The sequence below is a fragment of the Pezoporus flaviventris genome, unplaced genomic scaffold, assembly GCF_033815535.1.
Source record: "Pezoporus flaviventris isolate CSIRO_AGI_PZ_B2104156 unplaced genomic scaffold, CSIRO_AGI_Pfla_v1 ptg000007l, whole genome shotgun sequence".
NCBI classification, from domain to species: Eukaryota; Metazoa; Chordata; class Aves; order Psittaciformes; family Psittacidae; genus Pezoporus; species Pezoporus flaviventris.
In genome coordinates, this window is record NW_026892555.1 from 71,334,918 (window position 1) to 71,407,006 (window position 72,089).

Below are 72,089 nucleotides of genomic sequence, written 5' to 3' on the forward strand. Positions count from 1 at the left end.
GCTCAAGATTGAAAAGTTGGCCTCTCTGCATACAGGTCCCTGGGTTATCTCAGTTCATTTTGATGAAAATGCTCCACCTTGTATTTTAAATAGTTAAGTGGTCATTGTAAATGAGGCAAATCCTCTGACCACTAGGCAAGAGAATCACTGAAGCACACTCTGGTTTAGCATTTCAGTATATTAAGGAACATCTTCTCCCATCCTTGGATATTGGGTAAATATTTTGCAACTAGACACGACTAGTAATTTTATGAATCTCATGTGGAAAGGTTGGTGTTTTCTTAATTATTTTTCTGAGTTGTTTTTCTTTTTTTAGCCATCAACATTTACAAATACTTTGGGGCAGTTCAGATAAGAAACCGTTTGTCTCAAACTATTATCTAAAATCAAACCAGAATACTCAGTGGTAGATTGAATGAAGTTGTTCTGAGGCAGTTGTATTACAGAAGACATAGAAATGCTGGGTTGCTTTTTTTTTTTCTCCTTGTATCAGGAATCATAACAGTCCTTTCTGATATTAAAGAATCCTAACATCTGGTGAAACCAGACCAGATCTGGGGCTACTTTAAGCTGTGCTGGAAACCATAACCTAAGGAGTAAAGTTGCTCACAGCTCCTCCCTGCTTCTCTTCTCACGCTTGGTTCATGAAACTATTCCTAGGGAGGAATGACAGACCTCAGGGATCAGTATTGCATAGTCATTATGCCAATGTACATGAAAGCAGTGACAGACTGCTTATTTGAAACAGGAATTGCTTGGAAGTTTTCTGTGGACTCCAGGCACTTATGTTCTTTTTGTTAACATAGGAAAGGGGGGGTGGAGGGGAAGGTACATGCTTCTGGAAAGACAGATTTTTTACCAAGAACATGCCCTCAGCTGAGTGGCTCTTTCTTTGACAGCAGCCACACTGCTGCTCTCTGAAGGGCAAGAAGCTGAACTTTCTGGGAGCCAATTAGGAAGTGCTTCAGAAAGAAAGCTAGAGACAGCAACAGTCTGAGGGATTAATTACAGTAAAGGATCCTCAAAACACTGGCCTCCAAGTACTTTCAGCATAGCCATGATCTTTCTTTTGCACTGCTTAAGAACTGCTTTTACAAAAAGAAAAGAAGAAAAATTACTATGACTTGAGGCTTTATAATGTATTTCTTTGTCCAGTCCCAGCGCTTTGCAAGTGAACAATTTCACAGCAAATATCACTTAGCAATGGAGCTTTACTTTTTTCAGAGAAGTATAGGTTTCTTTAAGTCAGATAATAAATACCACTCATATTATTTTGGCTGATAAGACAAAGCAAGCCTAAAAGGTGCATTATGTTTTGCCTTTCAAGTCTTTTTGCTTTTCAGAGTCAGAAAGGATTCATGTTTTTTTTCGGGTCATTACTGAATACCTGACTGTACAGGTATGTTAAATTTGGCTTGTCACTGAGAGCAATAATGTAGGAACTAAACAGCAACAAGAAAAATTAACTACATTTACTTTCTCTGATTCTCTAGTGCAAATAAAAATGTTAACTAAAACAGAATAATAATAAGCTTCCCATGATCACACACGTGATCTCACAAAATAACACCCCAGATTCATAAAATATAATGTACTTGATGTCTATCTTTTTATTATAAAATAAAGGTGTTCCTACTAGAAACAATGGTGACATTCTTGCTCCAGCTGAACTGGGCTGAAATCTTTCTCTTCTTTGTAGAACATGCGGCTAAAGGCAGTGTGTAAAAACTAATAATCATGTTTTAAGAAATCTAGTACAATATGTCTTTCATAAATCTCAGCATAATTAAGAAGAGTTCAAGACTGAAGGGCTCATGATTTGTCGTATTTGTCATGTGTTAGAAAAGAAATGCAACCTGATGTTTTCAACAGGACTGCGGTTCATGGTTAATGGTATCTGCCAATGCACTTTAAATATATTCACCCCATCCTCACACTGTGTTACAGCTCTCGCACACGGGTGAACTTCACCTGGCATCTTCACTAGATAATGGCATTAAGATTTGTTAATCATCATAGCTCTGTCCTTATATGCTGATTAAAAGCATCCATTGGCATCTGGTCATGCAAGTTCTGACCCTGAAGTGCTGTGCTGGAAGAAGAGAGGTATCAGTAGTCCTCCACAATACAAAGAAGACTGATACAGCAAGAATAAATGCTAGAAAGAGTGGAACAATTTTTATAAAAGTAGATATTATTTACTTCTTTTTACCAAGCATTGAGACTCCTGGGCTGTTCACAGAAATCTTGTGTTGTTCAGAGTTAGTTCAATTAGACTTATTCTGGATTAATGTGATGCTCCGTATTCACTTGTGGAATGTAGTTTTTTCTCATTTGGCTACACTGAATCAGATATTATTCATTGCTAGTAGTTTTCTACACTTTTGCTTATTATTCTATCTCATTTTGCAGTAATATGCACATTTTAAAGTATGTTGCTACATAATCTGCTGGGTAGGAATTAAAATTATTACACATCTTCTACCTGATATACTTTGAGGGACAGAGAAATTCAGATCAAATTTTCAATTTTCATACCTATTTTTATCACAGCCTTTTCAGATATGCTGACTTTCCCAGTGTTTTCTGAAGTCAGCAATTCTTCAGAAAGACTGTCACCTTCAAAATAAAGGTCACATGGCTTAGTAGTTCATGTGTGCACTGTAAAATAATTTACAGTAGCACTCGACACTTTACTTTCTCTTCCCTTTTTAAACAGCTTTTTTTTTTTTGTTTGTTCATCTTTTATTATGGGAGTCATTGCTGGAAACTTCTCTTGAAAACTGCTTTCTCACTTGCAGGTCATGATTTGACAATTTCGGTCTGATCATTCCTTAGCTTCTCCTATGCTGCATATAAGCTCTAATTCCTGACAGGTTTCCTTTCAGATTTTTCTCTTATTTTGGTGTCTGATAAGTCAGATCACCTCAACAGATTTAAAAAAAAAAAAGAAATCACTTATACATTTAAAACAATAACTTTGAGTCTTGTGGGTGTTTTAAAGTTAAATGTCACAGAGTGATGTATGCATCTATAAATAAAAATATACGCATTAACCACCTGAAATACGTGTCTTATTTAATAAATATAATCTGGCAATTGTGATTGGAAAAAAATACATAAGGGAGAAAGCCTTCACTGCCTTGTTTCCTTTTTTCAGAGGGAGATTTCTTGCCTCAGCTTGCCTAGAGTAAAACCTGTCATCATTCATTGCTGTTGGAATCTATAGACTATTATTATCTTATCTCTAGGATTGTTTCATTATGAAGTAATCTGCACAATCTATATACTTTTCTGCTGCTTACATGGTACAGAACAAGAAAGTGTTGTATGAATTGAAGAATACAACAGCATGTTGCCAATAGGCCTCAAATTTACCTACACATCTGAATGATATACAGGACATGGCCATGGCAATGCAAAACACTAGGTTAAACTGTTCTTTTAAGTTTAATAATTATGGCAGTCTTAATTTAGTTTTCCAGCCTGATCGTCACAAAAGCTCGCTCTAGAGAATCTTCCTGCTTTAAAATCTACCACACAGATATTTGTATTCAATTCTTTTCCTGAAAATGAAGACAAATTCAGCTGAACTTCACAGGAAAACAGCCTGTTTACAAGAACATAATTTTGATCATCAGAACCTACTATAAGTGTTTTCCTTAACTTATGAGCTTTCTATGGTCAATACTGTTAGTATATAAAAGTTGAAAGATGGAGACATTTTCCTTATGGTCAATGCAACATTTTATTTTCTTTGATTTTCTTCAACATCAGTTTTTCATTATCAATTTTGAAATTAGAGAGACAGTGTGCCCATCAACAGATTGCTTCCATGCTTGCTCACAACTTTTGCTGTAATTCCCCATGTGCTTTCAAGGAATTTACAACAGAAATGTGCAATTTATAGAGCAGAAAGAATGTGAGGTTTAAATGATGTTCAGTGGCTAAATGCAGGAACAGAAAATGATCTTAAGAAAATACTTGAAACACAGAGACATCTCAGCTTGCTGAATGGTGGCTGTTTTAAGGTGCTTCAAACAATCTTGAACCTCATTCTTCAGCATGCTTTTCATCCATCCATCAATATTTTAGACCTTGTGTCTGATACCAGCTGTTACTGGCTGCATTTAGCTTTAAACTAGAAAGCCAAACTCTGATAGCTAAGGAAATGTCATTATGTAGGTCCAGTGGAAGAGCAGTAAGTCACCTGATGGGGTTCTTTATCTTGAGCTTGCCAAAGGACAAACCCAGCATTTATGTGAGGAAGACAAGTGAAGGGGAGACCACATCTGTAGGCTGTAATAAAGTATCAGTCAATACTTAGAGAAATTTGTTTCATCTAATGCAGAGTTCAACAATTTCTTTAAACAATTGCCTTGGATAATGGTTATGGACTTCTTTTTTTCAACTAATTTCATCTCTCTTCAATGGCCTGTATTAAAAGAATTGATGGTTCCAGTTCAACAAGGATTCAAGTTAAAAAAAAACCAAACAAACACAAACATGTACAACATATAATCATAGAATGGTTGGGGTTGGAAAGGACCTTAAGGTCACCTAGTTCCAACACCTCCCACTAGACTAGGTTGCTCAAGGCCCCATCCAACCTGGCATTGAACACTGCTAGGGATTGAGTATTCACAACTTCCTTGGGCAGGTTGCATGTACTTAGTGAGTGGACATTCTAATCACTGCTCATTAAATGGAAAGCTCTGTCTTGGATGCCATCATAGCTAAAGTAAATCAGCACTTTGCTTATTTTCAGTAGTGCACATGTAAAGAGTTGCACTATCCTACCTGGCCTCCACTTATATAGACCTTCTGACAGCAACTCATGTTGTGCAGGAAGAGTGTGTCACTACTGCTTCAGCTTTCACTTAACAAATCATAGACTCATAAATCACATTAAAAAACAGGGCTATTTGCACATACAGCCAGATGCTGTGATAACTCTTTTTGAAGAGTGAGGCTAGTTTAAAGATGACAGCTTCAGAGGTCTCCTGCTGTATGCAGGGTCTTTCTGCTAGCGTTCCCTGCCCCCACCTCCATATTTGACCCCTGTGGATAAATTATGGGAGATTTCTCAGCTACCTTCTCCCTAAGGTAGGGATTGTGGATACTTGGCTGCCTGTTGGGGTAAGGCCATCAAAACTGGTGATCAGCATTGACCTGACTGGGGTCAATGCTGGGCACTGCCATAGAAAAGTGACTGGGAAGAGGCATGTCTCCGCTGCCAAGTTGATGCGTTGGGGCTGGGGAGGGAGATAACCAGCCATGGTGTGGCCATGATCTGGTGTGCGCTTAGAGCAACCCTAAATGAGGAGGAAGGCTCTGAGGAATGACAGCCAATTCCCACCCATCTCCATCTTGGCCATCTACCCCAGACTCACTTCAGCAGGGCTGGCTAGTAGCTCACATTCATACCAACCCCAACCTGAGTGTTCGGGGCAAGCTACAGCGCCCCAGGGAGCACACAGGGAGGGTCCTGGCATATCTAGTTCCTCTCCCCATGTTATGGTACACACAAGCATCTCTTCTTGAAAACACATCTTCTCCCTAATAAAAATCTATAGTACCTTTGTAACACTCTTATCATCATGGGATGCCTTTAGTCAGGGTTGAAGGGCTGTGACATTTAGAGCAGGAATGTGCTGGTCCTGGGTTGCCCATAAAGGAACAATAAATCCCATTTGTCAGGACAGTGATTGCAAACTGTAGTTTCTAACTCTGCGAAGGGTGAAGGCAACTAAAAAACACAAATTCTACCAAACTCTTTCTTCCGCAGCTTCATCTGTGAGTTTCTGTGATGTCTGACTACTTAGTGGGGTCTAAACTAACCCCACCTCCCCACCTGCACCTCCCAAAAAATCTGTATCCACTGATGGGCATCTTGTTTAGAAAAGGACAGAATAAGAAAGTGTTAAAGCATGATCTCTGGTATATGCTTTATAGTTTTTACTATAAGATATAGTTGTTTAGATAACTTTGTTAAAATACTAAACAGAGATTATAAGAAGAAAATTAAACATGCAACACAATTATTTTCACCAGAAGCATTTTTTTTTTCTGCTAGAGACACATTGTACCTGAGAAATTCCTCTACATGGTTATGAATACAACATGGTTTGGTAATTCAGTTTGTTTTCCCATTCTTTTTTGGTGACAATCACAGAATAAAATCCTTGCTATGTTCATTTTGCAATGTTTTGAATACGATGTGCCACACAAAGACCTTTATAAAAAAAAGTTGCAGAGTCAGACTTCAGACTATAGAAATTTTCAGGTATATTTGTGCATACAAAACGTTTCTATAAGTAGTTCAAAAACCTAAATAATGTTATTCTTTTGAAAAAAAAAAGAGTTTGGTACAATGACCATCAATGTTAGAGTCATAGAATAGAACCATAGAATAGAATCATAGAATATCTAGGGTTGACCCTAAGATCATACAGTTCCAACCCCCCTGCCATGGGCATGGACACCTCACACTAAATCATCTCACCCAAGGCTTCGTACAACCTGGCCTTGAACACTGCCAGGGATGGAGCATTCACAACCTCCCGGGCAGCCCATTCCAGTGCCTCACCACCCTAAGAGGAAAGAATTTCCTCCTTATATCCAATCTAAACTTCCCCTGATTAAGTTTTAACCCGTTACCCCTTGTTCTGTCACTACAGTCCCTAATGAAGAGTCCCTCCCCAGCATCCCTATAGGCCCCCTTCAGATACTGGAAGGCTGCTATGAGGTCTCCATGCAGCCTTCTCTTCTCCAGGCTGAACAGCCCCAACTTCCTCAGCCTGTCTTCATACGGGAGGTGCTCCAGTCCCCTGATCATCCTCATGGCCCTCCTCTGGACTTGTTCCAACAGTTCCATGCCCTTTTTATGTTGAGGACACCAGAACTGCACACAATACTCCAGGTGAGGTCTCACAAGAGCAGAGTAGAGGGGCAGGATCACCTCCTTCAACCTGCTGGTCATGCTGCTTTTGATGCAGCCCAGGATACAGTTGGCGTTCTCGGCTGCAAGCGCACACTGAAGCCAGCTCATGTTCATTTTCTCATCAACCAACCCCCCTAAGTCCTTCTCCTCAGGGCTGCTCTGAATCTCTTCTCTGCCCAACCTGTAGCTGTGCCTGGGATTGCTCTGACCCAGGTGTAGGACCTTGCACTTGGCATGGTTAAACTTCATGCGGTTGGCATCAGCCCACCTCACAAGCGTGTCAAGGTCCCTCTGGATGTCATTCCTTCCCTCCAGAGTATCAACTGAACCAAACAGCTTGGTGTCATTGGCAAACTTGCTGAGGGCGCACTCAATCCCACTGTCCATGTCAGCGACAAAGATGTTGAACAAGAGCGGTCCTAACACTGATCCCTGAGGGACATAACTCATTACTGGTCTCCAGCAGGACATTGAGCCATTGACCACGTTAAATTGACCCATGTTAAACCCACGTGATTAATATTGGATTCTTAAATCTATCTAGTTTCTCAAGAGTAAGACCATTTTTAAAAACTGATGCATGCTCAGGACTCTTGAAAATCAGTGATTGTTTAGGTAATGAAATGTAGGTTTAGAAGCCTCTGGTTAGGCATTCAAGTTTAAAAATCTTGGCTTGTGATTAAGACCATTCTGAATAATTTTATTATCATCCACAAAGATAAATCCTTAAGATGGAAGTATTAAGCAAGTTCCCGTTGCCTGTTCTTGAAGCAGCTGAAGCCCTGGAAAGTGAAAATTATTTTTGGACACTGTGTTGTTTGCTCCCCACATTGAGATATGGTGACAGAAAAATGAGTCAATAGAACCAGATCTGTCAAAAGCAGGATGAGAAAGAGAAAAGAAGGGACAGAGGGGAAAACAAATCTAGTGAGTGCAGGGAAAGCCAGGGAATGGAAGATATAGAGTGAAAGAGAAGTACATTAAATAGCTGTAGCTGGGTAGCTTTGTGTGTGCAGATCTTTCGTCAGTAATAGAGGGCATAGACTTCCATTTCAAGTCTGATGCAGCACTCAGAAGTCTTTCTATTAACTTCAATGAGCTTTGGATTAAGCATTTGGGGGGAAAAAGGTTATACTTGAACTGAATGGGGTTTTTTGAAAAAAGGAGTTTAAATTATGGAAGAAAGTTTTAGTAAACTCAGAAAACTCAGTGAGCATTCAAGCCCTCAGAATTCCCAGTATTTACAGTGTCCCCTTTACACCCCATGCTTATAAAGGAGAAAACGAGTTTATCTTAGAATTTAAATGAGTTCAGTAATTGTTCAGGTTGCAGAATGTAACATAAGATGTATTACAAACAAGCTAGCAAAGCAGTTTATTACATCAAAAGTGTGCAAGGGGATTAAAAAAAACACAAGGGAGTCCCTGAGTTCTATTGTGATTTGGGATTAATAGAGTTCAAAACAAAGCTGCTGTGTTTTCATTTTTGAATCCTGCATTTTAGCATTTGAAACACACTGTATTTATAACTTCTGCTAGTAACACACACACACACAAAAGTAAATAAGACTTTGAAGATAATAGGAATTTAAGAAGCTTTATATATGTGTATTATTTTTTACCCTTTCTTTCTCTTTCTGCTGTTGTAATTTTCATGTCTTTACCAAACTTTTAACGTGGGCAGTTGATGCTTCTGAGATTTACAGACATAGCTCTTAACTGTGCTTCTTGGTCTTACGGCCTGAACACATTGCATTTCCAATGGAGCCTGGAATATTTTCCTGTTTACCCATCTATTATCAATGAGCCTTCTCATGCCTTTTCTTAGCCACACCCTGGTCCAGACTTGTGTCGAGGTGTTGGCAACGGAGAGAGGGCTGCAGGGGTGTCCTGCAATGAGACACAGCTGAGACCCTCAGCCGTGGGTGGTACTTCTCAGGGAAAGCCTGTGTAGAAAGGTCAAAATGCTCTTGAGTAGGAAGTGTGAGAAACAGCCCTGTGAACACTAGGAAGAAGTGGGGAGGAGGTGCTTTAGGTGCTGGAATGGAGATTTCCTTGACACCTCTGGAGACACCACACTGGAGCAGGTGGCTCTCTGCAGCCAGTGGAGAACACTATGCCAGGGAGAATATCCACACTGAAAACCATGGAGTACTACGTCAAAACAAACAGCCACACTGCCTATTTGAGTAATGGATGAAGTGCAGGAGATACAGATTTTAAAAAATAATGCAAGTACAGATAGAATTAGCAATCGGTGATCATCAGCAAGAGTTATATGGCATGAACTCTTTCAGTAGGTTGCATTATTTCATTGCCATGTAGCTTCCTGCCTTTATTGATCAATGTCATACCTGATATTGAGCAGAATTGTGCGTCCTCCTCCTCTGAGTATTTGTTAAACTTAAGCGTTCTTTAGATTTTCAACGAAGGATAAAGGCGATGCAGTTTTTCTTTTCTGCATCCAGTGACCTCCATACAGTTGTATTTTTCTAGTCATAAGTTATCTGCTGGCTCTTACAATATGCTCTCATGAGCATACTGATGTCCAGCATTCATAATATTTCCTTCATTCAGAGAACAGTGTTTTGCTACCCATGAGCTCCAGAGTCCACAAGAACCAGTTTTCAGCACTCTAGTTCTTTGTTCCCTCATTTCTGCTGGGGATTTTCAGCTAATCACTTCAAACTCATACAGTGAGTGCATTGACAACTTTCTCTTAGGTAGCAGTTGTTCCATTGTTCCAAAGTGCTCTTGTTTAACTGGAAAATTATTCTGGTTGCTGAGTCTCCAATACTCCTCATCTGGAATATAGATGACCAGCAGCCCTCATAGCAAAATTAGTTTTCCTATTTTCTGAAACTGTTATGATATGGAAATTGCACTAAATGCAAACAGAATTAATAAATTTCTCAAGAAATTAAACTGTACCAGAATTACTTCAGAAAATGCTACAGTTTTTATATAGCCTCATATTAATAGCTATGAGATAGACATATTCTTTTTAAAATTAGTCTAGAAGAGCGAAGCTAAAGTTATGCTATAAGAAAGAGGGAAAAATAGCCCTTAAAATTAGATTTTGCTTAGCAAATACATTGGCTGTTAACAGTTTCTTCAACTGTTTAAAAATCATGTATTTAATTCACAGCTGCTCCTACTATCTTTAGAATGCTGTTATTCGTTGTTAGGGATGTAAACGTATTTAATAGTAACAGACAAAGTAAATGACCTTCAATATTTCTCCTCTCTGACAGTCTCATGATAAAAAATGTTAATAGATTTTAGTGATTTGAAAGACGTAAGTCTGAAGCTAATTGCATGAACTTGTTCTTCATATTCTATTTTCTTGCATATCCCAAATAATTTCAAATCAAGCACTGTTTCCAAAGCATTTTTATTGTATGGCAGGTGAATAGCAATGTTTAATAGTATTCCACAAGGTTTTGCCAGTTCCTAATGATCTGCTTTTGCCACCTGTTTGGATACATCAGTATCTTAACAAGATCCATCAGTAGGCCAAATACTTCCATAACATCTCAGTGTTTATGTTTTACAGAGTCTGTAAATATGCTTAGCCAGAGTACTTTGATGAATTTTGACATAGCACATTATTGGAAATTATCAAATCCTATAGTTTGTGAGGTAAATTGCAGCTTCTTTTCCCATCTCATAAAATACCTTTTGCCAGTCCCTCCTTTCCTCCCAAATTCTCAATTACTAATAATTTCAATGTTTCATTATTTCATCTTGAAGTTTCTTTCTGAATAGAAACTTTCAGTATTTGCACATTAAAATGTTTGAATGTACTGAGATGATCTCTGTTACAAAATCATTCAATCTTGAATTTAATTTTTTACTGTGAGCTATATAGATTCACTGGAATTCAGGAAGACGTTGCGTGGTACCTGATCCATTGACATTCATGAGCTTCATACGATGGCACTCAGTAGGAAAGCTGCACTGCATCATAAACAGTATAGGCCTGACCTGACTGAAGAGAAAGGAAAGCCTGAACTATTATTTTTACCAGGCAATGTGTCACACGGAGAAAATATAATTTAACAGTCACTTGAACAAAGAACAAGTATTATTTCAATTTTGATGATAGGTTGTTGTGGCTTTTTTCTAAATTTATATTCCTCACACCATCCACCCCCCAAAAGTTCAAGTGTAATTAAATAATTCATATAGAGAATTCTCAGCAGCTTTTATTTACATTACTTTTCACCAGATGCTACCAACTGCAAGTGTTACCTAAGATTTTATTCTGAAAATGTGACAAATAATAGCAATTTGGACCCTACACAGAAATCTACAAAACCAAAATTCCTTGGGATGACCTTGCAAAATATTTCTCCTGTGCCAGGTTCCTGAAACATACTTTTGATCATTTTTCTTTGGGAAAGATCTATTTATTCAGCTAGATTTTTCATTCATAGTTTAGAACTGTTTTAAATTTAGTCCTCCACTAATCACATATCCCCCCCCCCCCCCCCCCCCCGCCTTTGCTCCTCTATTTCTGTGTTGCCAATCAGTTTTTGTTGTCTTCAGTAGACAGAGTCAGCAGTTTGGCCCAGACTAACTCAAGTGGAAGTGCTGTAAGGTCTCACTTGTGAGCATTCCCATTTCTCATGGCATAAGAATTATAGCTTGTATTTAGTATTGTCTTGTGTGGCTTTGCTGGAATCATTGTTTCTCTGTGAAGTTTTACCCAAAAGCTCTTGGTGTTACATTCCTGGTATCACAGCTAGATAAATCTCTATATCACTTAATCACATAAATACAAAAAAAACCCAGATAAACATCAAAACTCGCTGTACTTTTGCCACCAGTCTAAAAAAAATAATTAGGATTATATGAGTCCTCAAAGTAAACTGATACTGTGATGTATCTGTTCAATATGGGGACCTGGGGTACTGGTCTTGCCAGCTCACCTTGCCATATAATATGGGGTTGAAATTTGTGCCAGGACAACCTAAATGCATATTCCACAGGCTTTTCTTGCTCCTCTCATGGGGTAGTTAGTTTCATTACCTCCCAAGTTGAAATATAAACCAAATCTTCACTGATCTTTCAAAAAATTGTAATTTAGCTGCAAGGCCAACGCACACCAGCCAGTTATATACTTTTTCCCAAATATATGCTACCAGGGTTTCTTGCTTTATGGAACCTCAAACAGGAACAGCTCTGGACCACTATTCTCTCTGCACACCAGGAAGAATTATTACCGAAGCCTCTGAGCTTCAAGGTACAAGACATTACTACTGGACATAAATTGAAAGCTTATACTTTCATCTCGGATCTAAATCAAATTTAGGCAAAGAGGCAAGACAGGAAGTATAAATGATTTCCTACGCATGTGCTCTGTACGGTTTGTCCTCTGTATCCGACACTGACCTCTGAAACATTTTGGACTGGCTATGGATGGACCAGTCATCTCCTACAGTTTTGCAGTTGATATGTTTTCATATTATATATGGTCTATTTCCTTCATGCTTAATATCTGATGTAATATTCAGTTTGCTTTCTTATCATGCTTGCAAAAAAAATAGCTCTTCATTCTAGAAAGAAGTGTTAAAGGCCTTCATTCTGCAGAGCTTTACAGCTTTAATTCTCTTGGTCTAAATGTTACAGTCCTTTTGACCTCTTTCCTTATTTCTTCAGATCTTCTTCATTTTTTTTCACTGCCAAAAATTGGTAAATTTCTCAGCAGTTTTCAAGGTTTCAAAATCTGTATTCCTGTTCTGTTCTGCCTGAGTAATCTGCTGTGACTGCCACTTTATCAAGAACATTGAGTTTAACTATTAGTTGCTGTTATACTATAAGAATCAGGTATCCATCTAAAAAAAATCTATAATAAAACCCCTTTTCAGTCTGGAGGAAAACTTATTGGGAAAAGAATGGTGCTTTGCCTGAAGCACCTCACTCTTATTTTCGTAAAATAATTTTCTATAGATAATTTCTGAGAGCACACTGGGGAAAGAATATACACATCTTATGGACAAAGCTATGTATTTGCTGCAATTAATAGTGTTCTGTTATTAGTAAAAAGAGAACAACAATATCACCAAAATTTCATGAAAATGCAGAATGCTACTGAATTTGATTAGAAGATAGATTTGTACTTGGTATTTACATACTTCTCATTCATTTTGCATTTACCCTACTCTAGTACAGATGTAAATTCCAATCATAAGGAAGCTTAAAAAAAAAAAAAAAGAGAGAAATCAGATCTAATTAACTTATAAGCCTTTTGGGGGAAATTATTTTAGTGTGTGACATGATAACTAGAGTAGTGCTTGCAAACCCAATAAACATGATCTTGTGTATTTTTAACTGCAGCTAGATGAGAAGTCTGATACATTTTCCATATATGCAGTAAAATACCTCCATTAATTCATGTTGTCATACATTACTGGGAACAAAAGAAAATCTTAATCTTGTGGGAAATGGGCACACATTACTCACAACATGTCTTTAATCTAATTTGAATACTATCTTTGTTAATAGTTCCTCATGGCACAAAATTTCAAGCTATCCATTCTGGATTAAAATGAATATGGCTAGGTTTTGGATCATGTTCTCTGTTTTTCTGCTTGCAGCCTATAGATAAAATTGTCTTAGAGACTAATTTATGTAAGGTAAATATTTGAGAACAGTTGTGCTCTCAATTCAAAAAATTGAATATGAAGGACATCCCATGAAAGCCCGAAGGAGCAGCTTCAGCTTATGCATATTCTATGCATATTCATATGCCAATTCTAGCATTATATGTATGGAAAACTGCAGATGTCAGATTTATTTACACTTACACAAAGCTTCCCAGTAAACCACTGCTGAAGCCAACGCACCCTACTTTCAGAGTCAAAATCAGGTAGAGCAAGAAAATCAAGTTGATTAGTGAAAATTGCAGAAAAACAGAGAATCTCAGAAGCACAGTGCTAAAAGGACCCCAGCTGTTCCCCCTGTTCAACCTATTGCTCCAAGACATAATCAGTGTTGCCAGTGTCACGTTTTTCTAATCTCTTCTTAAAGATCTTCACTGACCACAGCCTTCCTAGGCAATCTCTGCATATGAGAATTGTAAGAGATCTTTTACCTCAAGATTCAATTTGAATCTTCTTTGTTGCATGTAAGTTCATCATTTTGTGACCTACTGTGACCTCTTGATTATTTCTAATTAGTGCCCACCCCTTTTGTGAAACACAGCTCTGTACTTTATCTGAAGCATTATGGTGATAAGTAAAGCAGGATTACTTCCTGACATGCTCTGATATATGGTTCCTGATAAGATGTTCGCCTTTTATGCAGAAGTGTGAAACTCCTTCAGCTTGTGATGCTCGGTAGCCTCTTCAGACTCTTTTTTTGAGCTGAAGTCATCTAGTTAATTGTCTTCCATCCTATATTTGTAACAGCTTTTGTTCGTGCTCAATGCTGTACTTTGTATTTGCCCATATTATTCTTTCAGATCATATCTTCATGTCATCTTCAAATTTGGTGAGCAAGTTTTCCATTGCAGCATTCAGGTGTAAATAAAACTATTGAAAAGGAGATAAACAATGGGAGAACTTGCATAACTCCACTTAACATGTCCTTCCATACTACACAGTCAACTGGTTTTACATCCTTCTCATAAGAATTTTATCTAGACTCTGTTTCTTATATAAATTATGCAAAGATCATGTGAAAATATCAAAACTAGTATTAAAGACAAGAAAAATTATATCAATGACTTATCTCCACTGAGCCTGCTGTTCTAACATCCAGAATGAAGCTAGGTTAGATTGGTAGAACTTATTCTTAAAAAAAAACAAAAAATCATGTTGGCTATCATCTGCATGTCACTTCTTCCTTATTTTCCAGGTAGCTGCAAGCAATTTATTTGATCATCTCATTCAGAATATTTTGGGAAGATACCATCTTAACTCTATTTGTCACCTGATCATAGCTGGCTTGCTTAGTGAACATTGGTAGGGAAAAAAAGGCATGAAACAATGCTCAAATTCCCCTACAAAATATTTTCCTCTCTATTGAGTAGAGTAGTCCTTGACCTTCTTTTTACAACTAACAGCAAATTAAGGAATGTTTTAAAAGTATGAAATTATTACAGTAAGTCAATAATAGAATGAGCTATTTTTTCCAGAGTAGTTTCTTGGTACTTACAGCTCATTCCCTGCTTTGTTTTGTTGTTCTTGACTTTTTATTCCTTTTTTAATGTTCTTGCTGCCTTTTGATCTTAATCTTTTATCAATCCACAGTATTTAGAATTCTTTCTCATGGGTGGAGTCAATGAAGACTTTATAGTTTATGCAAGTTAATCTCCCAGAAAGCCTACCGTATCCTGGGCTGCATGAAAAGGAGTGTGACCAGCAGGTCGAAGGAGGTGATCCTGCCCCTCTACTCTGCTCTCGTGAGAACTCACCTGGAGTTTTGTGTGCAGTTCTGGTGTCCTCAACATAAAAGGACATGGAACTGTTGGAACAAGTCCAGAGGAGGGCCACGAGGACGATCAGGGGACTGGAGCACCTCCCATATGAGAACAGGCTGAGAAAGTTGGGGCTGTTCAGCCTGGAGAAGAGAAGGCTGCGTAGAGACCTCCTAGCAGCCTTCCAGTATCTGAAGGGGGTCTATAGGGATGCTGGGGAGGGACTCTTCATTAGGGACTGTAGTGACAGGACAAGGGGTAACAGGTTAAAACTTAAACAGGGGAAGTTTAGGTTGGATATAAGGAGGAAATTCTTTCCTGTTAGGGTGGTGAGGCAGTGGAATACGTTGTCCAGGGAGGCTGTGAATGCTCCATCCCTGGCAGTGTTCAAGGCCAGGTTGGACGAAGCCTTGGGTGATATGATTTAGCGTAAGGTGTCCCTGCCCATGGCAGGGGGGTTGGAACTAGATGATCTTAAGGTCCTTTCCAACCCTAATTATTCTATGACTCTATGATTCTATGATTTTACCTCTCTGCCTATGGTTAATATATGTCCCTAGTATTTTTCCTTTAGGCTTTCTTTTATCCCTTAATCCTTGTTCTTATTAGACAGTGTCTACAAGTTCTCTCTCTCTGCATTGAGCTCTACCTAATTTTTATATAACCCTTTCCCTCTCTTGGGCTTTTAACAGACACAGTTCTATGTTCATTCATTGTTTTTCTGAACAAATTGTGTTCTTTTAGTATTTGTCTTTCTGTTATATTAATTATCTTACCAAATCCCCTGGGTTTTCTCCCAATATAATGTGCACTAGCATACATAAGTAGTCTGACCTTTTATTTCCTTTTTTGTCTTTCTTTGGATCTTCTTCTGAATAATCCCCACCCCCTGTCTCCTACAAGCAATCTTGATATCCTTATTCAAATTTCTCTTTTTATACTGTCCTGGGTTCAGCAGTAGCAGACATTTTTCTCCTTAGGAGCTGGTGCAGTGCTGTGGTTTTCAGTTTCAGCCTGGGAACAGCGCTGATAACACCGATGTTTTTAGTTGCTGCTCAGTAATGTTTACTCTGACTAAGGACTTTCTGAGTCTCATGCTCAGCCAGGGAGGAGGGGAAGCCAGAAGGAAGCAGAGACAGGATACCTGACCCAAACTAACCACAGGGGTATTCCATGCCCAGTGTATAAACTGCTGGCAGTTACCCAGAAGGGTTAGATCACTGCTCCGGTCAGGCTGGGTATCGTTAGCGGGTGGTGAGCAGTTTTATTCTCTTCCCTTGTTATTTCCCTTATCATTATTATTTTTACTGGTGGTAGCAGCAGTGATTTGTGTTATACCTTAGTTACTGGACTGTTCTTATCTCAACCCATGTGTCGTGGTTTAAACCCAGTCAGGTAACTCGTTCACTCACACCCCCCCCCTTCTTTCCCTCCCCCTACTCCCGGAGGGACGGAGAGGAGAATCGAAAAGAATGCAACTCCCATGGGTTGAGATAAGAACAGTTTAGTAACTAAGGTATAACACAGATCACTACTGCTACCACCAGTAATAACAATGATAAAGGAAATAACAGGGGAAGAGAATACAACACCTCACCACCAGCTGACTGATAACTTGCCCCCCCCAGCCCAGACCAAGCACCGACCGATACCTCCTCCAACCCTGCCGTCTCCCACAGCCCTTCTGGCTAACTCCCAGTTACATCCTGGGCATGACGTGCTGTGGTATGGAATACCTCTTTGGTCTGTTTGGGTCAGGTGTCCTGTCTCTGCTTCCTCCTGGCTTCCCCTCACCCCTGGCAGAGCATGAGGCTCACAAAGTCCTTGGCCAAACCAAAACATCGCTATCAGCTCTGTTCCCAGGCCGAAAGTCAAAACACTGCACTGCACCAGCTACCAAGAAGGGGAAAAATGACTGCTACTGCTGAACCCAGGACATTATCCACCCCTTATTCCATACCATTCACGTCATGCTCAGATCCCACATTTTCAATATACCATCACTCTTATCTCGGTGCACTCTTATCTTAGTGCACGGACCAGTCCCTATAAAGCTGCTGTGTCCATCTGGTCCATGATGTCAGGCTCCATCTCTTGTAACAGTCTTCCAGAGCAGGAGAGACTGTGTGCAGTGTTCACACTCGTGAATAATCGGGGCAATAGTGTCCATTGCTAAGTCCACCCCTCGATCATGAGTCCATCTCTATGTTGCATCTCTGCTCTGATGGCCTGAAGTGCCATGGGCCCACCAGGCTTAAAATAATTCACTGTCCCCTTAAGCAGTTTCTGCAGCTTGTTGCTGGGGACTCCATACAGCTGCCTTCCATCTCCGATGCTTACAAAGCACTGGAGGGGCCCAGTGGACTAGATACTTGCCCATACTGTCACACACACCCTGGCCACTCATGACTGTCCAGCTTTGGGGAAAATCTCTTGGTCACCCTATATCGTTGTCTAACCCCAGACAAGACCCAAACCTGACTCTGCTTAACTTTTGAGATCAGACAAAATGGTTGTGGGTAGAACACAGTCTGTGTGTGCGCCAGCATGCTGATCCCCATCACAATCAGCAGGCAGGTCCCAAGGATACCCAAAGGCCATTCAAAACCTTCAGAACTCTCAAACGATGCTGCTGTACTTGTCACTGGGGCTGGTGTAGCTGCTGTGCTTGCCGGCTCTCCCACCGCCAGCTTCTCTTTTCCTGAGTCCAGCTCTTCCTCCTCTGCCTTGCTGGGAAACGCTGCGTGGTCTCCTGCATCCTCCTGGGGCTCTGCGGGCGGCTTCCGGGGAATGCTCTCGGCCGTCGCGGGGCTGGTCTCGGCCGCGGGGCTCGGTTCCTCCGCAGGGCTCGGCTCCTCTGAGGGGCTCGGCTCTTCCGCCCCCTTCTCCCTCTGCTCGGCAGCCGCCTCCTTCCTCTCCTCGACCGCCCCGGCCTCCCCCACCAGCAGCCGTCCCCTCGCGGCCTCCGGCTCCGCTCCCGCCGCCGCTTGGTCCCCGGGGCCGCTCTCCCGGGCCTGTTCGGCTGCCGCCGGCTCCCGGGGCCGCTCCCCCTCGGCTCCCCGCAGCCTCACGAAGATGGAGAGTAGGGCGAGGGCCAGGACGGTGAAGAGCAGCCGGACGGCCAGGTACAAGTCCACGGCCACGTCCGTCCCGCCCTGCTGCTGGAGCCCACCCGTATTACAAGCCATTGCCATAAAGCACAGTGAGACAAGAACCTTAGCCCAAGCCCCACACTTGATAAACACTAACACAGCAAATACCGGCTCTAAGTAAGTTACAACGGTCTGAAGCTGTGAGATCAAGAAGAACAACTCTGATACCCAATAAATCAGCATTGTGACGAGTGACTATTAATCCAGTCAAATCTGTCGTTATCTCAACCCTTCGGGCCCCACGTTGGGCGCCAAAAAGAACTGTCGTGGTTTAAACCCAGTCAAGTAACTCGTTCACTCCCCCCCCCCCCCCCCCCCCCCCTTCTTTCCCTCCCCCTACTCCCGGAGGGACGGAGAGGAGAATCGAAAAGAATGCAACTCCTGCACTGCACTGCACTGCACCAGCTACCAAGAAGGAGAAACATGACTGCTACTGCTGAACCCAGGACACCATGGGAGTTACATTCTTTCCATTCTCCTCCCCATCCTTCCTGGGAGGAGGGGGAGGGAGATTGAGGGAGCGGCTGTGTGGCTCTGGATTGACAGCTGGGCTTAAACCACAACATTTGCTTACCTATGGAATTTTTTTCACTCACACCATCTTTTTCCCTTGATCTCTATTTAAAGCATTTCTTACTTAGAAGAATTTTTCTTAGAGAAAAATAGAGCTTTCCATGTTCTGGGGTATTCTTCCCCTGTACAAGAGTATGTGGAACATCATCTCAAAGGTCAAGGGTTCCAAAGCTGATTTGGTATCCTGGTATACTTCAAAATACCTAGATTCCTAATCCTTTTTAATCTTCAACTAGGAAAATGAACATGTGTACCATACGAGTCTCCTGCCTTGTCAGGCTGATACTTTTAATCAGTATGAGGTTGATCCTGAAAGTAACTGCATGACACAAATAAAAGGGCACATGGGGTTATTGTCATTGTGAGAGATTAACTTCATCCACTTTATAGAATTTGGAAGCAGCACGCTCTAGGATGTCAGCTGCAGTAGACAGATGAGGCCTTTAGGAGGAAATTACCAACTGCTGCTGTTTTTCTTCATTTCTCTAAGAATTGAGTCGAATCTGAGTCTGAGTGTCTCTTCTTCCTCTTCATATGTCATTTGACCATCACTTGCTGCTACAACATGGTCTTATTCATGAACCTGATCTTGAAAGAGCATCAGGTTCCAGCTGAGACCAGCAGTCAGCTTCTCAGTAACAGAACGGCCTATTTGTTGCTGATGCTGTTATGGGCCCTGACCTGCTTAGCTTCCACAGGTTCTGCTCACTGCTTCTGTGGCATGAGTGATCTCTGCATTTTGACAAACGAGCAAAAGATGACAAAATAACAAGAGTGAATGAATGGCACAGCTGTGTGGATTTTCGGTTTGGTTGTTTTGTTTTTTTTCACCCTAGAATTCTGATGAAAAAAAAGAAATCCAGAAAAACAAAAGCACCAAGAGTGAAAGAGCTAGCTATCACCCCTCCCAACGAACACAAATTTCTGCATGTTTATTCCAACTGCTATTGAAAAGCAAATGACCAGCCTGTCAGCTTATTTCATCTCTTCCAGGAGATAAAATAACAGTTTCAGGAATAGTCTCTACTCTCTGTTTCAGTTCAGTTGTTGGCCTTTAAGGATGCTGAAATGCTAACACTGCAGAAAAAGACACTAAATGGGGGAAAACTTGGCCAGTTAGAGAGGCCGAGTGCTTTAAGGAACTTGGGTGCAGATTGCTAAAAGTGCTTTGTACCTTAATTGCCACTGCTGGGAATTAGCATCTTCGAGCATCTGAATTTACGACTCAAGCTCTTATGTACTTTAAATGATACTGGGCTCAGTGGCAGGCAGAATTCGATTGCTGAAGTTTTGAAGCCCAGTGGACCACATCAAACGGTTTTGGTAAATCTGGGAAACTGAGAAAGAGCCTAACAATAAATGAATTCTAACTCAATAATGTGATAATTAAAATCATATTTTCATGCCTTTGTGAAAATTTTGGTGAGGCTTTAAATCCTAACTTTGTGGTTCTTGGTACTTTCTGCATCCTTACAGGCTTAAGTTAAAGAAACAAAAATATTGGATCCTTTTCCAGTTATGGCTATCAGGAGACAAACCGTAAAACATTAATTCCAGCAGAATTTCGGTCTGTCTTCTAAATAATGCAAAATACCAGCTGTATTTTATGCAGTATTCGTCAGCTGTGAGATTGATTTTGCTTTTGAGTTTTTTTCTTCTATGAAGTCTTCCTGTCAGAAATAGTCACAAACCAGTACATATGCAGAATAAATCTTTAAAGAAGGCTTCTGAAGATGCAAAACCCCATGAATTCTGAAGATGAATGCACTCACAGCTTTTACACTTAACAATGCATGAAGGGCCTAATAAAATCTTTTTCACATTCAATTTACTCTGTGATAACATAAGTAATTAAAGAACTGGAGCAAGTGAATTGCTATATATGTATAAAAAACATTCTTTCAGTTTAATGACTTTCTGAGGTTTCAAATTATTATTTGATTTTTTTATTTTTAAGAATTCTTTTCTTTTTCTGTATTGGACATGTAGGTTTGAGTGCTAAGAGAAGCCATGTAAAACTGCTTATTGAAAATCTATAAAATTATGACATTTTGAGCCAAATTTTGTGACATGCACAAACTAGTCCAACGTTTGGACAGTTATTTTGGGTCTCATTTAATACACCAATAGAATGAAATCATCGTAAACACATAAACGTTTATGGAAGTTATTTTTAGTATTTGTTGCAGCAATAGTTGCTACATTGTTTGGTACGAAAACAAGATAATCTGTTTTTCTCTCTCTAATCAGACATAAAATGTATATACTGCATTATTTTTTTCAAACAAAGAATGTATGTCATAATTTAAAGACTGCAGGGCTGTAAATACAAAATCAGCTATTATCAAGTTGCCAGACTTGGTATATGTCATTCTGCCTTTTCATATCAGTCTTCAGGATATAGGAGTTAGGAATATTTCTGCACTTCTGGAACTAAAAGATCACAGCAAATACAGTGAGAATATGTGTTTATTAAAACTGGGCACACTTTAAAACATAGTTATAGTACATAATGAATTTACCATTAAAAGACAAAGTGCAAGATTATTTTTTTCACTTTTATACATTCAAGAATATTGTGAATGAAAATTAAGCAGTTATGGTGTGATATCTTGGCTTTTGCATGAGCTAATGCTTGAAAGCTGAACTGTAGCATCTTTAAAATGCAGCCTGTAATTTTTAAAAGGTATTACTACTGAGCTAATTTGAATCATGCCTTTTCCACAAAAGAATTCTCTAAGCTCTTTAGGGGGAAAATTGAATTTTTAGCCACTGTTTCATTTGCATTTCCATACTCCAACAGTTTCCATAATTGGATTATTTCTAAAATAAGAAATACAATAGGAAGTAGAAAGACCTATCAAGGAGTTATCTACTCTCTAAAGCGTACAGTAGCAAACTGATAAAAAAACCCAAACAACTTACTTAGAATTCAAAGAATATTCTCACCAGATATATGTTGTCTGTTTAGTAGGATTTGATTCCAAAGATGTTTACACTGTAGTAAGGTTACTTTGGAGCAGGGTCTCTCAAAGTGTTCAGCTCTTCCAGGTCTTTTTCAAGTACATGCCATAAAATCTAGGAATATTTGACAAGGGCTGACCAGGAAGCCACGTCAGGGCACTTTGATATTTGGGCTTCCAAGGCTCATTGTGCAGCGAACTCACCAGTTTCTTCCATCCAGTTTGGTCTATTGCATATTTCAGCCATCCTACAGTTCTGGATGCTCATACAGCTCAAGCATGGATAATCTTAACAGCTGGTTTCTCTTGGTTTCACTTATTACAGTCTCAGTCAAGCTATCTGGTTAGATGTATTTTGTGTGTGTATTAGACTTTTTAATGAGCAAGCGATTTTTCCTAAACTATACATCATTTTCAAAATAAAACATTTTTTAAGAAAATGAGTTCAGATAAAAGAAAAAGTGAATGCAAAAGAAAAAAGAAGATAAGTGTTGCAATGATGGGGATATCACAGCACTTAGCACCTAACAGGCTTTGAAACCAGTCTTACTAGTTTCTCCATAGGACAAGTGAAGAGCAAAATACTCAACTACACCTGGACCATTCCAGAAAGATGTCTGGCTGGTCTGATATTAAAATCCCTCAGTAAAGGAAACTATAAACTCCTTAGCTAACCTATTCTAACTAGTTGCTATAATAGTGGCATAATGGCTCTTAAATTTTCAAGAAAGGAATGGCAATAATACTTTTTCCATATCAACAATGATGATTTTATTATGCAATATTATTCCTGCATGCTTTTGTAAATTCCCTGCTTGAAATATTCTTGATACTAATCAAAACACTTGTCTCATTCATTTCTCTCTGGGGAATTAAATCTTAGCAGGAAGTATTCATGATTGGATATAGCTTTAAATTTTCACCATGCCTCTTTTTATTCCCCTCTTATTTTCTTCTCATTTCTTCCTATCCATCTCAGGGCACGCACAGAAAAAGGAGTTGTACTGTATTTTGTGATGCAAAGATAGAATCATGAGCAAACTGGATAAGTTGCACGTATCATTAAAAAAAAGGACACTGTTATGGTTTCCAAATAAACACCTGTATTCACATGTGTTTTAACTAAGTAAATTATGAGCAAAAGGCATGACAGACCCAGTGAAATAATTAAGGAGATACATATGGAACTTAAAGAATGGAACAGTCTGATGTTCAGTGTTTCAGAAAGGAATTGAAATAGATCAGATCAGCTTACTTAAATACTACTCACAGTAATTAGCGGTTTGACATTATTTTCTCAGAGACAGAGTGGCTTCCAGACACAGTAAAATAAAAAAACTTCATGTAAACTTCCAGGGAAGTAATGTATTGTCAAAAAAGGAAAAAGGGCATAAAGATAACATTAATTTTTTCTCCTGTAAAGAAGACATTAAGGATGAATTCCCACATCTCCTAAAACCAAACCAAAAACATTAAAGAGAAAATGTTCTGAATTTTTTTTATTTTTTTTTATTACTCTTAAGTGATCTGACATTTCTTCACCCTTTGAAAAACTATTTTATTGACTTTTTATATAAGGAAAACTTATATTTTATATATATATATTTATTTTATAAATGTTGTGATTTAAGTGCAGTCAGTAACTCATACCCACGCAGCCTGCTTGCTCACTCCCCCCCTTCCTTCCCACACCCCCACCCCCCACTCCTGGAGGGACAGGGAGGAGAATGGAAAGGATGTAACTCCCAGGGGTTGAGATAAGAACAGCCCAGTAACTAAGGTATAACACAAATCACTACTGCTACCACCAATAATAATAATGATAAGAGAAATAACAAGGGAAGAGAATAAAACTGGTCACCACCTGCCGACCAGTACCCAGCCTGACTGAGCAGTGATCTAACCCTTCCAGGTAACTCTCAGTTCACATCGTGAGCATGACGTGCTGTGGTATGGAATACCTCTTTGGCCAGTTTGGGTCAGGTGTCCTGTCTCTGCTTCCTCCCGGCTTCCCCTCCTCCCTGGCGGAGCATGAGGCTCAGAAAGTCCTTGGTCAGACTAAATATTTGAGCAGTAACTAAAACCACTGGTGTTATCAGTGCTGTTCCCAGGCCAGAAGTCAAAACCACAGCACTGCACCAGATCCTAAGAAGAAGAAAAATACTGCTACTGCTGAACCCAGGGCGGTAAACAAAATGTTAACTTTCTTTTGCATGTATTTTGTTATCTTTGCACTCTTCAGAGCTGTGATCTTAGTGATTGCTTATGGAATTATTTTAAAGCATTGCTCAGCAAAACAAGATACACACCTAAAGCTACTTATGAGGGAGATAAGAATATTGTAATAAAAAAATTTCCTCCTCTCATTGATCCCTGATTTAGTATTTCCTTTTAAAATGTGTCTTTCTCCTCTCGGCACTCCTGTGTTGTGTAGGAGAAAAGTCAATACAGGAACACAAACTTTAGTTTAATAGGAAATTCTGTTTCTTGGCAATTTTTTTGAACATTGCTTGGTATTCCAATATTTATGTGGTATGGAAATTCCATTTCCTGTCTCAGTCAATTGCTGAGATGAGTAGATTGAGAGAGGACGCCTGCAACACCGGAGTGGAGCGGGGAGAGATCAGCGTCCAGGAGCCTCAACTCAGAGCGACAAAAGCCATTGAGGAGGGAACCTCAAGTCCTCAACAGGACTTGCCCAGGAGCCGGCAGCTCAGCTCATGTGAGCAGCTGACTCACTGGGGGCCGAGCCAGGAGGCTCGGCGGCAGCTGTGAGCGGTTAAAAGCCTGCACAGGGAGCCCGAGCAGCAGAGCGGGTTGAGGCAGTTTGCGCGGGCAGGCAAGGGAGTGACCGCCTGATCAAGAGGACTCGACTGGAGTGCAGGAGGAGGAAGGACTGCTTGCTTGTGCAGAGAGACGTAGGCGGACCGATCAACCAGATAGATCATGGTCACCACTCGGTCAAGACCTGTAGTTAGGAATAACGTGGGTACCCAGACTGAGCCTTCCTGCAGACATGCGGCCGTGCAGATCTCTGGCTGCAGTGAATGCCTGAGCCTGGCACTTGTATCAGAGAGAGCCAGTGACACTGCTTGTGTGCGGTGTCAGCAAGTAGATGACCTGCTAAAGCAGGTGGTTGAACTGAGGGAGGACTTTGAAAGGTTGAGAGCTCTCAGAGAGTGTGAAAGTGAAATTGATTGGTGGAGCCAGATCCTAAGGCAAGGGCAGAGAGAAGTGGTTGAACAAGTGATAGATCCCCTTCCCTCCTACCATCAGATAGAAGGAGTAAACTTAAGGGACAAGGAAGTATGGAGGGAGGTCCCTCCTTCGAGATGTAGGTGAAAACCCTCTCAATCCCTTCCTTCCTCCCAGTTGCCCTTGAGTAACAGGTATGAGGTCTTGGAACTACAGGGCCAGGTAAATGGAGATGGAGGGGTAGATCCATCTAGTAAGTCACCTAGGGCTTGTCACTCACCCCCATGCCTTAGAACTTCCTCAATGAAGAAGAAAAGAAGAGTAATTGTGGTGGGTGACTCCCTTCTGAGGGGAACAGAAGGGCCTGTTTGTCGACCAGATCCATCCCACAGGGAAGTCTGCTGCTTACCTGGGGCTCGGATTGGAGATGTTAAAAGGAAACTGTCTGATCTGGTGCAGCCCTCTGACTACTATCCGCTACTGGTTTTTCAGGTTGCCAGTGATGAAATTATTACAAGCAGGGCAAGAGCAATGAAGAGAGACTTCAGGGCCCTGGGATGGCTGGTTAGAAGGTCTGGAGCACAAGTGGTGTTTGCCTCCATACCTGTTACAAGCAAAGGTGAAGAGATAAATAGGAAGAGACTGCAGATCAATATATGGCTATGGGACTGGTGCCAAAGGCAGGGGTTTGGGTTTTTCAATCATAGGCTGCTATATGAGACACCTGGTTTGCTGGTGGCAGGTGGGATGCATCAGTCCCAGAGGGGGAGAAGGTTTCTGGGGCAGGAGTTAGCAGGGCTCATTGACAGGGCTTTAAACTAGGTAGGAAGGGGAGATAACTGGGCCTGTTGGGGACAAGCCCAAGAGAAACATGCTAGGGCTTGAAGGATGGCAGACTAGGGAGGACTCTCAATCTATTGTTTCCTTTGAGGGAAAGGGTAGTTGTTTAAACCCTGTCCTGCAGGGGAAAAAGGGTACCTGGGCAAGAGTTAGTACAGCTCACTCACAGAGCTCTAGGTTAGATTCAAAGTGTGAGGGGGTCGTAGCTGGGTTTGAACTAGTGGGGCAATGTTCTAGTATGAATGAAGACCAGGAGGCCTCCTGCCTTCCAAGGGTGCCACTAGCGTGCTCAGCTCGCTCCCTGAAATGCCTGTTCACCAATGCACGCAGCATGGGGAATAAACAGGAGGAGTTAGAAGTCTGTGTGCTGTCTAAAGGTTGTGAGCTGGTGGCAATTACAGAGACATGGTGGGACAGCTCACATGACTGGAATGTGGTCATGGATGGCTATGTCCTTTTAGGAAAGATAGATCAGCAAAGCCAGGTGGTGGAGTTGCTCTTTATGTGAAAGAGCGACTGGAATGTATTGAGTTCTGTCCAGGGGCAGATGAGGAGCAAGTGGAAAGTCTGTGGGTGCGAATTAAGGGACAGGCTGGTACGGGTGGCACAGTTGTGGGGGGTCTATTATAGACCTCCTGATCAGGACGAAGGAGTTGATGAGGCTTTCTACAGGCAATTGAAAGCAGCCTCACGACTACATGCCTTGGTCCTTATGGGGGATTTTAACTGCCCCGACATTTGCTGGAAGACTTACACAGCCAATCATTCACAGTCTAGGAGGTTCCTCCAGTGCATTGGTGATAACTTCTTAATGCAAATGATGGACGAACCGACTAGGTGAGGAGCGCTGCTGGATCTGGTACTCACCAACAAGGAGGGTCTGGTTGAAGTAGTGACGGTCAGTGGCAGCCTGGGCTGCAGTGACCATGAGAAGGTGGAGTTTAGGATCTTGTGTGGGAGGAATAGAATACCTAGCAAGGCCACATTTCTGGATTTCCGAAGGGCAAACTTTGACCTCTTCAATCAATTGCTAAAGGAAGAATCATGGCAAAGGGTACTAGGTGGTAAAGGGGCTCGAGATAGTTGGTCAGCATTCAAGGACCACTTCTTCAAAGCTCAGGATCAGAGTGTCCCGATGAGTAGGAAAGTCAAGTAGGGGAGCCAGGAGACCAGCATGGTTAAACAAGGAACTGCTGGGCAAACTCATACGGAAAAAGAGAATCTATGGATTATGGAAGGAGGGGCTGGCCACTTGGGAGGAGTATAGGACAGCTGTTAGAGGATGTAGGGAAGCAATTAGGACAGCTAAGGCCCCCTTGGAACTTAATCTGGCAAGTCGGGTTAAGGACAATAGAAAGGGCTTCTTCAAATATATAGCAAATAAAACCAACACAAGAAGCAGTATAGGCCCACTGCTGAATGAGGTGGGTGCCCTGGAGACAGAGGATATAAAGAAGGCAGAGGTGTTGAATGCCTTCTTTGCCTCTGTCTTTACTCCTGCAGACTCTCCCCGAGTGACCCAGACTCCTATAGCCCCGGAAGGTGTCAGCATAAAGGAGGAGTTTGCTTTGGTAGATGAGGATTGGATTAGGGATCAGTTAAGTAATCTGGACATCTATAAATCGATGGGTCCGGATGGAATACACCTGCGGGTGCTGAGGGAGCTAGCGGAGGTCATTGCTGAGCCACTCTCCATCATCTTTGGTAAGTTGTGAGAAACAGGTGAGGTGCCTGAGGATTGGAGGATGGCAAATGTCACGCCAGTCTATAAGAAGGGAAAGAAGGAGGACCCGGGTAATTATAGACCGGTCAGCCTTCCCTCCATCCCTGGAAAGGTGATGGAACAACTTATTCTTGACACCATCTCTAGGCATATCAAGGATGAGGGGGTCATTAAGAGCAGCCAACATGGCTTTACCAAGGGGAAGTCATGTTTGACCAACCTTATAGCCTTCTATGAGCAAGTAACTAGGTGGATGGATGATGGTAGAGCAGTAGATGTGTTTTTTCTTGATTTCAGTAAGGCATTTGATACTGTCTCCCACAGCATCCTCATAGATAAGCTAAGGAAGTGTGGGCTTGATGATCAGGTAGTGAGGTGGATCAAGAACTGGTTGGAAGGAAGAAGGCAGAGAGTTGTGGCCATTGGGGCAGAATCTAGCTGGAGGTCTGTGACTAGTGGAGTCCCTCAGGGGTTGGTGCTGGGACCATTGCTGTTTAATATTTTCATCAACGACCTGGATGAGGGAACTGAATGTACCCTCAGCAAGTTTGCTGATGATACTAAACTGGGAGGAGTGGCTGACACACCAGAGGGCTGTGCTGCCATTCAGTGAGACCTGGACAGGCTGGAGAGTTGGGCGGAGAGGAACTTGATGAAATTCAACAAGGGCAAGTGCAGAGTCTTGCATCTGGGGAAGAACAGCCCCATGTACCAGTACAGGTTGGGGGCTGACCTGCTGGACAGTAGTGAAGGGGAAAGGGACCTGGGGGTCCTTGGTGGATAGGAGGATGACCGTGAGCCAGCAATGTGCCCTTGTGGCCAAGAAGGCCAACGGCATCCTAGGGTGCATTAGAAAGGGTGTGGTTAGTAGGTCAAGAGAGGTTCTCCTCCCCCTCTACTCTGCCTTGGTGAGGCCGCATCTGGAATATTGTGTCCAGTTCTGGGCCCCACAGCTCAAGAAGGACAGGGAACTGCTTGAAAGAGTCCAGCGCAGAGCTACAAAGATGATTAAGGGAATGGAACATCTCTCTTATGAGGAGAGGCTGAGGGAGCTGGGACTCTTTAGATTGGAGGAGACTGAGGGGTGACCTCATCAATGTTTACAAATATGTAAAGGGTGAGTGTCAGGATGATGGAGCTAGGTTTTTTTCAGTGATGTCCAGTGACAGGACAAGGGGCAATGTGTGTAAACTGGAGCATAGGAGGTTCCATGTGAACATCAGGAAAAATTTCTTTCCTGTGAGAGTGACAGATCACTGGAACAGGTTGCCCAGGGGGGTTGTGGAGTCTCCTACATTGGAGATATTCAAGGCCCGCCTGGACAAGTTCCTGTGTGATGTACTCTAGGTTACCCTGCTCTTGCAGGGGGGTTGGACTAGATGACCTTTTGAGGTCCCTTCCAACATTTAGGATTCTGTGATTCTGTGATTCTAAATTCCCTCATTTACCACTGATTCAGAGCAAGGAGGTAACTGGGAGGAGCTGCTATCTTGCAGTTAGGGATCCAAGTAACAATACATTTTGAATCAAAATATACTGAAATGGCTGCAACGCTCTTACTTAAGTTGTTTTTGCAGTTCTGCATAGCCCATAGTGACCTGCAGAAAGACTGCTCAGCATGTGGTATTTACAGTGAATCTCTAGGAAAGGCATCCCTCCATTTCTTTCCAGTTATCCACAAAGAAAAGCGACTACAATCAGATGTATTATATTACAAAAAAGTAGTTGCTTGTCAACTGTGACTGTGATTCTAAACTCCAGGATGTTTGTACATTTTATGTAATTTCCCCAGGTGTTCAGCAATATGTTTATATTTCCTGAGTGAGAATTGGGATTACAAAATATTCCCTAGAGAAATAAATTCAATTCAACCCCATCCTTCTGCCAAAATATAGCAGAAATCACTTATATAGTTATCGTGTTCTCAAGTGCCATATATAGAACAATATATGCAGTATTTCACTTTGAATGTGAACTTAGCAACAAAATGTGCCCACTGTTGTCTCTATTAGGCAGAAAGCTACTGACAGAAGAGTTGGAGTACTGATTAGACACTGAATGTGAAATTCTACAAATCTACTGAAAATAATGTACCCTTGGATCTGCTACCTTTCCTTCACTGTGTGGTATCTTGCACAATAAGTAGCACCACTGAAAGATAAGGAAAACATTCTGGGGCAAATATTTCTCAGTCTGTTGAAGTGTGGCAGAATTGGAGTTTCAATAAATAGCAATGAATTATGGAACATATATTTATATGTTAGAAAGAAGAATATTCAGATTACCGTGTACTTCTGCTTATTCCATTCAGTCTCTTTCATACCATGCATTTGTGACTAAGGAGAAGGAGGATGGAGAGTGTGCACAGGTATTGTCAGAGCTGAGACTGTAGTTTTGTTATAATACTACCACAGAAAGTCTATAACTGGAGCTATCTAGTGTACTTTTTCTTTAAAATCATTATGAACCATTTTATTACCTGTATCAATATCACACTGAACACTGTTTTCATTTCATCTTTGTTTCTTGGTTCTCATATATAGATGTGCAGATACATGTAAAAGCATGACTTTTAAAACTACATGCAGGTTCTTACTTTCATACAGGTGGGACATGCAGAGGTACTTAACATTCTGAATGTCCAATAGAAGAAGAAAATGGGACATAAGGAAATCATGATGCATTACTGCTTCAGGGTATGTGTGTTTCAAATGATCCTAGTCAACAAGCTGTAATGAAACTTAGCACCAGCCCTCTAGTAGACATGTTGCAGTGCTAATACTTAGACAGACAAATGATTAACAAGGGAAAAATGCTTTTAGGAATTTTTCATTTGCAGTGGAATGGCAAATGACTACTTAACCACTATTATTCAACCATTCTGTTTCAAATTGCCCAGAGAAGCAACCCTTTTATATTATAGTGTACTATATTACCACAAAACCACTAGTACATATAAATATATATTCTAAAACAAATAGCAATAATAACATAGTAATTTAAAAAGTTATCAATTTTAGGCAGGTGAATAATATATCTTCCACAATTTAACCTTGGTGCTCTCAGAAATTGTCACAAGGTTTGAGTTGTTTTTTTTTTTCTCTTTTTCTATGTACCTTTCATTTTGCTAGTGGTAAAAGCAAAGGTTTTAGATTTTCTGACATACTTTTGTCAGTGTCAGTCACTGGGTCTTGATCACATCAATCCACTCACTGAACTTCAGTTTTCTTATCTGCAAAATACGTCCGTCAAGCATCTCAAAGGATACAGTGCAATTTCAATGTATTTTTTATAGCTTATTCATAGTCTTGAAATTATATACAAGTGCAAAATGGTTTTTCACTTATAAATTTTGAAGTTAAGCGTGTGTTTACTTATCCATAATGCCAGAAGGAACTAGCTGAACTTTGGTCTTAACTCATGCAACAAAAGGTATAGGATTTCATCTATTTTCTTTTTGATTGTGCTCCTTGACTTGACTATACTTTCCTGTGCTGTTTTAAGTCTGTCAGGCTACTTTTTTTGATTTAACATCTAGGGTTTTTTTCTGATCACATTTTTGCTTTACTGGCTTCAAGGGCCATTAGGTGTCTGTATTTTCTTCCTGTGACATCCACCTACCTTTGGTCTTCTACCTCAGGAGGTAATCCTAAAATAGAAAATTCTAAAACACAAAATAGTTGATGGTGTACGACAGTTTAAAGGTTTTTGAGATGTGATGTTGATCAGAAGGAGCAAACCAACAGTTAAATAGATCAGAGCAATATGAGGTTGGCTGAAGCTTTTATCACATTCCATACTGCTTTCCATTCTACCCATCACAAAATAACTCGGAGATGTTCAGACAAGGTTTTATTTGGGTTTGTTTGCCTTTTTTTTAACTGGGATTGGAATGGTTTCATTTATTCCTTCACTTATAAAGTTAGATGCCTTTGTCACCATGGATAAAATGATGAGTATGCTAAGATTTGTGTCAGAATTTCAGGACAATGAGTGGTCCAGGATTTTGAAAGGAGTCTAACTGTTCATAGCACTGAGGGAACCTTGAGTATTTAAGGACTAATGAATATGAAACACTTTAAAATAAGTGACTGTCCTGGGTTCAGCAGTAGCAGTCATGTTTCTCCTCCTTGGTAGCTGGTGCAGTGCAGTGTTTTGACTTTCGGCTCGAGAACAGAGCTGATAAAGATGTTTTGGTTTGGCCAAGGACTTTGTGAGCCTCATGCTCTGCCAGGGAGGAGGGGAAGCTGGGAGGAAGCAGAGACAGGACACCTGACCCAAACTGACCAAAGAGGTATTCCATACCACAGCACGTCATGCCCAGGATGTAACTGGGAGTTAGCCAGAAGGGCTGGGAGACTGCAGGGTTGGAGGAGGTATCGGTCGGAGCTTGGTCGGGCTTGGGGGGCGAGTTATCGGTCAGTTGGTGCTGAGGTGTTGTATTCTCTTCCCTTGTTATTTCCTTTATCATTATTATCATTGGTGGTAGCAGTAGTGATCTGTGTTATACCTTAGTTACTAAACTGTTCTTATCTCAACCCGTGGGAGTTGCATTCTTTTCGATTCTCCTCTCCGTCCCTCCGGGAGTAGGGGAAGGGAAAGAAGGGGGGGGGGTGAGTGAACGAGTTACCTGACTGGGTTTAAACTACGACAGTGACCTATAATAAATATAGAAGGAATCAAGATCACTGAGGTATCTTCAGCACTGTTTATGTAATGAAATAGAGAAATTCTACTTTATATCAGTTTATGAGTGTTTTTTAAAATTTCCCAGCTTATTTGAATAAATCCTTTGATAAAATGGGTAAGATAAGATACAGACCATATACATTCATTGTGCAGTATTTCCTTACTTGTGTAATGTATATGTTGCATGGATACGTATGTGTCTGTATACACCTGTGTCTATACTTTTATAATGATTGTTAATCATTTGAGCTGAAGATTGCAAAGTTCCTTACTTGTATGAAGATGCTCTTTCTTTAATGCAAAATAGATGTTATGCAAAGAAGCCAAAGCTAGTGCAAGTCTCCTATAGGGTGTAAAAAAAACCCTTCAATGTGTCAAAATGATTGTTTGCATCTGTGGAGCTAAATGATGTGAAACATCCAAAATTTACTATCCGTGCTTCTAAAATACTGTGGGCAGCTGTCAGAGTTTTTCAAATGCTGAGCAGGAAGAGGAGGATTCGGTGCAGGTTTGATGATGGACATGCTTTGCAACACACTCCAGAAACATTCCACCTTGCAATATGATCAAAATCTTCACCCCTCCCCAAACTGTTTTCAGGCAGAAGAATCAAGTCTTGCTCTCTATGATAAAATCTCCTTTTGACAAGTGCCTGAAATGTAGACAAGGTTAGCAGGTAACATAATGTGATTCTGAGACATGGAGAATGAAACTTTATAAATGAACCTTTAGGGAGAATTGGAGGGGAGGGAGGTAGTAAAAAACTTGCAAAATAAAAATGACACATGACAAAAAGGAGTTATTTTTTTTTATACAGCCTGCCAGATGCAAGACAGTCTTTCTGGTTCTGAATATAAACATAAACTATGCAACACCCACGTAGAAAACCTCTCCTCCACCAAAGGAATATTGCTAGCCTTCGTCATTCTCTAACCCTTCCCTGCTGCCCATCACTACTGCCTCTCGACACTTTAAGTCTACTTCTTTGTCCTGCCACTCTCTCCTTAAAAATATTGGATTTAGGCGATCAGACTGTCTTATGCATAATCTATGACACATTGCTTTTCTATCTGATATTTGTTGTAGTGTTATTGTAGTAGTACAGCACAGAAGGTTGAAAAGCAGACTGGTTTACGGGCATGATTTACTGAAGACGGTAACCACTGTCACCTTTTTAGCATTGATAACCCTGCCCCACCCAAGAAGTAGTAAATAGGTTTTATGTCTTTGCTGATGGGGGTATTTGATAGATTCTTCCTGCTGGCAGCATTTCTAGTGAAGCTGTGTGGTGACTAAGCAGAAGACTATTAGAAGGTCTGGGTGGTCATTGGTTGGGTTTCTCTGTCCCTGTGCTGGCCCCAGCAATTATGTGCAAGTTTGACATACCTGTCCTCAAACAAATCCTACAGACAGAGGCACAAAGAAATTAAAAGAATGTGGTTCTCCCAGAAGGAAAAAACAAGACTTATTTAGGAAATTATGGTGGTTGTTTTTTCTGTGTTTTTTTTTCCCCACAAAATAGATAGTCATATGCCAAAAACACAATGAACTAATGTGCCAGTCTGCCAGACTCAATTCATCTCAAGACAGTTTGTAAAGTAGGGCTTTTGCAGGAAGTTTTTTTGGGCTGTCACCTTCATGGGCTACTGAAAACAATGGTAGCTGCAGCTCTCCGTTCAAAGGCCTAAGCTATTCCCTTTGTATTTTCTGGAGTGTCCTGGGTTCAGCAGTAGCAGTCATGTTTTTTCCTTTGTGTTAGCTGGTGCAGTGCTATGTTTTGACTTCTAGTTTGAGAACAGTGTTGGTGAAGCCGATGTTGTCGGTTGTTGCTAAGTGATGTTTACCCTGACCAATGACTCTGTGAGGCTCATGCTCTGCCAGGGAGGAGGGGAAGCTGTGAGGAAGCAGAGACGGGGCGCCTGACCCGGGCTAGCCGGGGAGGTATTCCATACCACAGCACGTCGTGCCCGGGGTGGGGGGTAACTGGGAGTTACCCGGAAGGACAGGAGCTTCCGGGTGGAACTCGTTTTCTTGGCCGGTGGTATCGTATTCTCTTCCTTTGTTATTTTCCCTTATCATTGTTTTAGCTGATAGTAGCGGTGGTGATTTGTTGCTGGACTGTTCTTGTCTCAACCCGTAGGAGTTGCACTCTCTCGATCCTCCTCCCCGTTCCTCCGGGAGCGGGGAAGGGGAGAGCCCCGGTGCAGCGGGGTGGGGGGAGACGGACACGGACCTTGATTGTTGTCAGCTCGGCACCACTCACTGGGAGTGAGTGAACAAGTTACCTGACTGGGTTTAAACCACGACAGTTCTTTTTGGCGCCCAACGTGGGGCACGAGGGGTTGAGATAAGAACAGATCTGACTGGATTGATAGTCACTCGTCACAATGCTGATTTATTGGCTCTCAAGGTTTTTCCTCTTGATCTCACAGTTTCAGTATACCATATCTTACGTCCATCCGGTATTGGCTGTATTAGTGTTTTTCAAGTGTGGGGCTTGGGCTAAGGTTTTTATCCCATTGTACTTTATGGTAATGACTTGTAATACAATAGAATCATTGATCATGAAACTGATCTGGTTTATGTTCCCAGTGTGGTCACCACCTTTATACTTTGGGAGGTATATGATGGAGGTGCTTAGCAATTACACATCTTTTTTCTCCTTCTCAGGTGCTCAACCTGTGAAGGAGACATCCTTTTACCCTCCTAGTCGTCCCCCCAGACCATTTACATTTGAGAGTTTTGAATTTTTTGAATGGCCTTTTAATGCTGTTGAGACTTGTTTACTGATGGTGATGGGAATCACCATGCTAACACGCATACAGAGTGTGTTTTGCCCACTACTGATTTCAATGAGTGGCAGGGTGTGTGGGATAGTATGGGCAAGTATCTAGGTCAGTGGGCCCCTCCAGTATTTTGCAATTTCACTACCGAACAACTGCAAAATCCAGAAGAATTAGTAAAACACTTAAATGAGGTGTGTGGTCATCCTGGCCATACCAGAGATGGACAAATCACGGCAACGTGCTGGGGCTTGGCCTATGCTTACAGGGCCTTGTTCAACACTATCCAGCACCTTCAAAAGGAAAAGAATATCGGCGGATTTGAGGGCAAAGCGACAGTCGCTACTCAAACTTTGGCTGCAATGAACTGCGCAGCTACCCCAGTGGCAAGTACAGCAGCTGCTCAAACTTCAACTGCAACAGACAGCGCGGTTACCCCAGCTCCAAGCACGGTAGCTACACCACCCCCAGCAACAAGTACAGTCGCTACTCAAACCACAGTGATAATCACTGCAGCCAAACCAGAGGACCAATTCGTACCAATATCAGTTGCCCCTGTACGCAAGAGAACAAGCGAAAAGGAGGCAAAAAGGGTGAAGCGAGATGAAGAACCAATGAATTCACCACCCGGTCCAGAATCTGATCAGGAGTCATCATCACATGACGAAGAAGAAGAAGAAGAGGTAACTTCTCGACCTCGGACCTCAACCGAGCTGCGGAATATGCGAAAAGATTTTACCCGTCAACCAGGGGAGCACATCATCACCTGGTTACTCCGATGCTGGGACAATGGGGCCGATGGTCACGAACTAGAAGGTACAGAAGCCAAGCAGCTGGGATCACTTGCTAGAGAAGGGGGAATTGACAAAGCAATTGCAAGAGAGAAAAAGTCCCTCAGCCTTTGGAGGAGGCTCTTGGCAGCTGTGAAAGAAAGGTTTCTGTACAAGGATGATGTTACGAGTCGTTCGGCCAAGTGGACTACTATAGACAAAGGCATCCAGTCTCTGAGGGAATCGGCCATCGTAGAGATGATCTATCACATCAAGCCGAATAACGGGGATACACCTATAGATCCAGATGAAGTTGAATGTACACGACCCATGTGGCGAAAACTTACGCGGAATGCACCGTCATCATATGCCCATTCATTGGCAACAGTGACCTGGAATGACATAGTACCACTAACAGTGGATGAAATGGTTCATAAACTCCGAGAGTTCGAAGACAATCTCACTCCTTCCATCATCTCAGCTGTGAAAAAACTGTCCCAGGACCTCGACAAATTGAGGGACGATGTATCTGATTTATCCAGCTCCTCACGTGTACCAACACGCGTCTCAGCTATTAACAAAAGACGTCCTATTATTCAAGAGAGGAGATACAGAAGGTATACGCCACGGGGTACCCTATGGTTTTACCTGCTGGATCACGGAGAAGACATGACAAAGTGGGATGGAAAACCTACTTCAGCTTTGGAGGAACGGGTGAGTGAACTGAAGAGGGGAGCAAGGGCCAAGACTGATCGTCCCATGAGAGCTACGGCTTCAGTCTCTGGTGATCAGTTTCCCAGATGGAGTGGAAGAGCTGATTTTACTCCAGCTCCTGTGATAACGAAGAATAATCCCTTTCACCACGACTTAAGTGTCCAATGCTGTGACGACCATTAGAGGGGCCCTGCCTCCAGCCAGGTGGAGGTAGGGGACAATCGGATTTACTGGACTGTGTGGATCAGATGGCCTGGCACATCAGTCCCACAGAAGTATAAGGCTCTAGTAGATACCGGTGCACAGTGTACCCTGATGCCATCAAGCTGTCAAGGGGTGGAACCCATCTATATTTCTGGAGTAACAGGAGGATCCCAAGAGTTGACTGTGCTGGAGGCTGAAATCAGCCTGACTGGGAGGGAGTGGCAAAAGCACCCTATTGTGACTGGTCCAGAGGCTCCATGCATCCTCGGCATAGACTACCTCAAGAGAGGGTACTTCAAAGACCCAAAAGGGTACCGGTTGGCTTTTGGTATTGCTGCTTTGGAGACTGAGGAAATTGAGCAGCTGTCCACCTTGCCTGGTCTCTCAGAAGATCCCTCTGCTGTGGGGTTGCTGAAAGTTGAAGAACAACAAGTGCCAGTTGCGACCACAACAGTGCACCGGCGGCAATATCGCACCAACCGAGACTCCCTGATTCCCATCCATCAGCTGATCCGTAGACTGGAGAGTCAGGGGGTGATCAGCAGGACCCGCTCACCCTTCAATAGCCCCATATGGCCAGTGCGAAAGTCTAATGGAGAATGGAGACTAACAGTAGACTATCGTGGCCTGAATGAAGTCACACCACCATTGAGTGCTGCCGTACCGGACATGCTAGAACTTCAGTATGAACTAGAGTCAAAGGCAGCCAAGTGGTATGCCACGATTGATATTGCCAATGCATTTTTCTCCATTCCTTTGGCAGCAGAGTGCAGGCCACAGTTTGCTTTTACTTGGAGGGGTGTCCAGTTCACTTGGAACCGACTGCCCCAGGGGTGGAAACACAGCCCTACCATTTGCCACGGACTGATCCAGACTGCACTGGAACAGGGGCAAGCTCCAGAACACCTGCAATACATTGATGACATTATTGTGTGGGGCGATACAGCGGAAGAAGTCTTTGAGAAAGGGAGGAAAATAATCCAAATCCTGCTGAAAGCCGGTTTTGCCATAAAACGGAGTAAGGTCAAGGGACCTGCACAGGAGATTCAATTTTTGGGAATAAAATGGCAAGATGGACGTAGACAGATCCCCACAGATGTGATCAACAAGATAACAGCAATGTCTCCACCAACTAATAAGAAAGAAACGCAAGCTTTCTTGGGTGCAGTGGGGTTCTGGAGAATGCACATCCCATATTACAGTTCGATTGTAAGCCCTCTCTATCATGTGACCCGGAAGAAGAATGATTTTAAATGGGGCCCTGAGCAGCAACAAGCCTTTGAGCAAATTAAACGCGAGATAGTTCATGCAGTAGCCCTTGGACCAGTCCGGACCGGGCCAGATGTAAAAAATGTGCTGTACACTGCAGCTGGGGAGAACGGTCCTACCTGGAGCCTCTGGCAGAAAGCTCCAGGGGAGACTCGAGGTCGACCCCTCGGCTTTTGGAGTCGGGGATACAAAGGATCTGAGGCCAGCTATACCCAAACTGAGAAAGAGATACTGGCAGCGTATGAAGGGGTTCGAGCTGCTTCGGAAGTGATTGGCACTGAAGCACAGCTCCTCCTGGCACCCCGGCTGCCCGTGCTGGGCTGGATGTTCAAAGGCAGGGTCTCCTCTACACATCATGCAACTGATGCTACATGGAGTAAATGGGCTGCACTAATTACACAACGAACTCGAATAGGAAATCCCAGTCGTCCAGGCATTCTAGAAGTCATCATGGACTGGCCAGAGGGCAAAGATTTCGGAATGTCACCAGAGGAGGAGGTGGTGCGTGCTGAAGAGGCCCCACCATATAATAAACTGTCATAAAGTGAAAAGCAGTATGCCTTGTTTACTGATGGCTCTTGCCGTATTGTGGGAAAGCATCGGAGATGGAAGGCAGCTGTATGGAGTCCTGGACGACAAGTTGCAGAAACTGCTGAAGGAGAGGGTGAATTGAGTCAATTTGCCGAGGTGAAAGCCATCCAGCTGGCCCTGGACATTGCTGAACGAGAAAAGTGGCCAGTACTTTATCTCTATACTGACTCATGGATGGTGGCAAATGCCCTGTGGGGGTGGTTGAAGCAATGGAAGCAGAGCAACTGGCAACGCAGAGGTAAACCCATCTGGGCTGCTGCACTGTGGAAAGATATTGCTGCCCGGGTGCAGAACCTGGTGGTGAAGGTACGTCATGTAGATGCCCATGTACCCAAGAGTCGGGCCACTGAGGAACACCAGAACAACCAATAAGTGGATAAAGCGGCTAAGATTGAAGTGGCTCAGATGGACTTAGATTGGCAACATAAAGGTGAATTATTTTTGGCCCGGTGGGCCCATGACACTTCAGGCCATCAGGGCAGAGATGCAACATATAGATGGGCCCGTGACCGAGGGGTGGACTTAACAATGGACACTATTGCCCAGGTTATTCATGAGTGTGAAACATGTGCTGCAATTAAACAAGCCAAGCGGTTAAAGCCTCTTTGGTATGGAGGACGATGGTTGAAGTATAAATATGGGGAGGCCTGGCAGATTGACTATATCACACTGCCACCAACCCGCCAAGGCAAGCGCCATGTGCTTACCATGGTGGAAGCAACCACCGGGTGGCTGGAAACATACGCTGTGCCCCATGCCACTGCCCGGAACACTATCCTGGGCCTTGAGAAACAGATTTTGTGGCGACACGGCACCCCAGAGAGAATTGAGTCAGACAATGGGACTCATTTCCGGAATAACCTTATAGATATTTGGGCCAAAGAGCATGGCATTGAGTGGGTATATCACATCCCCTACCATGCACCAGCCTCTGGGAAAATCGAACGGTACAATGGGCTGTTAAAAACTACACTGAGAGCGATGGGTGGGGGAACTTTCAAGCATTGGGATACACATTTACCAAAGGCCACCTGGTTGGTCAACACCAGAGGATCTGCCAACAGGGCTGGCCCAGCCCAGTCAGAACTTTTACATATTGTAGAGGGGGACAAAGTTCCCGTGGTGCATATGAAGAATTTGCTGGGGGAGACAGTCTGGGTTATTCCTGCTTCAGGTAAAGGCAAACCCGCTCGTGGGATTGCTTTTGCTCAGGGACCTGGATATACTTGGTGGGTAATGCGGGAAGATGGGGAAGTCCGATGTATACCTCAAGGGGATTTGATTTTAGGGGAAAACAGCCAGTGAACTCAATTGTATGCTGTTGCCTGCTGTGTAATGCTTTTATAGCCCATCAACTAGATGTCTCCAGGTCACCAGCGACTGGCCCTGACTTCCCTCCAGCCATCATCCCAACAGAGAATGAACTTGGAACATCATGGACCGAATGGACTCGGCAGCATTATAGGGATTGGTCCATGCACTAAGAAAATGATTTTTTCCTCTTGGTCTGTATGTATATGGATGTATATATGTGGGAGAGCGATGGTGTATTGAAAATGTGGGATCTGAGCACAACGTGAATGGTATGGAATAAGGGGTGGATAATGTCCTGGGTTCAGCAGTAGCAGTCATGTTTTTTCCTTTGTGTTAACTGGTGCAGTGCTGTGTTTTGACTTCTAGTTTGAGAACAGTGTTGGTGAAGCCGATGTTGTCGGTTGTTGCTAAGTGATGTTTACCCTGACCAAGGACTCTGTGAGGCTCATGCTCTGCCAGGGAGGAGGGGAAGCTGTGAGGAAGCAGAGGCGGGGCGCCTGACCCGGGCTAGCCGGGGAGGTATTCCATACCACAGCACGTCGTGCCCGGGGTGGGGGGTAACTGGGAGTTACCCGGAAGGACAGGAGCTTCCGGGTGGAACTCGTTTTCTTGGCCGGTGGTATCGTATTCTCTTCCTTTGTTATTTTCCCTTATCATTGTTTTAGCTGATAGTAGCGGTGGTGATTTGTTGCTGGACTGTTCTTGTCTCAACCCGTAGGAGTTGCACTCTCTCGATCCTCCTCCCCGTTCCTCCGGGAGCGGGGAAGGGGAGAGCCCCGGTGCAGCGGGGTGGGGGGAGACGGACACGGACCTTGATTGTTGTCAGCTCGGCACCACTCACTGGGAGTGAGTGAACAAGTTACCTGACTGGGTTTAAACCACGACATGGAGTAAAGAATGTGTTGGGTTCTCCACAGGAAATTAGGTAAAAAGGTATCCTCCATTTGCTTTTCATTTTAGATTGTATTCCTCTAAGTAAGAGATTTAAATGCAAAATATGTCATTCGAGAGCATTGTATGGTTTAACAATATTCTCTGGAGGTTTGTGGTTTCATAAAACCACAGATGGATGTACTTCTCTATACACCTGTGAAAAATATGAAACCAGCAATATTTTTTTCATCAAATAAATCAGACAAATCTCCAAATTCTTCATTTGACTACATTTCTTTATGAAAACTGTAGCAGGAGAAACTGGGATGCTTAAAGAAAAGAAAGCTATTCTACAGATGAGCAGTGGAGGCACTGGGAACTCATACCTCGACACGCTTGTGAGGTGGGCTGATGCCAACCTCATGAAGTTCAAACATGCCAAGTGCAAGGTCCTACACCTGGGTCGGAGCAATCCCAGGCACAGCTACAGTTTGGGCAGAGATGAGATTCAGAGCAGCCCTGAGGAGAAGGACTTGGGGGTGTTGATTGATGAGAAAATGAACATGAGCTGGCAGTGTGCACTTGCAGCCCAGAAAGCCAACCGTATCCTGGGCTGCATCAAAAGGAGCGTGACCAGCAGGTCGAAGGAGGTGATCCTGCCCCTCTACTCTGCTCTTGTGAGACCTCACCTCGAGTATTGTGTGCAGTTCTGGTGTCCTCAACATAAAAAGGACATGGAACTGTTGGAACAAGTCCAGAGGAGGGCCACGAGGATGATCAGGGGACTGGAGCACCTCCCATATGAGAACAGGCTGAGAAAGTTGGGGCTGTTCAGCCTGGAGAAAAGAAGGCTGCGTGGAGACCTCCTAGCAGCCTTCCAGTATCTGAAGGGGGCCTATAGGGATGCTGGAGAGGGACTCTTCATTAGGGTCTGTAGTGACAGGACAAGGGGTAATGGGTTCAAATTTAAACAGGGGAAGTTTAGGTTGGATATAAGGAGGAAATTCTTTCCTGTTAGGGTGGTGAGGCACTGGAATAGGTTGCCCAGGGAGGTTGTGAATGCTCCATCCCTGGCAGTGTTCAAGGCCAGGTTGGATGAGGCCTTGGGTGATATGATTTAGTGTAAGGTGTCCCTGCCCATGGCAGGGGGGTTGGAACTAGATGATCTTAAGGTCCTTTCCAACCCTAACGATTCTATGATTCTATAATGAGTCAACTGTCAACTGTTTATGAGGGTAGTGCTAGAAAGTATTGAAAAGAGAGGCTATAGAAAAAGCATTATAAAAGGTGTCAAACAAGAAATACAGTTAAAGAAACAGGAATATATAACAAATGAAAAAGATTTTAAAAGGCAGTAAATAAATTAAAATACAGGATGGGAAGACAGGGCGGGAAGAATGGAAGAATCTCTAGGAGCACTGTTCAGTTACTCACCTGTTTTGGGACCAATCATTCAACATTTACTTTGACATCATTTTGCACTTGAACATTGTGACTGCAATATAAAAGAACAAATCAAAAATGAACTTGGACAACTGTGTTTAATGTCAACCTTGGCAAACATCCCTATCTTCTAAAATTTCAATGTGTCTAATAAGGTGCCATCACTTATAGACCAATTTCTTGCCCATCATCCTTTGCTTTCTCCCCTACTGAAGTCATTGTATTTTCTTCTCTTGCATTTTTTAACTTCTTGTAACTTTCTAATCTTTTGAATATTGTATTCTAGCTACCTTTGAGATTCAGTCAGCTAAGCACAGCTATTTTCAATAATTTTAATATATATTCACTATCAGACGTCTGTTCTAACTTGCACTCATAGTATGAAGGTAATAACAGGTGGGCTGTTCATTTTCTCAGCTCAAATCCAGTTTCTTCATTGCTATGATAAGCTACTCATTTTCTGTTTTGATAGATCATCCTTTTAAGAAGTAAATTTTTTTTTCTAATAAGAAACTAAGAACTAGTTTGCTCACCATAACTATATAAAACAATGTCCTTTGAAAAATCTGCCAAGGTCAGCTTCTAAAAGCATCATTTGGAATTGTATTGTAGAATGCTAAATGTCCTTTATGAATTTTTCTCTATGGACAATCAACTTTCACATAAAGACACAAGGGAGGAGAAAAGGTGAAAAAGAGGGGTGAATGAGAAAGAGAAAAAATAGAGAAGAAAAGGTTGGGAAGAGAGATTGAGGAGAAGAAAAAAAGGAAATTAAATTAAAAAGTCTTTTTTAAAGAAAACAATTTTAGCCTCTGAATCTTTGGTAGAGCAAAAGTGTTTTATTTTATGCTTCTTTGCTTATCACTACACAATATCACGAAACAGTGTTTCTCTCCTATTGCATGTTACTTGTTGGAGCATGCAGTTATTTGATGCTACTACAAACGGTTTGAACCAAGCAAGAAAAAAACACTGGATTAACCCACCTCCCTCCCCCCCTCCCCCCCAAATTCTAGTTTGTGTATTTTCATAGAACTTTATATTTTATTTGTGGTAATAGTGTGTCAGAGCTAAGAACTGTGCACTGATCTACCCATACAATATATTCAGAGTTACTAAAATCTGTAATAATGGGTGGAGTGACTACCTATGCAACCGGATGTTACTGATTTTTTTTTCCCCAAACTTTCTCTGAATTAATATGTTATAATAAAAAAAATAAAAAAAAAAAAGAAGAAGAGAAGAAATCTTGACATCAGCAAGCAATCTTCAGTTACTACAAAGCATTCACTTACCGGATTATTTGGTCTAAAACTGTATTTAAAATGCTACCATTACTGGCAGTCAGCAAATTGAATTAGAGTGCCCACCCACTGGGCCCGGATTCTGACACCATGTTCCCACTGAGTAAATATCTAATTAATTACCTTGTGGATATTAAAAGCAGTATTCACAGAGCCAATCGTTTACTTAAGGTGAAGGTAATTAAAAACAGTTTCTGCATTGTTACTATTAGTTGCTGGACATTTCCATATATTGCTTTACATTGCTTTATTATAAGTGCTAATTTTATTACTGTAGTTGCTTGTTGGAATATTTTGAGGTAAAGTGGGGGGAGGGGGTATATTTTCCTGAAATATGTTTCTGTTTTCCATTCAGCTCTAATTATTCACTGTATATCAGAGCACCCAAGTGGGAGATCTATTTTGCATTATGCTATAAAATGGGTAAAAATAGCAAGCAAGAGAGCTTACAGAAAAAGGTTTTGACTTGGCAAGTCATTTAAGTGTATGCCTCATTTAAAATATGTAATTAGGCCCCTGGAAGCCCCAGATTTATTGCAGGAACAGAGTCTGGAAAGGAACTGTGGTTTTAAATTTCTGTTCTGTGCATTATAAATTCATGGTATCCAGCCACTTGGCACACATTAGAAAAATATCAAAATATCGCAGCAGATCTTTATGGTCTGTGTATCAGTTGATAACTACCAGCATTCAGCATGTTTTTGGTACAACCCATATGCAGGAAGAAAGCACAACATAATTTAAGACAATCATATATGCCAAAGATATTTTTTACATTTTATGTGGACAAATGCCCCTTTAAACTGCTGAAGGCATTGGAAAGATTTTGGTAGATCTGAATCATACTCAAACACCATACATTCTATGCAAAGGAGAAAATACTAATCTAGTACTTGCATACAGTACTTAGATGTAATCAGAAATATATATATGTATATCTGTATATATGTACATCTGTCTTTGCTGGCTTTCTGAAACTGTTGTTGAAGGCAATTTTCACTATGTGCATCATCTGAATTAAAGGTGCTTATAATTCAGTGGATATTGACTGAAAAAATCTTGGTTACATAGCTGGAATAATTGTCCTGGGTACACAGACCACTTCTAAAGACTGAGGTAAGTACTCATTGCTGAAGCTTTGAGGCTTGCACAGGTTATCTCATTGTATTTCATGGAACAGTTACCCTGTGTTGGTAGTCAATGGTTCTTTACCCCCATTCAGGGTAAGCCCTGGTTCATAAAGTCAGAACTCCAGACCTGTGCCTTGGAGCACTACCACCACTGGTATTTTGGCCTTGTGTTCCACACAACAATGGCCTGGGTGGTTATCTCATGGTCAGTTAATGGCACAAAGTCAGAGTTAGGAGCTCCTGCTTTCAGAAGGACTTTCAGCAATTGCTTCTCCCTCCCCTCCTTCACTCCTTCCCCTCTGTTCCTGCAGGAGCAGCCTGTTCCCCTGAGTGAGTGAGGATCTCCCTCACTGCTCTCCATATTCATCAGCAGTGGAATATAATTTGAAGAGACAAATCAGCTCACTGTTAATATCATATCCTAGTACCCTCTTTAGGGAATCTCAAGTGCAATCTTGCAGGCAGATTATTGAAGCCTGCCTGTGGAAAGTTTTTTCGGCATGGATGAGTTTTCACTCCAGTGGGTGTTGGAGAGTTTCGTATTATTGCTGTGTAAAGGAATGGATGAATTGGTGAGCAGCTTGTAACTCTCACAGCTTTAGTTTTCCCTTGGCTGTCCATGAATTCAGGAAAACAGCTGCTAGATTCCTGACAAGCGATTCACATAGTTGATATAATTTACTTTCCCTGCCAAGAAACTCTTACTTCTAGTTTTCTATTTAATTGAATCACAGACTGAGAGTTTTAAAGTGTCTATCAGCTGCAATGGGTAGGATGAGTGCTGTAAAAATCACTTTTCAAGACCGTGTATAACTTCCCTCACTGGTCTATTAACATTCAAATAGTTTAAAGAACTTCTGGTAGGCTACTTTTCCCTTCCCTTGCCTTACTAAAAGGTCTAAAACAAATGGGTTGTTCTCAAAGATCAGTAGAATCAAGGCAGTTTCATTTCAGGGTCACCTTAATTCCTTTCTAGAAAGCATATTGCAGTTTTCTCATTTCTATTTTAAAATGGTAAGATCACAGGAACAGTTTGGTCACCTTTTTTTTTTTTTTTTTTTAAATCTAAAAATATAAGTTATTGGAATTGGCTCCGCTTAACCCCACTCACTATTCACTAATGGAAACAGCCTTTGACAGGTCTCCTTTTCTCCGCATGGCACAGTTTATATTCTCAGAATTCTCTCTTCTGTTGGCTTTGGGGTATAAATACCTGTTATTCATAGGCAAGCTTGATTTTTTACCTTCCCATAGCTTTTTATTTGTTTCTAATGGTTTACCACCTAAATACTTAGTCTTCCGCACTGGGATAGAATGTTGTATCAAATATGCAAGTAATGCAGCTGTATCAGGAGCATTAGATAACCCCAATGGCTCCTGCCAGCCTGTTTCTGGAGTGTGCTGTGCGATAGGCTCAACGTTTATAGAAAAACATTGCCATGGCTTTGGCAACAAGGAATTATCAAGTACAAAGACTCTTGTGTTACCTCTGGATATAACTTATGCTCGTATTTAAAGAGCAAATGCAGTAAAGCGCAAGATATAAACCAGATGTTCCCCAACCACCTTATCCTGGTGAAGACTATTTGTGTTGCCCTGAGACTCCTCTGACAAAAAAAAAGTGTGTGTGAGCAAATAAATACATCTTCAGGCTTTCCAGCTTCCCCACAGCAGTTTTAACACGGCTGTGGAGAATGGTGGTTCATTCACAGTTGTGATTTCTGTAAAGCTGTGGTGAGTTCCTTTATACTTGGAAAGCACTGGCCTCCTCTTCATGATTAACAGGTCAGCAGGATTTCTGGCAAGCCCTTGAACTGTTTGATGGTTTTCTTTCTTTTTTTTTTTCACTTCTTTTTTCCTTCCTGCCCGGTTTAGCAGTTGTCTAGGAGCAGCCATCAACATCTCTCTTGGGATTTATTTTGCTGAAGGTGCTGCATGATTTGGAACTATACTGCCTACTGGGAAGTTCACTGACAGCTATGATAAACCCTAAGCATCTATTTTTTAATTTTTTTTTCTTTTTCCTGTTTTATATTAAATAGAATCAATTCAGGTAGCTGGCCAGCTTCTTAGACTTGTCATAATTCCAGCCTCCTGGGAACTGAAGAGAATGATTAAAAAGTGGTTTGGATTAAAATGTTACTGCTTGCTTATTTATCCGATCACCCAAAGAAATAACTTCAAGGAAGTGGGATTTCTGAATTCAGAAATCCTTAAAGTAGCAGAAGTGAGCTAGAAGTTAAACTTGATGAAATTCATTTCAAATACAACCACATAATAGAACAGCAGTCAACTTTTCTCTGTATTTGTGCCCAACAGATTATGAATGCTTCAGAGCAAATCCAAATTGCACCTTCCAGGTTGTGAATAAGTGTTGCCCACTCCTTCCCAACAGTTTCTGCACTTGCTATTAAGCTCTTTTGCCTCCTACTGCTCTCTCTCTCTCTCCTATTGGAAGCCAGTGCAGCAGGCACAAGAAGCTCTCCGGAAGACAATGACAGACCAGGGCAAAGTGCCTGTTTAGCCCAGGTAAACCGTCCCCCAAAAGAAATCTTATTCAAGTTACTCAGCAGGGCTTGATAAATCTAAATCAAACGGACCTGTTTGACAACATGATCATCAGCACTAAAGGTAAGCTGGTTCTTCAACTGAGCCAGAATTTTTATACAAATGTTTAAGATGATGAGTTTTCTCATCAGTTTTCATGCTGAAGAGAAGCGGGAATATGTGCCTGTCCAAAGCAGAGCTGCTGAGTAATAAGAAAAAGTATCTCCTCCACATCCTCCATCTCTACCCCTGTACATGTTGTCTTCTTTCAGGATGGAAGACTTCTTGGGAGAGCACTTGGTACATATACCTTAGGAAGCAAACTTGCTCACACTTCTGATATGGGGAGGAAAATCTATGGGCCAGCTTCAGTTTTGTTTCTATTTCTCACCTCTTAGACCTACAAATGTGTTATTCTCCTGCTTGGGAAGAAATACATGCATTTCTATCTGGTATTTTAGGATGAGAAGCTTCTCTAAGGACGGATAGAAATATGCAAACCACCCCCGTCTGCAAAGCAAAACCTCCCACTGTGCTATTCAGCTTGTTTGGGCTGATTGTTTTCAAAATAGCTATGCTGCTTCAGAAAACAAGAAAACTGCAACAATATCAGGTTGTCCCAACAGTAAACTTTTAGTGTAATGGTTTCCATCAATAGATTAAAAAAAATTAAGAAGGATGAGAAAAGAAAGTCAGCACTAATCTGGGAGTCATCAAAAGCCAAACATCACCATAGTCCCCTGTCAAAAGACTAACTGTAAAAAGAAGGGCAGCCAAAATATTGAGATACCTGCCCTATTAAAACAAGAGCTGGTTAAGTGAGCTGCTTTTTAAAAGGTGCTAGTATTAATCCAGAAAAAAAAGCAGAAGCTGCAGGAATAATCTGCATAGCCACTAACATGTATTTAGATGAGTAAAGGATTTATAGCATAAACTTTTTTAAAATTACATCCTTTAACTCTTAAATATACAGAATATATTCTTCCTGCCAGACTGCAACCATAACAAAAGGAAAACTAAGAAATATTTTAAAGAAAATTAAGGGAGAGAGGGATAACCACAAGGACCATGTTTAATGCATACAGTTTTTCCTATTCCTACGCTCTGTAGTATGGAGACATCTGATGCAGATCTCCAAACTGAAGCATAATTTATTTGGAGTCCTATATAGAAACATGACTACATTTACATGACAGTGAGGAAAAGATGACCTAACAAAAGGTCTTTACACTGCTTTGTGTCATTTATTGTACAGGTATTCTTCACCTAATTCATTCAGTTGGATTAGGAGCGTGGTTGTCCCACAGTTATCAACAGAGACTGAATGAACTCTGATGTAACTCAGCCAATTTAAAATAAACAAATCCTAGGTCAGAACCATCAGTTAAAAGACCCAAATTCAGTGAAATTAACCTGATTAAGGTGCTTAAGCTGGGAGCCATGTAGTCATTAGAAAGGAATAGGTTTCTTCAGAGAAACAGAATGCAGACCGAATTGAGCCCACCAGTCTAAAAGGACAAGGAGGAAAGGCTGCCAGGTACTTCTAGTGAATGGATTGACTGCACAATGATAGTTTACTCTTTGTCTGACTTCCTATTGAAAGAATAATTTTCAGAATGAAATACATCTATCAAATGTTTTGAAAAAGATTGTATTGTGCTGCACAAACAAGTATCTCTGGAGGAGCCCCTGTGGGATCAGAAGCCTGTAAACACACGAAATCCAGATCTGATTAAGAAAGATAATGTGTTCTTCACTTTCATATGCAGAGATTTTTACTTATCTTTCCTTTGTGATTAAATATGCCCTGTCTTTACAAAAGAAGGTATCAAGCTTCCTGGCATCATCAGGTGAAGATGAATCATGTCCACAGAAGAGGTTTACTCTGTATTCCAGTTCTATCAAACAATAAAATCAAATTACACTGAAAGGTCAATTCTTTCTCCTTCAGGAAGAATATGTAGGAGCTAATTAACAAGTTAAAGTCACATGTGATAAAGCAAAAGAAATACACTATTTGGCCAATATACCTACTCAAAACAATCTGAAAGGTTAAATGAAGCCTTTCTCAGCAGCTGATAGACTAAGTTTTTACATTTATGATATCATAAATAAAGCAATACAGCAGTGGTTGTGACCAGTCAGGAGTAGAAACATTGACAAAATTCACTGACAATGACATTTATTATTTCTTTATCCATCTGCACTCCTTATGTGAGGCAGATACATATCAAACTTCATTCAACTGTCCAAACGACTCACCATATAAAGTATAAATAGGATATCAGACATGTCAAATATTAAGTAAGTTGTTTAATTAATTTTAAAAATGTTTCATCCCTGTTATCCCCAGTAGCCATATTCCTTTACTTAACATTTGTCCAGGATCATTAATGTAAAACATTTGGTTTGCCAGATGAAATAAGTTCCAAGGATGCTTCACTAATAGTGTACACTCCACTGTTTCACAATATACATGACAAGTTCCTATGAGAATAATATGTGTATTTCATTAATGCAACATGAAATCACATTGGATTTGTGGCTATTTGATATGCAAACAGAACTAGGCATGAGGTAACCAGCTCATGTAAGATCATTGTATGGGGTGAGGGTTGAAGGGGCCAGAGGACAGACCTTTTCACACTGCCAGAGCAGTGGAAAGGATGGGTTACAATGTGAAGGGTCAGACCCTGATTCTTCTCTCAGTGTTTGTTTTGTGGAAACTATAGGATATTTGTCCCTGCCCATGGCAGGGGGGTTGGAACTAGGTGATCTTAAGGTCCTTTCCAACCCTAACTATTCTATGATTCTATGATTCTATGATCTGAGAAAATGCTGAATGACATCACCTAAGGTCCCAGTGCAAAGAAGCTCAGTTACATGAGTGCTAAAGACTACCTATGCACTCTCTCTGGATGGAAAAGTGGCAGGAGACATGTTTTATCTCTAGCTGAAGAGATCAGAACATACTTTCAGTTCAAAAGTTCAAACCTCAAGTTATTATTGGATTACCTGTGCATTTAGGATGATTTGTGGAAAAAAAGGAGATCTGGCAGCATGAAAAAAAAGAGAGCAAAGCCGCCATGAAAATGAAAGGCAAGGTAAACAAGTACAAGGAGACTGAAAAGAGAGCAGGAAAACGGTGAAATAAAAGTTCGAATGAATTCTACCCCACAATAACAATAGGCAAGATACCAGCTCTTCTTTTCTACCCAGGATTTAAGAAAAGGTAGAGCTTCATTTGATGACACGTGAAAGGATAGCCCTAGATAGATAGAGTTCTAGAGTTCTTAATGTACAAACATTGGTATACAATTGAGATCCTTATGCCATGCAAATTAAAAGTCAATTCACTAAACAAATGCAGAAATAGCACTATTGAAGCTACAGTATGCTACCTTCTCATTAAAAATTACGTCCCTCACTTGCAAACTGTGTTTAAGCTGCTAAAAAGCAAGATTTTTTTTTTAATTTTTTTATTTTTTTGTGTCCCTCTCCACCTCACTGGAAAAAAAAACACATACAATTAAAAGCTTAAGGAAAGTGTTGTTGCATATCACATTTTGTCATGCACACTGATCACCAGCAGTGGTAGAGAGGAAAATCTACATAAAGAACTCCCTTGCCTCCACAAGATTAAGAAACACCAATCACACCATTTATTGTTGCAACCCTCAGGACCTAAACCACAGAACAAATATTTTTCCATGAGCGCAGAAAAGATCATACTTTGCCGCTGTGTATTTTTCAGTAACACATACGTCTACTGTATCAGTTTTCTTTATGCAGATCTGGTGTCCTCTGCTCCTGGGCATGTGTTACGGTCAGATGTAGGATACTGGGTTATCTGAATCTTCTAGGCTACTCAAGTATTGCCGCTTTTATGTTCTAACACCTTAGAAAGGAAATGAGAGGTACCAATTCTAACACAGGATAGAAGAAAACTTAAAAAATGTGTTAAAACTTAGATTCTTAATGTTCACTGTTTCTCACAGATGCCAGAATTCGGCAGTAATCAAGGAAATGACCAGTCAGCAGGTTTGCAACAAAGAAGCAGCGCCATGTTTTCATAGTATGCATTTAATATACCCACCATTTAAATGCTGAAGTGCTCCAAATATTTCAGAGAAGATAGAGGCTTCCACTGACATTCACTTCCCATTGCTTGTTTATGCCAGCCAAGAGAATAGCTATTTGACACACAGCTTTTTGAACAAGCTTGCAGGAGAGGAGGATCTTTTTGATTTCCTGTTATTAGTCAGGGCAGAAGTCCCATTCTTGGCATACAATTCATTTCATGTTCCTTCCCCCTTTGTGCATGGTCAAAAAACTAGGAAGTTAACACATAAAAAGTTGAAATGGATAATTATTCTAGAAGGAGTATCTCAGAAAGATATGACAGATTATTATGAGATATACTAGCACTTAATGCAAAAAGTTTCACACAAATTTCATACAAAATGAGAAGATAATTTATAAGCACAATTAGAACACAGAGAAAGAATGCACATTGAATTGCAACATCTTTAGAACTAGGTTTTATGCCAGAAAATAACACACTTTCCTTTTAACTGTAATTTCAAATGCAAATACCAGTGTCCTTAGAATGAAGCAGATGTTGGGCTTTTTTTCAGTGGAATGAACAGTTGCTCATCTCTAAATCCTTGTCTTCTGGGGAAATATTTCAATGCTTTAGTGGATGAAGGACCAGACATAGCTAGGTTTTGCAACATATTCCCAGGCAAGCTAATTTTAGCTCCATGTTTGGAGCAACTATTGAGAAGTTGTAGACTGCTATAGCAATAATTCCAAATTAGGGTCAAGTTAGGGGAGGGTTGTTTTTTTTTTTTAATTGTTCTGGGAGAACGTTTTGCTACGCTTGACTGTAAATTGTTCTGACAGTGAATAGAGGACAGATGCTTCCATGCATAAGTTGGCACCTAGCTGGAAAATAAAATCCTCTGGGGTGAAAAACCTACGTTACTAATCCGACTGTAAAGGCAGATACAACTGGTTGGGTTTCAGGTACCACTGGAGAAAACAATACACAGCTGACAGAACATCCTATTCTCTCAAATCTCGCCTTTATTTTTCCATCCTCCCTCACCCCACAATATATGTATATATGTCTATATATCATATGACTCCGACTATCAGGCATTGGTACATATGTCATACGTGTATATATATCATATGACTCCCACCATCTCCATGTGAAGCCATGGGTGGTGATAGGTCAGGTGAATAATACAGGGAAATACCAAAGAGTTTGTATGACGCAAAGGGCCTGATATCCTGTTCGGTTTGTATTTTTGACATTTAGATAGTTTTCTTCTTGTACATACGTTATAATGCTGCCTTGTTTGCTAAAGGGTATTTCATGGTATGGCACATTCTGTGCATCATTTTGCAGCACCAGCTGGCACTTCTGGGTGAACACTGATGTGTTTCACCCTGGGAGCTGACACCACTAGCATCCCATGATTGTCACAGCTGTCAGGGGAGGGGAGCACTGTGCCAGGGTGATAGTCATGCTCCCTATGTGGCCTGGAGCAGCTGGAGCAGGTTGCAATTGTGTGACAAAGACACAGAGAGGCAAAGAATGAAATGACCAAAGTACAAGCAAAAAGAGAGGAGAGTGTTTTATTAAGCACACCCAAGCATTTACTTTTAAAGATTTTTCTTATGGACTGAACATGAAGAGAGTCTGCATGAACTGTGTAATAGAAGCTCAAAGATCATTTGGACTGTGCACAGATGGTGCAAGATCTACCAAAGAAACACACAAGAGTACACAACAGTGCAGGTGCAGAGCTCCAGTCAGGGGCTAAATCTGCTTTACAGAACACTATTTTGTTGTCATAATTAGAAACTAAGAGTCAGTCTTTGATGTTTAATTAATAAATTGGCTTTTTCTTTTTCTCCCCTTTTATTTGATAATTTAAAAAACAACATGTGAAAGAAAAAAGAAAAAAAAAGGCTTAATTTCTTTCTGCCCAAATTCTCTCCCGAAGTGAACTGGCACAACTTCACATGAATGAGTGATTCTTTATCTGTTTGAGCCATCACACAAATTGGATCAGAAAGTTGTATGAGACTTCAAAGGAAGCTTAAAATTATTTATGATGATCAAGACACACATAATAAAAAATCCGAACAACAAATTTATGCATAAAGGAAAACTATATTGTAAAATTCTTCTTAGAAACAAAAAATGCCATGCAAAATCCTGTTAGGTGAAAAGAAAGGACATTTCATTCAACTGCCTTTTAAAAACACTGAAAGCTGGCCAAATGTACATTTTACCTTTTTTTTTTAATGCGTTCATAAACTATATTTGGATTATATGTCATAATCTAAAGATAAGTGCACATAAAAGGAAATGAAATAAAATGAAATAGCTTGTACCATTTTACTTTGCTATTAAGACTGAGTATTTTTTCCTGTTTATTCTAAATGGCATCCAGATTCTCAGCAGCTAGTTGACAGTGTCCTATTCACTTCTGTAAAGTGAAAACAACATTGGCTTGGGGCAGGGGGACATAGCTTGAACCCTAGATTTGAAATAAATTTAACACTAGGCTATATATTTTGGGCTTGAAATCTTAATCACATTTAGATTTCAAGCATTCAAAGCGATACATTTCCTTCGCAGGTTTACACATCTATTGGGTTTGCATGGCAAGACTTTGTGGGGTAGAGAGTCTACAGTGGTGGCTTCTGTGAGAAGCTGACAGGAGTTTCTCCTGTGTTTGATGGAGCCAATGCCAGTTGGCTGCAAGATGGCCCTACCACCAGACAAGGCCAAGCCCATCAATGACAGTGGTAGCACTTCTGGGGTAGAGTATTTAAGAAGAGGAAAAAGCTACTGCACAGGAGCAACAGCAGCCAGAGAGAAAAGTGAGAGTATGTGAGAGAAGCAGCTCTGCAGACTCCCAGGTCAGTGCAGCAGGAGTGGAGCAGCTGCTCCAGATACCAGAGCAGAGATTCCCCTGCAGCCTTTGGTGCAGACAATGGTGGGTCAGGCTTTGCTGCTGCAGCCCATGGAAGTCCATGGTGGAGCAGATCTCCACCTGCAGCCCATGCAGGACCCCACCAAGGGCAGGAGGATGCCTGAAGGAGGCTGTGACCCTGTGGGAAGCCTGAACTGGAGCAGAGTCCTGGCAGGACCCGTGGCACCATGGAGAGAGGAGCCCACCCTGCAGAAATTTTGCTGCAGGACTTGAGACCCTGCATGGGACCCAGGCTGGAACAGTCTGTTCCTGAAGAGCTGCACCCATGGAAGGGACCCACGCTGGAACAGTCTGTGTCTGTTCTGAATGACTTCTTTGCCTCGGTCTTCACTGGCAAAGGTTCTGACCACACCACCCAAGTCTTGGAAGGCAGATGCAGGGACTGTGAGAATAAAGACCTTGGGCCCACTGTAGGAGAGGATCTGGTTCGAGACCATCTTAAAAATCTGAACGTGCACAAGTCCATGGGTCCTGATGAGATCCATCCACGGGTCCTGAAGGAGCTGGCAAATGAAGTTGCGAAGCCACTGTCCATCGTATTTGAGAAATCATGGCAGTCAGGTGAAGTTCCCAATGACTGGAAAAAGGGAAATATAACCCCCATTTTCAAGAAGGAGAAAATGGATGACCCAGGGAATTACAGACCAGTCAGTCTCACCTCTGTGCCTGGCAAAATCTTGGAGCAGATTCTCCTGGATGGCATGCTAAGGCACATGAAAATCAACAAGGTGCTTGGTGACAGCCAGCATGGCTTCACTAAGGGGAAATCCTGCCTGACCCATCTGGTGGCCTTCTATGATGGGGCTACGGAACTGATGGACAGGGGTAGAGCAGCTGATGTCATCTACCTGGACTTGTATAAAGCGTTTGACACTGTCCCTCATGACATGACATGTCTCTAAATTGGAGCAACATCAATTTGATGGATGGACCACTCGGTGGATAAAGAACTGGCTGGATGGCCACACACAAAGAGTTGTGGTCAATGGCTCAATGTCCAGCTGGAGACCAGTAACAAGTGGTGTCCCTCAGGGATCGGTGTTGGGACCGGTCTTGTTCAACATCTTTGTCGCTGACAAGGACAGTGGGATTGAGTGCACCCTCAGCGAGTTTGCCAATGACACCAAGCTGTGTGGTTCGGTTGATACGCTGGAGGGAAGGAATGCCATCCAGAGGGACCCTGACACACTTGTGAGGTGGGCTGATGCCAACCTCATGAAGTTTAACCATGCCAAGTGCAAGGTACTACACCTGAGTCAGAGCAATCCCAGGCACAGCTACAGGTTGGGCAGAGAAGAGATTCAGAGCAGCCCTGCGGAGAAGGACATGGGGGTGTTGGTTGATGAGAAAATGAACATGAGCCGGCTTCAGTGTGCGCTTGCAGCCCAGAAAGCCAACCGTACCCTGGGCTGCATCAAAAGCAGCGTGACCAGCAGGTTGAAGGAGGTGATCCTGCCCCTCTACTCTGCTCTCGTGAGACCTCACCTGGAGTATTGTGTGCAGTTCTGGTGTCCTCAACATAAAACGGGCATGGAGCTGTTGGAACAAGTCCAGAGGAGGGCCACGAGGATGATCAGGGGACTGGAGCACCTCCCGTATGAAGACAGCCTGAGAAAGTTGGGGCTGTTCCGCCTGGAGAAGAGAAGGCTGCATGGAGACCTCCTAGCAGCCTTCCAGTATCTGAAGGGGGCCTATAGGGATCCTGGGGAGGGACTCTTCATTAGAGACTGTAGTGACAGGACAAGGGGTAACGGGTTAAAACTTAAACAGGGGAAGTTTAGATTGGATATAAGGAGGAAGCTCTTTCCTGTTAGGGTGGTGAGGCCCTGGAATGGGTTGCCCAGGGAGGTTGTGAATGCTCCATCCCTGGCAGTGTTCAAGCCCAGGTTGGACGAGGTCTTGGGTGAGATGGTTTAGCGTGAGGTGTCCCTGCCCACAGCAGGGGGGTTGGAACTAGATGATCTTAAGGTCCTTTCCAACCCTAACTTTTCTATAATTCTCTTCTATAATTCTATGATTCTATGTTTCTGAAGGGTTGCACCCATGGAAGGGACCCATACTGGAACAGTCTGTTCCTGAAGAGCTGCACCCATGGAAGGGACCAATGCTGGAACAGTCTGTTCCTGAAGGGCTGCACCCATGGAAGGGACCCACGCTGGAGCCCATTTCAACCCACTACAATGTGCTGAACAATGTGCTGTTGTATCATTTTGTAGTGCATGTCTTGGATCTGTATAGTGACAATGAACCTGCATCTATCTGGTTTGCATCCCTGGATGAACTAGTGACTCATGTGCTTGCCCTGCTCAGTCTATCAGACAGTATTTTGATATTCCACGAGTAGCAGATAGAAAAAGTTTGCTAAACAAACCTTAATGTTATACATTAAAAAACCCTAACAAAACAACCAACAAAGAAACAAACAAAGCAAAACTTTCCAACCCTAACGATTCTATGATTCTATGAAAAAAACTGAGAGCAAAGCTTGGGCTTCTGTACAGGAAAACTATTTTAAGCAGCTGGTGGACAAAGGGCTTGAACTGAAAATTTGCTTTTAAACCTGAATTCACAGCAGTTATTTCAGCTGACCATCATATACTGCAAGGGATTGTTTGTATTTTGTTTGATTATTTAACTATAATAATCTCTTCTTCTCCATGGTGTGTTGTCACTGGTATCGTTTATGAGAAATCCTTGAAAATAACAGTACCCTTTATTATTATACTGTAAATTCATGACTGACGGTCCCTCTGGGAAGATAAGACTTCGAGAAAGATAAAAGGCAATACAGCATAAATAAAATACGTAAGTAAAGAATGTATTTTCATCTCATTACATCTAGCATAAGCTTGGATGTGCAGAGCAAGAACTTCACACCCTTTATTATGTAGCAGTCTAAATACAGACTGGCTAGTCATGAGGCCTGGGAAGAAAAGTGAAACTGGAGGCCAAAACTCACTTGTACTCCTCTGTGCCCTTGCTGCCATCATAGGGAAAAATCATGGGTACAATGCTGAGATAGTTTCTTTTCCCAGGACATATCATAGCCTGAAGGAAATATGCAGGTATTTTCTCTGCATCTGGACTCTTGCAACTGTCACTCGTCATTTCCAAAGGGAATAACCGCTGCTCAGATTGAGTCTGTCAGTGCACACGTGTGTGTGTCCACATGTGTGGCAGACATTATGTCAGGGGGGCACTGTGGCCCAAACCATTTCATTGTGTTTTGGTAAGAGTGGTTTTAACCAACATAGCTAGAGACTTAAGTGCCTTTTTCCTTCATGTCTCATTTCCAGACACATCCTGTAGCTGACACTGGCCTTTCTCATAACTTTAGAAAGTCAGGTGACCCTGCCCTGTTTGTACTTCAGACATAAATAACTGCATTCCCATACTAAGTTGTCCCTGTATTATACAGCATGATAAGTTCTTCAAGGAATCATGTATTTCTCCTTCCAAACAAAAAAAATACAAAACCAAACCAGCCTGCTGTAGTGATGACACCAAACACTTCCTGTTCTTATCCAGATTCTAATTTCTGGCTTGCACACCTCCTAGCATGACAGCTCCACTGATGACTTTATCTATAAATTTTAGTAAGTCTTGGAGCTGGGCTTGGAGATTTCCCATCTGATTTTTGCACAGAGGTTTTCTGAAACACTGAGAGTACTTGACAGCTCTCTCGCTCTTCATAAAATCCCCTAGCCCTTCATTATTCCTCAATATTCATGATCTATATTTTTGAACTTGACATCATGGTAGAACATTATCACTTATTGTGGGGGGTGTTAACTTCATTTGAATAACACATTCATTCCGAAGACCCGTGTATAACTCATCACTTTCTCTTCTCGACAGTGATGATGGCCAGATTGTTTTTTTATTTTTCACAGAGGCCTTGTTAATGACTGTTTCAGGATCACCATATACCTTAAATTAGACCAAGTCTTTGTTGCACTGGCCCATCACGGGCTGCTGCCACTCCAAGTATCTCCCCTTCCGCTACTACTTTTCATGAAATGATAGAATCATAGAATAGTTAGGGTTGGAAAGGACCTTAAGGTCATCTAGTTCCAACCCCCCTACCGTGGGCAGGGACACCTCACACTAAATCATATCACCCAAGACCTTGTCCAGCCTGGGCTTGAACACTGCCAGGGATGGAACATTCACAAATCCCCCGGGCAACCCATTCCAGTGCCTCACAACCCTAACAGGAAAGAACTTCCTCCTTATATCCAATCTAAACTTCCCCTGTTTAAGTTTTAACCCGTTACCCCTTGTCCTGTCACTACAGTCTCTAATGAAGAGTCCCTCCCCAGCATCTCTATAGGCCCCCTTCAGATACTGGAAGGCTGCTATGAGGTCTCCATGCAGCCTTCTCTTCTCCAGGCTGAACAGCCCCAACTTCCTCAGCCTGTCTTCATACAGGAGGTGCTCCAGTCCCCTGATCATCCTCGTGGCCCTCCTCTGGACTTGTTCCAACAGCTCCATGTCCTTTTTATGTTGAGGGCACCAGAACTGCACACAATACTCCAGGTGAGGTCTCACGAGAGCAGAGTAGAGGGGCAGAATCACCTCCTTCGACCTGCTGGTCACGCTCCTTTTGATGCAGCCCAGGATACGGTTGGCTTTCTGGGCTGCAAGCGCACACTGAAGCCGGCTCATGTTCATTTTCTCATCAACCAACACCCCCAAGTCCTTCTCTGCAGGGCTGCTCTGAATCTCTTCTCTGCCCAACCTGTAGCTGTGCCTGGGATTGCTCTGACTCAGATGTAGGACCTTGTACTTGGCATGGTTAAACTTCATACCTCTTATGTATTTATTTTTTTGTTTCAAAAGTCTTTTCTAATGCCGTGCAACAACCTCTGTGCTGGTATTAGCTCCAGATAGTTGCAAACTTATGCACATTGCAAAAATCCTGAATCTTTTTCTATCACCTGTCTGACCTGTCTCTCAGACAGGTGTAAAGCTGTATTTGCTCCTCTGATGCCAAGAATCATTAATTATTGATGCTCATAGGGTCCCCCAGGGAAAAGCGTTTCCATTCTGTAATTCCCAATTACTTTCCATGTCATTACTAGGAACATGTCCCTGACATTTAGTGGGTGTAGTTCCTAATAGTCCCTGTAAAAGCCACTGGTTAAAGCATTTTTATTTCTTTTTATTCTGGTGGAGAGGGATCCACTGTCTTAACAGTCTAGAAAAAGTGTGCCAAATATTGAATATTTCCCTTGGCACAATTCCTAATAAAGTATAAACTCCAAAATGATAGATAATTTGGTTGGAGAAAAAAACAGAAACAAGCAAAGTTGCCAGCTGTCATTCTGACAAGCCACAGTTTCTCCATGCCTGGACATCGGCAAACTCCATACTTACCTACATACATTTTGTTAGCTAATCCTGCAAAGCCAGAATAAAATGTACTTTGAAAGATACACAGAAAGGTATTTTTCTATTTTCTTTCTTTTTAAGAAAATTGCCTGCTTGTTTCTTCTGCTAGCAAACGGAGGTACCTGGGGATAAAACATGGGCACCCTCTCTCTCAGACTTTAATTTGGTATGATAGTATTATTGTAAGTCAGAGAAATACAGGATAGACACTATCTTGTTTGGATAATTTCATTAAACTCTCAGGCAAAGTTATGGAAAAAAAAAACTTCCCCTTTTGAAAGTGATAATAAAGGTTCTGATGTCATTAAAAGATGCTGCCACTTGGATTCTAACATTCCTTTGGCATTTATTTCATGTTTTTTACTCCTTACAAGATACACCAATCCAGAATGTTATGCTTATGGAAAGGTGTTGCCTCTTTGTCGTGGTTTAAGCCCAGCTGGCAACCCAGAATCATGCAGCCACTCGCTCACTCCCCTCCCTTCTTCCCCCCTGGCTCGCAGACGGATGGAGAGGAGAATGGAAAGAATGTAACTCCCACAGGCTGAAATAAGAACAGTCCAGTAACTAAGGTATAACACAAACCACTGCTGCTACCACCAATGATAATAATGATAAGGGAAATAACAAGGGAAGAGAACACAACCGCTCACCACCCCCCGATTGAAACCCAGCCCGACCTGGGTACTGATCTAGCCTTTCCAGGTAACTGCCCCCAGTTTATATACTGGGCGTGACGTGCTGTGGTATGGAATACCCCTTCATCAGTTTGGGTCAGGTGTCCTGTCTCTGCTTCCTCCCGGCTTCCCCTCCTCCCTGGCAGAGCATGGGACTCAGAAAGTCCTTGGTCAGACTAAACATGACTTAGCAACAACTAAAAACATCGGTGTTATCAGCACTGTTCCCAGACTGAAAGTTAAAACCACAGCACTGCACCAGCTACTAAGAAGGAGAAAAATGACTGCTACTGCTGAACCCAGGACACCCTTAACAGAAGTTTGATATCCTATCCTTTTAGTCTCTCTTCATAAAGCAGTTGTTCCATTTCCTTGATCATTCAGTTGTCCCTTCTGCACCTTCTCTAACTCTCATGACTCTTAGGCTGAAGCACCCAAGAGAGGGTGGCTTGAGGTTTCAAACAGTGGCAAAATGATTGCCCCTGCTTTTTCCTCATACTATCCTAAAGATGTCCAGAATTTTTCTGTCTTTTGGGCTGCCATTGCACAATAAGCTGAGGCATACTGAAGAGGGATATTCAGCAGCACTTTTGAAGGAATTTGATTGCTTGAGTTATTTCAGCATAATCTCAGTTTTGAGAATTCACTGCTGTTTATTTTCCAACTTATTGATGGGGTCACTCAATAAAGCCACTTCCAGCACTGATCCTTAAGGGACCCCACTGCTGATCCTTTATCATTGTGAAAGATGATCTTTAGGACTTACCTTTTGCTTCCTACCTGTTAATAAACTTCAGTCAATAAAACAATTTTTCTTCCAGTCCCATGGCAATTTTTTTTTTCTTTAATAAACCTTAATAAAAAATTTGTTCAAAGGCTTTTTGAGAAGACAGATATATTAACTCCACCAGATCCCCTTTTGTCTCTGTGCTCATTGACACCTATCAGGATGCTGAGTATGTGCAAGACCACCTAAAATACTGGAGAGAGAGAGGAGGAAGAAAGCACCCAAGACCCTGACAGCATCCTCCTGGAACTCCTGTGGCTTAGCAAGGCAACATTTCTCTCTACAGGAGCCTTTTAGACTCTTTCCTGACATACCATGCTTATCCATGATCTCAGCTCTTGGAGATAAACTCTGTCTTACTTCTAGGCATGGAAATCGGGCTCACATGTAATGCCCAGTTTCAGGATATTGTGTTTAATACTTGACTTTCAAAATGCTCAGAAAATAAACTGTCATTTTTAATTTGGCCTGCTCTAAATTGCCTTTATCTGTATGACAAGCAAGACAAACTTTCCCTAAATATAGGAAAAAGGCATTCCCTTTGGGCACCTTCCATAGACAGTATGACATGTCCAGAAGACAGTTTCTCAAGCTGTGCTTGAAGGTGGTCTGTTTTTTCCCCTACTCTGCTAGTACCACCCTTTTTGATGTGAGTTTTCCAGAAGCGCATCTCTTCTTTCTGATAATTTTGTAATTATCTTTCCTAATCTTCTATATGTTTTAGATATTGTAGCCAAAAATATTTTTTGTTCACACTTAATGTGAAGAAAACTCCTTCCTGGGTTTTATCATTAACCTTAATTTATAGTTAGGTTCTACAATGCATGATGAGGTGAAATAACTTGTGCAGGGCCTGCTAGAGGTGAGCTGCAAAAAAAAGCCTAGAATCCTAAACACTGGGTAGAGAATCCGGATTTGTTGCTGTTTGTTTGTTTTTTTTTTTCTCTCATGTTGACACTTTAAAGAAAAAGTCAGTCTACAAATTCAGTTGATATGCTGGAGGGAAGGAATGCCATCCAGAGGGACCTTGACACGCTTGCGAGGAGGGCTGACGCCACCCTCATGAAGTTCAACCATGACAAGTGCAAGGTCCTACACCTGAGTCAGACCAATCCCAGGCACAGCTACAGGTTGGGCAGAGAAGAGATTCAGAGCAGCCCTGTGGAGAAGAACTTGGGGGTGTTGGTTGATGGGAAACCTAACATGAGCCGGCTTCAGTGTGCGCTTGCAGCCCAGAAAGCCAACCGTATCCTGGGCTGCATCAAAAGGAGCGTGACCAGCAGGTTCAAGGAGGTGATCCTGCCCCTCTACTCTGCTCTCGTGAGGCCCAACTTGGAGTATTGTGTGCAGTTCTGGTGTCCTCAACATAAAAAGGACATGGAACTGTTGGAACAAGTCCAGAGGAGGGCCATGAGGATGCTCAGGGGACTGGAGCACCTCCTGTATGAAGACAGGCTGAGACAGTTGGGGCTGTTCCGCCTGGAGAAGAGAAGGCTGCGTGGAGACCTCACAGCAGCCTTCCAGGATCTGAAGGGGACCTATAGGGATGCTGGGGAGGGACTCTTCATTAGAGACTGTAGTGACAGGACAAGGGATAATGGGTTAAAACTTAAACAGGGGAAGTTTAGATTGGATATAAGGAGGAAGCTCTTTCCTGTTAGGGTGGTGAGGCACTGGAATGGGTTGCCCAGGGAGGTTGTGAATGCTCCATCCCTGGTGGTGTTCAAGTCCATGTTGGACAGAGGCTTGGTTGAGATGGTCTGGTGTGAGGTGTTCCTGCCCACAGCAGGGGGTTTGGAACTAGATGACCTTAAGGTCCTTTCCAACCCTAACTATTCTGTGATTCTATGATTCTATGAAATTCTGAACATGGATGTTCCTGATATTTGTCATTACCTCCACCCCTGAAAAGTCTATTTGTTTTTCATCTCTCCTACCAAGTGCTCCCAGCTTACAGCATCATACTTACAGCTTTGTCATACTGCATTCCCACATTATAAAATCTCTCTGGACTAAGGCTGACTCCTGTGAACGTAGAAGCTGTTTTTCCATCCTTCCCCAAATATACTTCCAACTATATCACAAAACCAAGAAGTAAGGCTGGAGGCTGAGATATAAAACAAAGCTATCAGAATTTTGAGAGAATTGGCCGAAAGCAATGAAAATTCATGACAGTTTAGTAATTAAGCAGGCTATGATTGCTGGCATGGATTCCCAAGCTTCCAGCTGTGAAAGAGTTCCTGTGACTTGCTGAGCCCATCTCCTTCCCTCTCTGGGTTCTGTGGCTTCCTTTAATAACTTTATATCAAGTTATACATTTGGGCAGAAAATTCCCCTTTGTCTGCCCCTTTCCTCTATTGGTGAGATCTTTCTACAGGCTTGAGTAGCAGACACATGGAAGATAACTGTCAGCTACATGACTGAAAGCCTCTGTCAGGGTTTCAGTCATAAAGTATTGTGTCCTGTCAGTATCTGGTTTATAATTGTGCATCCTTGTACATGGAACACCAGGCTCCTTACTCATAACTGTTCCATCAGGTCACAGGCTGTTTTGTGTGTTTGCATTAACTTCTTTTGATGGAATTGGTGAAGGAATTTAGCTTCTGACACATTTCAAACATAGCAGGGTATGTTCGTTTGCATGAAAGAATAAGTTGATTTTGTAATCAGTAATTTTAATTTACAGCTTTTCCATCTTATGGCAGCTACTTTTGAGCCGTCAAAGTCTACAGAGAGCACCTGTCTTGCCACTTTCTTCCTGGTTTTATTTCTAACTTTCTTGACACGTTCACAAAAACTTTCATTCTCAAGCTTATTCATTGTTCATTTGCAGGTCCAAATTTCTGTGTCAAGCTTTCATACATCATAAAGAAAACCTTATTGTAAAAATACCTGAGGCAACTAAATGTAATGTAGTGATACATCCTCGTAACCCTCACATTCAGTCTTCTTCTGCAATAAAGATGATAGGCGGGAGGTCAATTTCTCTACTGGATCCCAGGTATGGACTATAAGAAGATACAAAACTCCAAACAGAATGGAGCAAAGTCTGAGTTTCAGGAAAAAAAAAAGCAGCAAATTTCAGCTACAATCAAATACCGCAGACAGCCATAGGCACAAATGTGTGTGCCATAGAAATGCATGGCCATTTTGTTTCTTATTCTTCCTAGACTGAAAATAAAATACTTTATCCATTCCTAAGTTCAGTGCCTGTTTTATTGACTGTGTTGTTCAGGGCAGGCATTTTATATATTTTACACAGAAAAGGAAAAGTGTTGCCCTTAGGAAAGTCTTCTTCTGAACCAAAAAAAAAATCTATTATCCTGATTTTGGGGCACAATGAGCAAACCAAAATAAGCAATGACAAAAGACTGCAGTGACAGATAATCTTGTGAAGAAATTGGAAAAAAAATCTTGTTTTTCCTAGATGGAACTATGTTATGGCTTTTCTAGTGTTGCTTTAACCAGAAACAAAGCAATGATAAGTGAAATATATGCAAAGATTGTACAGTAGAGAGATGTTTAACTTCTTGTAACTTGTAGTTTGCTAACTAACTTCCACATGAAGGGGGTTATTCTTTGGCCCTGAGCAATTTAATATATTTCTAAGGCTAGATTATATTTCTATATAATTGAAATAAAAATTAATGTAGTGACTCACATTAATTTAACTGCTGTTCCCTTATCACTTAGAAGTTGATGTACCCTTTTACCTCTGGAAATCTGCAGCCAAGCAGAAATGTCTCTAAGAATGTCCAGAGAAAAAAAGAAGGAAGACCTACTCAAAGAAGCATTTGTCTCATAAGCATATGTTTCGTCATTCTTGGGGTGAGAAATGTACCCTGCTCTTGTATATTAAACCAGCTCACAGACAATCTTGCCTCTGGAATATATGCAACTTGAGGACATTAGCCCCATTTATGGGACTGTGTTTTCGTGTGGATGACCTATACCTGAACAATTGATGGAAAAGAAAAAAAAGAAGAGAAGATTTTTTTCTTCAAGTTTGATTGTGGAATGCAACTTCTTTTCCACCTTGCCTGGAGATGCTAAAGTGCATTTTGTGACAGTTTTTCTCAGCAAATATGCGGGTGATGCACAGTAGGTTTTTCTTGAAGGTGTTTCAAGAGCAACAGGAATAATCTGTGAAGAGGGAAAGGAAGGGTCAGGCTAGCCATCAAAACTGACCATGAAGGGTCATTTTGCTCAGCAGCTGATTACACTGTATGAGCAAGCCCTGAAATTCTGATGCAGTTAGGCTGACCTGCAGCTCATGGAAATCAACCTCCATCAGCTAAGAGCAAGTGGATCACATCCTGTGTGCTTTTTCAGTTTCATACACCTACTAAGAATAAATCCAGTAAAGACCCGATGTTTTGCATGCATACCATCCAGCATATTTTTTTAAATGCAGGTGTATAATTACACAAGGACTATTTAACAGATGTAGTCCAGCTAATTTTTACAGTGACAGCTCTTGAGACCATGAGAGACCATTTATGACTTCAGTAGAATAGAAGCCAAAAGCCCTTAAGTAGAAGCCCTGAAGTAGGTTACATTGGGTGTCTGGCTAATACTGGTTAGAAATGGGACCAACATTGCACTTTGCAACTCTTCACTAATTTTTTTCTTGAAAGGCTTCTGCCTGTGTCTTCCTGCTCCTGTCAGTCAGAGAAGAAGTAAGGGGAAATTGGTTGGTTACAGATCTATGTCATCATTCAGACTCCCCACCCAAAACCACCAGCTTCTCCTTGACACATTTTTTTCCCCAAGGGTGAAACACAAGAATATCTTCCACTTGCTTTATATCCTATGTCATTCTGTTACTGTCATAATATCTCATCAAATTTCTCAGAGCTAGAAATAAGATGGGGAAAAATAAGATGCTTTTCTGTACCTCTTAAATATGAAACATGTGAAGCTACATTTTATTGCTAATTTTTGCTACAAGGAAGCAAGAATTTGGAGCCAAGTTGTTTTTTTTTTTTCTTCAAGATATATAAAGGGTTGACTTTTTCCTAAGACTAAATACTCATCCCAGGATATGTTCTAGCCAGTAAATGAATCATGCAGCTCTCCAGATGTTAGATATGGGATAGTTATCCAGAAAGTTTCCAATGAAACAGTTTCCTAGTAAACTGGTGCAGTGCTGTGTTTTGGCTTTAGTCTGGGAATAATGCTAATAACCCATCCAATGTTTTCAGTTGTTGCTATGCTAACCCTAATCAAGAACTTTTCAATCTCATGCTCAGCCAGTGGGGAGGGGCACAAGATGCCAGGAAGAAGCAGAGGCAGGACACCTGACCCAAAGTAGCCAAAGGGGTGTTTCATACCACAGCACATCATGCTCAGTATATAAACTGGGGGGAGTCACCCAGAAGGGAATGATCACTGCTTGGGTCAGACTGGGCATTGGTTGGTAAGTGGTGAGCAACTGTATTGTGCAGCACTTGGGTTTATTGGGTTTTATGCCTCTCTTTCTTTTCCCTTTTATTATTATAATGTTTTACTTTATTGCAATTATTAAACTCTTTTTATCTCAACATGTGTGCTTTACCTTTTTCTGATTCTCCTCCTCATTCCACTGGGAGCAGGTTGGGGAGTGAGTGAGCTGCTGCATGGTACTTATTTGCCAGCTGGAGTTAAACCCCAGCATCTTTTCTCAGTGTTTTAAAGAAAAATTTTAAAAGCAGTCTCTGTGCATCTCTCATATATCAGACACATATCTGACTACAGGAAAGCATGTTTCTAGAAGCAGAAATACTTAGGAGATTTGATCTCTTTTAAAAACAGTGAAGGTAGTTTATCTCAAGGTGCACAAACGTGGATAATCTTCCTGGCTTTAAAGATGTTCCAGCTGAGATCCTTCTTATGTCTTTAATGGATGTAAGTAAGTCTCTAATAGCTGATGAATTAGTCCTTAAGTAAGACAGAATGAAAGATAAGTAGCTTTGTAGCACTGCTGAAACTGTATAGCGTGGTGCGAGTAAGTTTAAGCCATGAACCTCAGTTAAGGAGCAGAACTACCAGCATCTCTGCCATGGTGTCTTTCATTTGCATATGCAGGAGGAGAAAAGAGGCAAATGTTTCCTTGGGTGGGGAAATTTCTGAGCACTTCTTTATCTCCAAGACTGCTGACCTTACAAGCCATTTTCAGTCCTTTTAAAACTGTTTCTTCCAGGCAGACTGGGAAATGGCATATTACTCCACACGATTATCTGTTACGGTAAAACAGCTTGCAGGGACAAATACCATTTATGCCAAATAAGGACAGCAGAAATTGGCCAGTAAGTTAAGTTACACCTCCTATGTTGATGCTTGCAGTGTCCTCTGTGAGCACTTTGACCTGTGCTGCTTCAGTAGTCTGCCCCATAGTTTCAAGTGTCATTGTATTTTATGTATGGGTCTATATAATACCAATTTTGGAGAAGAATATGAAATTGTTCTGGTACAAACCTACAACATTATTTACTATATTTGTGTCTTTGTTGCTCACCACTGTTGCATCTAAGCACTTTAATGCATCTGTCCTAATAAATCCTCTGTATTGTTTATGGTTCACAAGAAGTTAAGCTTGTAAACGAGACACCACAGGAGCAGCAATGCTTGGTTTGCCTGTGCTCTCATCACCATGCCCAGTGCAAATTCAGGGACACAGCACTGAAATTTACAGGCTGGAGTCTCTGAACCACTCCAGGACTGGAAACAGCAGAAGCAATTCTGAAAAGCAAATACTCTCCATAAAAAAAAAAAAAAAAAGAAACAACTTTGCATGTCCAGCCAAACCCTCACAAGGCAAATTGGCAGGGGACTCCATAGGATATTGTACAATAAAAATCAATTTCCTGTATGACTTCTGCTTTTTGTAACTGCTCTTCTGTTTGTGTGGCATTTCCTACCACTTCCAAATGCACTGAGGGAACCCAGGACTATGCTCTGCTTTTGCTATGAGACTTCTATTAGCTTTTTAGTGACACAGCAGCTGAAGCATCTGGACTTGCTCTTTAATTCTTCCTTTTCACTGCTTTTCTGATTTTCTCTTGACTACATATTCTTCTGTAAATTAATCTCCACATCATGTTTCCTGTATTTTCTCTGCCCAAATGCCTAAGTAGTTGTGTTTCCCTTTCTGCAAACCTCTGGCTAAAAAATATCCCTTAGCCTCTTACCCCCTTCTTAAGGAATCTCTGCCTTCTGCTTCCATATACTCAATCTAAGTCACTCTACCCAAAAATTAAAATTATTTCTCCTTCCGTTTCTCCTAGTTCTCTTTAAGGACAGCTGATGCCAGTTTCTTATTAAAATTTGTCATATGGCCACCAAATTTATTAATCCTATGACATTTGATTCTATTTTGGTTCTGAGGATCTCGTGTGTGACACACTAAGCTACATAGATGTGAATTAATCAACAGAGAGACTGATTTGATTTTAGGAAAGTCCCACACTGGGCTTCTGTAGTAATCAGTAGTGACTAATCACTACTTCAAAAGCATACAAGACTGTTACTGTAACATTTGACAAGTGAGATTTGAGTGGCTGGCTGAATAATAGAAGAAACGTTAACTAACGCATCAGAAGAGCAACAGAATTATTTCTCCAAATGCATTATTCAAGAAATGATTTTTCAGTTGGTGTTCGAGGTGATATTTGGCAAAGTACAGGAAAAAGCTTTATTTGTTGTTCAGGCATAGTTTGGTATTTTTTGCTGTTTTGCAAATTTATCATTCTGCTGCATATTTGAAAAGTTCTTTGCACACGGCCTCAGGCTGTCAAACTTTGTTCTTTTAGAGGTGCTAATATTTCATCCACTCTGAAGACGGTTTTATAATTCAACAAAATGCCAAGAATATTACAGTTCCAAAAAGGTTATTTGCACATCAGGTGCAGAAGCACTGTGCAGTTTGTTTGTTTTTGAAAACACTTTCAATAACAGGTAAGAAAAAAAAAAAAAATCAACCCCTGAACATTTTTGTGTTCAGCCTAGTGTAAAATGTCAGAGCAAAAGTCAGGAAGTGCAAGGTGCTCCCCTAACACATTTTGACATTAACAATTTTTGATTTTATGAATATGTGCCCTACAGCTTATAGATTATTTTTCCATTTCTTTGTTTCCTTGTAATTATATTTTTCTCTTATTTAGCACTCATCCATGTGAAGAGGACTGCAATTCTAGTCAATTTTATGAGCTGGTTTCATCGGAGAATCTGATGCTTGTAAGTTAAAGACTGGCATTACTCAGGTGATTGCTGGAAGGGAACTGTGTCAGGCTCCCTGAAGGTCTGAGATTGCACATCTGCTCTAAATGCTGATAACTAGTATGTTCCTGATTTAGTTGCTGGCAGAGCCAGTTCTGGACTTCTCAGCAGACAGTTGCATTTTGCTGCTTAAGGAGCTGACAGCAATAGATGTAAGTCATGCTGGCTGTAAGAAGGGGTAGAACTGAGATAGGACAAGGGGTAATGAGTTTAAACTTAAACAGGGGAAGTTCAGGTTAGATATAAGGAAGAAGTTCTTTACTATGAGGGTGATGAGGCACTGGAACAGATTGCCTGAAGAAGTGATGAATGCTCCATCCTTGGCAGTGTTCCAGATCAGGTTGGACAGAGCCTTGGGTGACATGGTCTAGTGTGAGGTGTCCCTGCCTATGACAAGGGGTTTGGAACTTGATGATCTTAAGGTCCCTTTCAACCCAAACCGTTCTATGATACTATGAAAAACAAGTTGCTTAATTTTTTCCATTTCCACTGCTACAGGATTGAGCAAAATATATTTTGTACCTTCAATAATGAATTCTTATTGCAGCAATCTGTGGATTTTACATGGAGATGAAATTTTAAGAACAGGAAAAATTTGGAGAACTTCAAAGAAGAATGAGGTTACTGCATTTCTGACTACTATTGTATGCTGATATTACAGTGGCTGAGAAGAAGGCAGCTGCATCTGAAGTGAAATGCAAGATCGACAACCAGGAGTCTTTACTGGAAATGTCCTGATATTTCAAGATGTGTGCTGTTTTATTCCTGTGTTCACAGAAGGTGAAAATAAAGCATAGACAAAGCAGGGCAAGACTACGGATGTAGAATCTCACTAGAAAATATAGACCCTACTGCCTTGTCTTGTCCAGTTACAGATTAGAGGTGCATCTCATTCTTTACCTGTAACTCCTGAAAGATACAGCTGAATAGCATCTGGGTATATCTATCCTCTCAAGCAAGTGCAGGAGGAGTTGAAAGAGATCCTTGACGTCTCAAACATGATGCCACCTCTGGAACATGTGAGATATAAAACGGACTTGACTAAGACATCATTCCAAAACATATGTTGCTAGTTTCTATGTCATCCATGTAATAATCATGTTTCAGGTACTCATTTTGTACATTTTATAAATGAAGTTATCATGGAAAAGCTGTCCCGTTCTCTCATTGTATTTTAGGGTAAACATTTGCAGAGATGCTGGGTAGCCCAGTACAGAATTTCTTGACAGAACTTTTTTGTTGTTCTTCTCTTTTTTTTGCCCTTGGTTAAACAAAACTAGCCAAATTAAAAGAATGCACCTGGTCTGGAAAGCTGTAATGCAGTTAAGTGCCTTAACTCTCAACATCATAGTGTAAAACAAATTGGCATAACTTTTTGTCCCATATTTGGGTGCATTTCACTGCCATCTGTTTATTTTCTTTGATGTTCCCAGTAATAACTGACAGTCACTTGTGTCTCTTAGCTATCATCTGCACAAATAAAACCCGACATTGCTTTCATAAAATAATGTCAATAGTATATCAAATTCTATAACATATTCCCTGCACAGCTGCACCAAATGACAGAAAAAAAACCTGCCTTCAAACATAATTTATAAAATCATAAAAGGAGTGAAATGTTCTCCCTTTTAAAAGCAAAGCTTAGCTAGCTAACCTGTACACAAGATGACAAATCACAAGCAGGTTGGTCTAGGGGTTTTTTCCGTGACAGTAAAGGTCATTGGAAACATTTTTTTTCTTGTTTGGTACCTGATTACCAGAGGCAGCAATATAAAAAAGCAAGAATAATCAGTGACAAGACTCAGTGAAAACAAAAATAAGTTCATATGCCTCCCACAATTCAGAAACAAAAACATAGATGCAGAGGGAGACAGATCTTTTTGCTTGGCAAACATGACAACTTTTATTCTCCTTTCCATCTGAAATCTGATGTTTCCAGTTTAGTACAGGCACAACTTAGGGAGCAGTCACAGTTGCATTTGGGATCTTCCAATGCTTAACATTGATGCATGTTTCCTATTGTGAGAGATCTGGCATGCCAATGCAGATTTCTTTCATAAATTTCCATAACTTCTTTTTCCAGTACAAGACCAGGTTCCAATAACAAAAAATAAAAGAACAGCATAAATTTGGTTTACTCACCTTTATTTCAGATGGAAGAGCATCACATTAAGTGGATTCTAGCAAATATTTTAGAATCACAGTCTGACTTTTGTCAGTCAGGTGTTTTCTAATCAAAGTATTTTTTTATATAAAAAAAGTGACATTTCTACACTTAGTTCTTCTCAAGCAAGCATCATTACAGAGGCTTTTACCAGAAGAAACAATTCACTAATGATCAATTAAATGCTGTGAAAAACTAGACTGTAAGTTAACACTTTTGAAGCCTAAGATGTGTTTGGTGTATGTAAACTGAAGTAATTTTAAGTCATGAACGAATGGCCTGATTAGCACACTGGAAAGTATTAAATGTTTGGAAAATTCTGAAACTGACTGCACTTTGTGGTAAAGATGA